This window comes from Cervus canadensis, chromosome 30, assembly GCF_019320065.1.
Source record: "Cervus canadensis isolate Bull #8, Minnesota chromosome 30, ASM1932006v1, whole genome shotgun sequence".
Taxonomy (NCBI): Eukaryota; Metazoa; Chordata; class Mammalia; order Artiodactyla; family Cervidae; genus Cervus; species Cervus canadensis.
In genome coordinates, this window is record NC_057415.1 from 36039522 (window position 1) to 36111610 (window position 72089).

The 72089-nt window shown below is 43.9% G+C and overlaps 1 protein-coding gene across 1 annotated transcript; it reads right to left on the reverse strand.

Moving 5' to 3' along the window:
- Positions 1-11026: 11026 nt before the first annotated feature.
- TNFSF8 (TNF superfamily member 8) lies at positions 11027-41625 on the reverse strand. The gene is made up of 4 exons (XM_043453066.1): positions 41032-41625; positions 29029-29071; positions 16688-16759; positions 11027-15221 (listed from the first exon to the last, which is right to left on the reverse strand). Exons 1-4 carry the CDS (start codon positions 41224-41226, stop codon positions 14827-14829), a joined length of 705 nt encoding a protein of 234 aa, XP_043309001.1. The 5' UTR covers positions 41227-41625; the 3' UTR covers positions 11027-14826.
- Between the last annotated feature and the right edge of the window lie 30464 nt (positions 41626-72089).

Below are 72089 nucleotides of genomic sequence, written 5' to 3' on the forward strand. Positions count from 1 at the left end.
CATTGAGTCAGTGATGCCATCCAACCATCTTATCCTCTGCTGCCCCCTACTCCTTTTGCCCTCAGTCTTTCCCAGCATCAGGGTCTTTCCAGTGAGTCGACTCTTTGTATCAGATGGCCAAAGTATTGCAGCTTCAGCTTCAGCATCAATTCTTCTAATGAATATTCAGAGTTGATTTCCTTTAGGATTTACTGGTTTGATCTCCTCGCAGTCCAAAGAACTCTCATATTGGCACCAGTAATGTTCCACTACCCACAGTGTTGGGTTTGGCCCCATGTTTGAGTAGGACCTTATGTCTGATAGTTTATTTCTGCAAGTCTGGATAATTCAGTCAAGGAAATAGCTACATATGAGTTTCCGTAATTCACATAGAACTCACTTAAGTCCACTTTACTAGTGTAAATTGAAGGTATGTTTTCCTGTCCCTCCACTTACCTGTTACTAGTTACATCTAGTCTCTGTATCCAAACTCCTATTGGTAGCTGATTGAAGAAAAACATACACATCTAAGAGCAAACAACAATTTTCCTAGAAAGGTGCATTCTGAATCCCTATTTTAGAAAGAGACATCCATTTAAAAATTCTTCTCAAGAACCGTATCCCTGACTTGTTTAGTGTTCTTTATTCTGACAAGGTATAAAACTGTGTTGAGAACCATGATTTTCTGGAGCAGTTTCTCAGACTAATCTGGGAAGTAGGTGTCCAGACAAGTCCTTAGTTTGGCTCAAATACAACTCCTTTCTATTAAAAAAAAAAATCTTTTCATTATTATAGAGAACTTTAAATCTTCGCATCTCAATCTTCTTTTAGTTAGAAAAAGATCTTTGCTTTGTTTTGCAAACTAAATTGCTGTTGTTGTTCAGTCTGGCTCTCTGCTACCCCATGGATTGCAGCACTCCAGGCTGCTCTGCCCCCACCATCTTCTGGAGTTTGCTCTCATTCATGTCCATTCGGTTGGTAATGCTATCTAATCATTTCATGGGCTTCCCTGGTGGCTCAGCAGTAGAGAATCCACCTACAATGCAGGAGATTTGCAGAAGACATGGGTTTGCATAACTAAAAGTTCCCATCAAGTGTGTTTTTCCCAAAACAAAAAACTCATGGTCCTCAAAGGTTAATTCAGACTCTTGACTTAGAAAGCTCCTGGCAGCTTTTTTTTTCTAACTGAAGTCATCAAGATTTAATAATAATTAAAAATAAGAATAATATAAGAAATATTTTTTAGCATCAGCCATATTACTACAAGACTGAACTGGGTCACTTATAAGAGTGTGTAGGGTTTTCACAAAACCGAGAGCTAAAGAGATCCAAGTTGTGATTTTAAAATTCTTCTCTTTATGGTTTTGTCTCCTCTTACTGGAAGTTATTTTAAAATTCTTCTCTTTTTTTATGGTTTTGTCTCCTCTTACTGGAAGTTAACAATATTGAGAAGTTCAGATGGAAGCAGTGGCCAAATGGTTCTCTTTGTGAGTGAATTTAGAAAGTGTGTGTGTTGTATATAAATATGTACATCTGAACAGATATGGAATCACCAGCAGTATATAGCAGAGTTGGCAAACATTTTCTATAAAGGGCCAAGTAGTAAATATTTCAGGTTAGCAGGCCATAGAACCTCTCTTACCACCTAGCTTAACTGAAACCAATTGGTGTCATTTCAGGGGCTCTGCAGACCTCTGGTACCATAGTCCTTTATGTCTCAGTGAAGAAAAGAACTCAGTGAGAGGCAAAGTTATAGATAAGAGTGATTTACTAGAATAGCACACTCCTGAGGTTTACAAGTGGGCAGGTGAGAAATGCCCCTTACTGGTACACAGTTTTATAATCAAAGGAAAAGTGGAGAGGGGGAGAAGAAGGTCTTTGTCTCTCTTGAGCAGACTTCAGGATTCCATCATCAGCTCCTCCTCCAAGTTGAGCAGGGGAGTATTCTTGTCACTCATGTAGGGACAAGAATTATGGTCCACGAATTATTGTTTCTTCTTCTTTTTTAATGTGTGCAGAGAGCACGTCCTAGGGATCATGACCTTACTGAGCTCACTGGGCAGGATGTAGGTCTTATGCCACCATTGTTTTATTGTCTTGGGGCATGTCTCTTGCTTCTGTTGCATAGTTCTGTTGCTAAACAAGCCTCTTTGGTTTTGTGATTAAACAAACCTGCTTTCTTGAATAATCATTAATTTACAGGGGTCTCCGATATTTTTCTACTTAAAAGCCCCTAGTGGGATTAACGATTTAATCACCTACTTTGTCCATTTATTCTGTCCCTGTCATAACTACTCATTTTGTAATCACTGTAGTACAAAAGCAGTAATAGTAATAGACTGTATGTAAATGAATGGACACAGCTGTTTTCCAATAAAACTTTATTTACAAAACATGCAACTGCCCCAAAGCTATTGTTTGCTGACCCCAGAATAGAGTATAGTCTGGGCAAGAAATCAGAATACCAGGGGCCCTCTACTCTGCCCCTTACCAGCTGAGTGCATAAGTTAGTTCCCTCAACTGTGACTTGAAAGAGTGGTTTGTAAACTCAAAAGTACTGTGCAGACATCTAAGATGGTATTCACCAAACCTTTCATTTAGTCAACAAATATCTATCATATGCCCATTGTGCGTCAAGAGCTCTCCTCGGCTTTAGTAATGTGCATAAATCATCAATGTACAGCTCAGCAAAAGTTTAAAGTGAATATACCCCTGTATGCATCCCCTCCAGGTTGAAATATATGCATAATATGTACATAAATATTATCTTCGCTAGTGCCTCTCTCCAAAGGTTTAATAGCCTTTTGGATGCTCAAGTTGTTCTAGCTTTGGTTCTTTCCTTTTTGGTTTTGGACTCCTATGTCTAATAAAAACTACCCCCAAAATGGAAAGAAAAAAATCTATCCTAGAACAACAAGGTGCTAGTAGATAAGGATGAGTCAGATAAACTTTGGGGGGTACTGATATTGAGCTGTTAGGTGATTGTCAGGTTGGGGTCACAGGATAAGATGACAGCCTGGTAGGTGGGGGTGGGGTTTTCCCCTGAAGGGAATGGATGTTCAGAGAGTCATTCATTTTTGGGAAGTGGTTAATTCTGGGCAGGAAATGAGTTGGCACTTTGGGTTGGGGGTGGTCACACTTTTCTCTGTCTCTCTCTGGGTCCAGGAAAAGTTGGGTTAGGATTCTCAGTCATGAAAAGGCCTGGATAATTCTGATAGTGGGGAGTGAGGCATTGCCTGACTGTGCCGAGTTAGGCCTAGAGTGACTGGTACCTTCAAGTTCATGGTTCTCCACCTAGTAATGACAGTGATCAAGAGGAGAAGCAGCCAAAGTTTCTAGAGCAGCCAGAATGAACCATAAAGGTTCAGTGATGTAGCGTGACAGGCTTCAAGAATCCAAAGTAGGGTGTGAATGCTGGAGGATCATGCCAAAATAATTTGGAAGCAAAAATCACTTTATTTTGTAGACACGGGTAGGGGGCATGTACTCTAAGCCTTTTCTTATTAAGAGGCCTACAAGCTTAACAAGTGAAGCAAACACATAATCATACAGTTATGGTACAAGGTGATAAGTGTTTTTGATGAAGATGAGATTACCAAGGCCCAGGTTGGAATGCCTAACTTAGCCTGGGACTGGTTCTTGAGAAATAATGCTTGGGTTGAGATTGTATGAATGAGGTCAGTAAACCAAACTGAAAAGGAAGGGCACAGATTTTGTAGACAAAGAAATCACATGTGTGAAGTCAGGTGGCTTCACAGTAGAGCAGTGTAGTATCCTTTGGGATGTGGTTCTCGAGTCAGACTCTGGGCACGTACACCCTGACCTGCTTAAACCTGGACTTGCTGATGCATTTCTTCGAGCCTCAGTTTCCTCATCTGTAACATGGGACTGGCAGTCTCTCCTAAGATGGTGTGAGAATGTAAGAGCCTGCAGTCTTTGAAGCCTTCCATATGATGTCCAGAACCTGGTAAAGAAGCGTTCAGAAAGTGTGATCAATTACATAGATTCGTATACTACTAAGCTAGGTGTGAATGAGGAGCGTGGACAAATCAGATCCAATTGAGACTGTGTACTCGAGGGTAAGACTGTAACTTTGGCTGTAGAAATTAAGGCTCCGAAAAAAAAAAAAAAAAGAAATTAAGGCTCCGTCAACACTTTATTGCTTTTCCTCATCTTGCTGGGTCAGTCCCGTGACAGCTGCTGAACCCTTTCTTCGTTTGTCTTCTGTACCCAGTGCTGGGTGCGTCAGGCCAGCTGGTGCAAGGAAACTCACTGTGAGAGCAGAAGGCAGAGTCAGGTCACAGCAGTTCTGCCTCCGGTGCCTGTGCCCCCGGTAGAGGGAACGGAATGTTGAAATACTTGAGCTGGTTTTCCCTTGGAGCCTTCCAGTGGCAAGAGGCATAAAGCTTCAATTCAGCATTTTCCTGCTTCAAACCAGCTGCACTGATAGCCTCATCTGCTGATTCCCTGTCTTGCTGTGGGTGAAATCTGCTTTTCCGAGTGCTGGCTTTGTGTCAGACACAGATCTAGGTACTGGGGGTTCGGAGAAGGAGTCTGGCCTTCCAGACGCTCTACGCTCAGCGGGGGAAAAGACCAACACCAGTAGTCCAGTGCTGCATGAGGGAGACCAGGGGAGGGACCCCCAACACTCTGCCTCCCAAGTATTCCTTTGGCTTATGCAGGCCAGTTTTCCCTGAAGCAGCGGTCCACAATCTTTTTGGCACCAGGGACTGATTTCATGGGAGACAGTTTTTCCATGGACTGGGGGTGAGAGGAAGGTTTGAGAATGATTCAAGTGCATCATGTGTATTGTGAAACTTTTATTTTTAATCTGACGCTGCCACTGATCTGACAGGAGGTACTGGTATGTAGCCTGGAGATTGGGAACCCCTGCCCTAAAGTATAAAAGTGCCCGTCGGCTGTCTGTCTCACGGATACCTTTGTTGGTCATCTGGCCACAGATGAGAGATGGCTTTGGTGAGTTTGAGGAACCTTCATTCACCTTCATTCCCCTTCAGCATTTCCCCCTGCTCCTCTCCCCACCGTCAGACTCCCCCGTGAATGTGAAATACAATACAATTACTTCACGTCTGTGTACTTTTCAAGCTTGTGGTGTGTTTGTTCTCCCACAGCTTTGGGAAGGATTATGCTTCTCATTTTTCAGCAGAGGACATTTCAGTTTAAAGAGTGTTTGTGACTCATGAAGCTCCTCATGTCAATGGTTGCCTGAGCCAGGATTCACACTCAGGTTTCTAAGCTGTCCTTTCCCACCTGCTGACCTCAGACTTATTTGCTGTGTTCCTTGGCCACAGGGAAAGTACGTACATCCCCGTCTCTCTACCGTGTCCAAAGCTTTCGACATATTGGCCAGAATTTTGTCCCAACTCTTGCCTAAGCTTCTCAAGGGAGAGAGCTGGGCCAGAAAAGCAATTTGAAAAACTCAGTGATAGTCATTTCAAATGAATACCATAATAGTGACTTAATGATGCCCTTGGCAGTGTCCAGACCCTCACATTTGTATATACAGCATAAGGGAAGGGAGAGTTCATTTCCCAAAATCAATTTGGGGGAAACTGGGAAGCTTAATGGGTTCAGAGTATTCTCCACTTACTAGGGAAAGTCATGGAAACCGGTGTTGCTCAAACCATTATGTGCCTGTGAATCTCTTTCAGATCTTATTAAAATGCACATTCTGTTTTAATAGGTCTGCTTGAGTGTGAAAGTCTGCATTTTAGTAACTATCTTGTGATGCTGAGGTTGCTAGTCAGGGGCACAATATGGATATCATGGATTTAAACCACCGACTTTTAAACTTAGTGTACATTGTGGGAGCTCAATCCTGGGGCCTGGGGCCTAACCCTAGAGATTCTAATTTAACAGATGTGAGATGTGGCCTGGGCATGAGGAGTTTAAGAAGTCTTTCAGTTGACTCTAAGGTGCACTAACATTTCATTTAAATTCTCTAGGGAGTGTGTTACCAGCTATGACAGGATTCCAATAGCATATAGTCTTATAGAGATAGTAAGAGAATAGCAAGAAGAGATAAAAAAGCCTTCCTCAGTGATCAACGCAAGGAAATAGAGGAAAACAATAGAATGGGAAAGACTAGAGATCTCTTCAAGAAAATTAGAGATGCAAAGGGAATATTTCATGCAAACATGGCCACAATAAAGGACAGAAATGGTATGGACCTAACAGAAGCAGAAGATATTAAGAAGAGGTGGCAAGAATACACAGAAGAACTATACCAAAAAGATCTTCACGACCCAGATAACCACAATGGTGTGATCACTCACCTAGAGCCAGACATCCTGGAATGCAAAGTCAAGTGGGCCTTAGGAAGCATCACTATGAACAAAGCTAGTGGAGGTGATAGAATTCCTGTTGAGTTATTTCAGATCCTAAAAGATGATGCTGTGAAAATGCTGCACTCAATATGCCAGCAAATTTGGAAAACTCAGCAGTGGCCACAGGACTGGAAAAGGTCAGTTTTCATTCCAATCCCAAAGAAAGGCAGTGCCAAAAATGTTCAAACTACCGCACAATTGCACTCATCTCACACGCTAGCAAAGTAATGCTCAAAATTCTCCAAGCCAGGCTTCATCAGTACATGAACCGTGAACTTCCAGATGTTCAAGCTGGATCTAGAAAAAGCAGAGGAAACAGAGATCAAATTGCCAACATCCGTGGGATCATTGAAAAAGCAAGAGAATTCCAGAAAAACATCTACTTTTGCTTTATTGACTACGCCAAAGCCTTTGACTATGTGGATCACAACAAACTGTGAAAATTTCTTCAACAGATGGGAATACCAGGCCACCTGACCTGCCTCCTGAGAAATCTGCATGCAGGTCAAGAAACAACAGTTAGAACTGGACATGGAACAACAGACTGGTTCCAAAGAGGGAAAAGAGTATGTCAAGGCTGTATATTGTCACTCTGCTTATTTAACTTATACACAGAGTACATCATGAGAAGTGCTGGGCTGGGTGAAGCACAAGCTGGAATCAAGATTTCCAGGAGAAGTATCAATAACCTCAGATATGCAGATGACACCACCGTTATGGCAGAAAGAGAAGAAGAACTAAAGAGCCTCTTGATGAAAGTGAAAGAGGAGAGTGAAAAAGTTGGCTTAAAGCTCAACATTCAGAAAACTAAGATCATGGCATCCGGTCCCATCACTTCATGGCAAATAGATGGGGAAGCAGTGGAAACAGTGACAGACTTTATTTTATTTGGGCTCCAAAATCACTGTAGATGGCGATTGAAGTCATGAAATTAAAAGACACTTGCTCCTTGAAGAAAAACTATGACCAACCTAGACAGAATATTAAGAAGCAGAGGCATTACTTTGCTGACAAAGGTCTGTCTAGTCAAAGCTATGGTTTTTCCAGTAGTCATTTATGGATGTGAGAGTTGGACTGTAAAGTAAGCTGAGTGCCGAATAATTGATGCTTTTGAACTTTGGTGTTGGAGAAGACTCTTGAGAGTCCCTTGGACTGCAAGGAGATCCAACCAGTTAATCCTGAAGGAAATCAGTCCTGAATAATCATTGGAACGACTGATGCTGAAGTTGAAACTCCAATACTTTGGCCACTGATGCAAAGATCCGACTCATTGGAAAAGACCACAATGCTGGGAAAGATTGAAGGTGGGAGAAGAAGGGGATGACAGAGCATGAGATGGCTGGATGGCATCACTGACTTGATGGGCAGGATTTTGAGCAAGTTCTGGGAGTTGGTGATGGATAGGGAAGCCTGGCATGCTGCAGTCCATGGGGTTGCAAAGAGTTGGACACAACTGAGTGACTAAACTTAACTAAACTGAAGAGATGGATTATATAGCAAATGTTACACCTGACTTATAGAAAAGGTTCAATGAAGTAAGTCAGGGTTTGTCTTTTTCCACATTCTCTGATGGCAGAGGTGAATTTTGTTTTTTGAAAATTTGTCCTCTCTTTAATCAGCATTCATTACTCTCCTCAGTGCTGCAAAACATTCATAAGAGAAAAGATGGCTTTCAATCTTCTTAAGTTTTAAAAATTTTTTGTGGCTTATTTGATATCTTGCCTCTAGAATAAGGCCCATGTTTACAAAGATTTTCCTTTGGTTACTTATTTAAGAAATATAACTATAGAACAGCTGTCTGATATATCAGGAACTATGCTAGACTGTTCGGGCTGAGCACTGAACATGACTGATGGGGTCCCGGCTGTTGTGGACTTTGGATGTTGGGGGGGAGCTCTAGGGAGAACCGGGGTGGACAGGGAGATGTCATGCAGTTAAGGATGCGGCAAGAGTGAATGGAGACCGCAGGGGATTAGGTGGGGCCAGAAGAGCCAGAGGACTTTGTTGAGGAGCCTAGAACAATGATAGGAGTTAATAAGTAAAAGAGAGTAAAATGAGCATTTCAGGAAGAAGGAAAAAACATATGCAAATATTTGGCAGTAAGGCTGAACACAGAAGGTTTGAGGAATTGGGAGAAGTTCAGTGTCATTTGAGCAGAGGACGTAGGAGGTGGGAGGTGGGTATAAAGGTGTGAAGCTGAAGAGAAAGGCAGGATATAGAGAGAGACACAGCTGGTTTGGAAAGCTTGGATTTTAGGAAGGCTGGGCTCATAGCAGCTGGTGCATGGATGTTGAAATGTGGATGTTCACACACCAGGGCTTGAATCCCAACTCAGCCACCCCTGGCCTGTGTGACGTTGACTACACCTCTGTGTCTCAGAATCTCAATGTCATTGTTGCCGGCAGTGTCGGGGTAATAATGCCTCCCTCCTAGGGCTGATTTGAGGAATGAATGAGTACATGACAAGTGCATAACATATAAGAGCTTGATAAATGATCATTATTGCTGTCAGTTCCAAGAACAATGGAAAGCTGTTCTTCTGTCTGGAGGTGTAATTTGTAAGGAGTGAGACAGGGATGTGAGTTAAGAGGGGATGGGAATAGTGCACACGAGGTGGTGGTGGCTGGGACCAGAGGACTGAGAGATATTGGACAGATATTTTTGGGTGGGAGGTAGGAAACAAGGGTCATGGGCGTCTCGGGTAGTCCTTGGGATTTGGACACAGGGATGGTGACAAGTGTGGGATGTGTATCATGAAGTCGATTGTATACATATTGAGTTTGTATCCATCAGGGATCAGTTGCAGGGAGCAGACTTCACTCCAGCTCATTTAGCAGGAAGGCATTTATCCCAGTGTATTAAATGCCTCAGGCTTCCCAGATGACACTAGGGGTAAAGAACCTGCCTGCCAGTGTAGGAGACGTAAGAGATGTGGGTTTGATCCCTGGATCAGGGAGATCCCCTGGAGGAGGGCATGGCAACCCACTCCAGTATTCTTGCCTGGCGAATCCCATGGACAGAGGAGCCTGGCAGGCTACAGTCCATGGGGTCAAAGAGTTGGACACAACTGAAGCAACTTAGCGTGGGTGCATTAAATGGCTTACAGATTATCAAGAGGGCTGAGGAAACAGAATCCAGGTTGAGCTCTCAGGAGCAACCTCTAAGGCTGCTCCTTGGAACTGAGCCTCTGTGGTCCCTGCTGTCTCTTCAACAGTCTTGCAGTCAGGAAGTTGCCCCCTCTACAGCCACAATACCACCGTTTCAAACAGGAAACCACCCCCAATAAGGAAGCCGCTGCTACTGCCAGCTCTAGAACCAGCGTGAATCTGCAACAGACCATGTCAGCAGAATGGATGCTCCTCTCCTTAAGCCAGGCTCGCCACACCTGCTTATCTGGACACTGCAACCCCGGCAGACCCCTGCAGCTACAAGATAATCACAGGCCTCCACAGCTGTGCGTGCCGAGTGAGTGGATGAACATTCCAAAATCTAAGACCAAGCCATTCTAAAGCCTGAGCTGCAAGGGAATAAGGAAAGTCTGTTTTTCACTTTCCCACCTGTGGGGCAGGGAAAGGCAAACTTGAATAGTTGTGGGATAGGACTCATGAGAACATCATAAAATCAGTTCAGGTGGTCACAACAAGAGTATTTCCTTAGTCACAGATAAGGGTCAGTGTTACGTAATGAAATGTTTGTCTTCGGTGTGTGTGTTTTGTTTGTATGTGCACGCACAAATGCAGTTGTTTGCAAAGTAGGGTTTTCTTTTTTACTTTTCTCCCTCTCTGGGTCATGGTAAGAAAGTGAAACACAGCTTGCGAGCCACTGCACTAGTCACTGAGTTCAGTCTTCCACTGCAAGGTCTCAGAGAGAACTCGCGCACAACGGCTACTGAATGTATTGGACTGGATTTTCGGAAAAGAACCAAACTGAATGTAGAGATGGTGCAGTCATTGGCAAGAAAATGTCATTTGAAGGCAAGGGGGTTGGTTCACTCACCCAGGGAGACAGTGTGGAGTGAGAAGAGAAGAGAGACCTGAGCCCAAGGAACATGGGTGTTTGGTCTCAGGGGAGAAATTTCCTTCTGGTGTTGTGCTTACCCCTCTTGCAGTCTGGATCTTTCATTCATTCTCCAGAAAGAGAACCGCGTCCAGGGGAGCCCTGAGTGCTTTGGCAAGACGTTCCAAGCACACGCTAACTGGAGCTGATTTTTCAGCAGCCTGGCGGAGCTGTGGCACGCAGGCTGGCACCTGGGCTGGGGCCTGGCACCACACTGGCACCCAGGACTTTGTGTGGGATGGCAGCACAGAGCAAAGAGGTTCTTAGGAAATACAGAAATGGCTCTTTAGATTCCAGGGCTCCAGCTCGTGAGTTGTGACCTCAGAGGAGTCTAAACCCTCACTGGTCAAGGCGAACTTAGTAGCTTTAGGGTACTATTTCTAATTTTTAAAGAGAATTCTTTTGCTGTATTGAAAACTGGCAATAAGGGATGGGAACTATGCAGGAAGATCCTTATTGCAGCAGATCAGAAGGCAAGCTACATCCTTATCCATAGGAGAATGAGCATACTCTGATGTATTCAAACAATGAAATAGTGTAATAGCAGTTAAGTGAATGAGCTATTAATAGATCTGTGTGTGTCAGCTTAGGTAAATCTCAGAACCTTAATGTTATATGAAAATTTCAAGTCACAAAATGCCATATAAAGTAGGATATCATTTATTGAAAAATTTAAAAACACACAGACTTGTACTATGTATTCCTATGGGGAAACAAATATAAAACCATATAAGTGAAAGTGTTTATCCCTCAGTTCAGTCATGTCCAACTCTTTGTGACCCTATGGACTATAGCCCCTGCCAAGCTCCTCTGTCCCTGGAATCCTCCAGGCAAGAATATTCTCCAGGGAATCTTCCTGACCCAGGAATCGAACCCAGGTCTCCTGCAGAATTGCAGGTGGATTCTTTACCATCTGCGCCGCCCGGTGACAGGGGCATGCAGACGCCCAGGCTGTGGTTAGCTCTGGGGAGGGGCAGGGAGGTGAACATAGCGGGGCGGCTTCAGCTCTGCCTGTACTTTTACTGTTTAAAAGAAGCAGAAGCAAATATAGTAAAATATTAATAGTTATTAAATACTGGTGAGTCATGGGAGAAATACTACTTTCTGTTCTTTTCATAATTAAAAATAAATACAAAAATATATAAACTTTGCAGTGCCCAGAGCAATAATCAGGCTTCTTCCCCTGACCCCAGTTTAAGCAGATGACCTGTAAAACAATTATTAGGGGACAGTGTATATACATACATACATACACATATGCATATACAGAGTATACATATATGTACATGCATACACACATACCTACTTACACACACATATATATACACTCACCTATCTATGTAACCTTAAATAAAACAAGCTTTTAATTTTTTTACTGCAAAACATTGTTCATATTATATATTTCTTCATTTTCTGAGTGATGAAACACTTACATCATGGGACCCAAAACTTTTTCCATGATTTGACCATGTACAAAAATCTACAGACCACCTGTCTCTTTTAGAATGATGATCCGGAATTGTTCTGAGAGTCAGGGAGAAACAGAGGAATCCCTGACGATTGAGGCCTGCTTCAGGGCAGTGCTGGACGGATGTGACTTGAGGAATTATGAAAAGGCTAGAAGGAAATGGCAACCCACTCCAGTACTCTTGCCTGGAAAATCCCATGGACAGAGGAGCGTTGTAGGCTACAGTCCACGAGGTCGCAAAGATTTGGACACGACTGAGCGACTTCACTTTCACTTTCACAGTGGGGGCAGAAGGGTCTGGTGGGTAGTAATGAGGTCAGGAGGCTGGGCTTAAATCCCTACTTCAGTCTCTGCCCTGTAGTGGGCTTGCATTCCAACACTGGCTCAGCTGATCTCTCAGTCTTTCCAGAGATGATACTGACTGACTCCTCTGTGCTCTTAACAGCTTTGTCCCCCAGTGCCAGGACAGTTAGCGGTGTTCCAGGGATTCTGGAAGGCTCCCCCGTTTGGTGAATCCTGCCCAGTTTCTCCTGCACTCTTTTCTTTGGTGCCTGATCCTATCAGCCCCCCTGGACCTGCGGGGCCCTTCTCCCCGCTAAGAATTGTGTGATGTGGGGATTCTGAGAAGGAATTGGATGAGGAGGCATCCATGTGTGATGGAGAAATGGGTGAGGAAGAAGTCCCCAAATGTGGAGAAAGACAGTCCTGTGAATTTTCCCAAGGACAGATATACATTTATACTCACTTGTTATTATTCATCAACTCGTCCATCACCCTCCTCTGCAAGTTCTACAAGTATAGTTTGTGTGTGTGTGTGTATTTATGTGTTGGGGATGGCAGAGGGCAGAATGAGTGAGCACCAGTTGAATTTTTACCAAAGAGGCATAATTTTAGGCAGCCTGGACTCCCAGTTTGAAAAATGACTTATTTTACTTGCATAGATGACGTCATTTGCTCACAGCATTTCCAGGGGCTTGGTAACCCTCAGGGAGTGGCAGAATTCCATTTTTAAACTTTCTAGGCCATCCACTCCCTATGGTTGCCATTTCCTTCTTCGGGGGTCTTCCCAACCCAAGGATTGAATCCAGGTCTCCCGCATTACAGGCATATTCTATACCATCTGAGCCACCGGGGGTTCCATATTATCCCCACATTGGGTTATTAATGATTATTAATATGATTATTATTCTCTTATAATTGTCTTGCTACTGGATTCCTTTAAATTCTGTGTCTTCAGATGCTGGCTTTCAGGCCATTGCTCGATAGATACTGAGATTAGGAACCCCTCAGGAGGTAAATGTCAGGTACCTCTGCTCCGGAGTGTTGGTTAAAAATGAAAATGGAAACCTCCTCAAGATAATATATGAGACAGTAGAAAATTTACTTAGCTTCCACATGCTTAGGTTGCAGATACTTTTTGAAGAATGCAGGAGTTGGTTTAATCAGGATTCGTTTGTTCTACAGAGTTAGGGTGTAAATGCCAGGTGCCCCCTTATTCTGTGGCTTTGGTTCCTCAAAACCTATCTATGTTTTCTTTTTTTTTACCACAGACCACTTGACTTGCTGAATTCAACATCTCTTCCAATGCCCACTCCTCCCAAAGAATCTACTCCAGAAAGGGTTGAAGAGAAATGTAGACTTTACTGAACATTTCTTAGTGGAGACCTAGGAAGCGGTCAGTCTAACACCTGGCTTAGCAAATTACTTTAATCTTTCCCTTAGCCATTTCTATTCTCTGAAGTCCCTCTCACCCATACCACCACTGCTGTTCTTTTTCTTCCCTTCTTTGAAATCATTTCTAGTCCTTCTCTGAGTTCCTACTCCTTTCTCTTCTTTCTTCCTGACTGAGAAAAATGCAAATTTTACTCCCTTCTTTACATAGCAGTTAAGGCATTCCTTTTTCCTCTGAAGCATAACTTCACGAGCTTATATTTCAAGTCAGTGGTCCTTCTCTCAAACAAGGTGCTCCCTCACAGACGGACAAATGTAAACATAGGTTGAAATGTCCTGACCATCCAGATCAGGAGAGGAGGCGGCCGTTCCCCAGAAGTCCTCACCATTTTCAGAGTCATTGTCTGTCAACAACACAGTCAGGCCTTAAAAACCCTCCACAGAGTGGTTTCCTGAGAGCTGTTTGAAGTGGGGAAAGAGCTCAATGTGGGAGACAGCAGTTGCTCTTTTACCAAACGGCTGATCACCGTTGACGGCTGCACACGGGCTGAGTACCTGCCGAACTCATGGCGCTTTCCTGACGGGAAACAAAAGCTGTGTGTTGCTGTCTTATTGTCACTCTCAGTTCCGGCAGAGTCAAGCCTGGCCGGGTGGTTTTCCAAATACCCGCAAGGCAATAGATGCAGGATGGTCAGTTTCGCAGACTTTAGATCCTACTGTTCACTCCGTTTGTCAAGCAAGGTGCCCTGCCCCTCGTCCCCAGCTCCCGACTCTGCTGAGGTGACGTGACAGCCGGAAGGCTACGAAGTGCCGTCACTGAGTGCCAATGTGGGGGCCTTTCCTTTGGCGGGGGGCTTCGGGAGTAGCGCCTGGGATCTTAGTTCTCAGGTCTGTGACGAGAGAGGCTGCTCTTCTGAGATGGAGGAGACTTGGAAAGATTAAAAACTCAGCCCCTTGGCTTTTCTGACATGACATCCAAGTTCCAGGGGAGGGAAAGGACTGGCTCCGGGTCACACAGTGAGTTAGTGATGGGGCTGGGCCTAAACCCATGCCTCCTGGTTCCCATGTGTGGCTCTGTCCACCATGCCACATTGCGTCCCTGCCTTCTGTCGGAAGATACTTCACTCAAAAGTCTCTTTTTAACCCTGAGTTGGATCTTCCCAGGGGATGGAAGTGTACTATTTAATTCCCTTTGTGTTTTTCAGTCTTGGCCTAAAGTTTTCTTTTTTTTTTCCCCAAGTGTCTGGAAGGATAAGTGCTGTGTGGTAGGGAGTTGCTTTCTTCCCAAAGGCCAGGAGGGGTGGTTCAGTCTGAACTACTATATAAGAAGATGGACAGCACGTTCTCAAGAGGAAAGGTGTTTGTATCCACATACTGGAATTTATCCACCTCGACCGATATGGTGGTGTTGACCTGAAGGTGTTCCAGCAAGAACTGGGAGAGGTTCTGGTATATGTTTTTGGTTTGCACTCCAGACTCACACACTGTCACCAGCGTCTGCTTTTTGACATCTTTGTTGATGAGGAGCTCCAGCTTCAGGTCGACCGAATGCTCTGGGCATTTCACAAGAAACTGCAGTTGGCAGATGATGAAGTACCAACCTGGGAACTGGATCACCAGGTTCCCATCCTGATATCTGACTCCATGGATGATGCCATCTTTGTTCCAAGACAACTTGGTTTTGTTTATATGCTTTGACACTGGAAGGGGAAAGACAAAAGGACCTCAGAGTCATTAGGCAAATTTCAGATGCAGATTAGAAAATTTGAAATCTTTATTCAAGTTTCCCCATTCAAGCCCCGTGTTTTCTGTAATAATGCCTGCTGGTTCAGCCATCTGGAATATCTTGCATGTTAGTCCTAGGCATTGCTGAGTGTTTAAGGTACAGGTACAAACCATCCCTCTGCTTTTTCTCTAAAGCATAAAGCTGGAGGGTCAGAAAACACACAGTCCTAGACCTTTATCCCCTACAGAGGTAACTGTTTTCCATTTAATCATTTTATCACTCTGTTATTATTATTATAAGTTCTACTTTTCCCTTTTCAGACCATAAGTTCCTGGACTCTTCTCCTTATAAGTTTTGGACTATCCTGGACATATATTCAATCAATCAATGAACAGTTGATCAATAGGGGACTGCTATTGGGTAAGCATTGCACAAAGTATCAGAGAAAAAGCATTCAGTTTTGTTCAATTAGTAACCAATTCAGGCATCAAGAAGTCTAGGAGGACCTCAGTCTGTTCTTTCACATTCAGATGCATCCCTTAACTATTCATTTTCTGAAGTTTTAAATGTCTTCCTCTCTTTAAAAGGGCAGCCAGACACCATTGTGTAGACCTCTCAAGTTCACATTAAGGGATTCCTCCCAGCTGGGATTTATAGAGGAGCAGAGAATTAGTAGGCCCTCTAAGCAGACATGCCAAGTCTCTTGAGTCTTTTCACTGACAAGTCAAAATCAGCCCTGATGGGTCCAGGTGTCTTTCAGAATTGGGAAGCTGGCATGTTCATTTTAATTGCTTTCCTTTAAACCTCGTTGCAATTCCACTGAAGAATGAAAACTAATCTAACTGCAAAATTGAATTTTGAAAATGAGCAGGATGGCTATTGCAGAGAATCTTGGCCATCTCCGCTGTACCTCATCTATCCTAGCATAAATGCCTCTTATTATTTTGTCTCTAAGGGACCTCTTACCTGAAGCATGCTGCAATATGCAAGTGGGGCCTGTGCCAACATGGTCATTAAACTATCAATCTGGACACCAGGAAGTTTTGTGACTCTCTTGTGAATGACTTGATAGAGGCAGAGATTAAGAGCCTGCTTCCCACATATGAGGGAAAGGACAGTACCCTTGGCCTGCAGCCCGTAGATGAATGAAGAGGGGTGGGGGTGGAGCACTGATTCCCTCACAGGCCAGGGAGGCAAAGGTAAAGGAGTGAATGAGGTTCAGGAAGCAGGAATCTTGCAGCTTTTGAGAGTAATCCTCTCCCCTCTCCCCCTAAGCCATTTAAATTTAAATTATAAAAATGATCACACAGGTTAAACAAAATACACATGCAGGTCACATTTGGCCGTGAGCCTCTACTTGTGACCTCTGGCTTAGAAATCTGAGAAAGGCCATAGGAAGTGACCCTCATATGGTTGGGGTTCCTGGTTTTGGTTACTGACCTTGGAGGTAGGCCCATGACTTCTTGAATGGAGCCCTTTCCAGGATACATGAGATGTCCTCTGAGCAATTCCCTAAAAATAAGAACGCACGTTAAATGCCTCTCTCTGCTCTGGGAACTGGAGACACGAGATCTTTTCCCATGACCCTTTCATGGAGACAATTACTATTCTGTTTCCATTTGGGGGATAAAAGGAAAACCTGTTTTTTTCTCATTTTGCCATCAAGTACCTTGGGAGTCTTTTTTTTTTTTTTCTTTAAATTTGATTGCTTCCACATGGACTTTTACAAAAGATTGTGGAAATTGGAGGAAGGAAATAAACAGGTCCCGAGCTCCTGTATGTACCTGGTGCCATTCTTGTCACTTAATATACTCCACCTCACTGGATTTTTGCAACAGCTCTGTGAGAGAGGGCTGATTAAATCCCTTTGAGAGATGGAAAAAAGCGCGGGCACTGTACAAGTTCAGTGCATTGTCCTGTGTGACTCAGCCAGGCAGTGGTGGTTAGAACACTAAGGCTGGTAGTAATTATTGCCATCCTTCCTTTAAGAGTGTACTTCTGTGCTGAATGAATTCTCAGAATAGCTCTGCAAGGCTAATGCTGATGTCCAGACGTGGTCAGCAATACAAGCCCATTGCAAGTTGGAGGAAACCCTGATAGCCACTCCCATGTCTATCTGATTTCAGAGACCAGGCTTCCTCCTCAAGGCCATTTTGCCAGACAGAAGAGGTAAACACATCCTAGTGTTCAATTTTAAAAGGATATTAGATCATAGAGACCTAAGCAGGGAGCCTGCTATATGGAGCTTCCTTGGCAGGGAGAAAAGACAATGTTTATGTCATTGTGGAATTTAAGAAATCAGAATATTTTAAATGTATTCACTGGTGATGGCAGCTTCATTTCTTAGTATAGTAACTATTTTGTATGCACAGAACCAAGCTATACATTTCCTGCAACGACTCATGAATTCAACTTATTCTGGGCATTTTTTTCTGATCGTTGGGTCTTGGTTTCCCTAATCTATAGAACTGGCAGATCTAGGATCTGACATTGACATCTTTTTGATGATGTCACCAGAGATGACAGAGATGACCAATGATTCCATCTGTCAGAAACTAGGCAGCCATTCAGTCAAAGTGACCACATCCTAGCAGGCTTGCTCACGGGGATTTTAGAGTGGCATCTGTTGAACTCGCCACAATCTTCTACATTGCCCTCTGTCCTGGCCTGGGAAAATCCCTCCTGGGCCTTCCTTACAGTGGGGGCTTGCAGTGGTAGAAAGTTAAGTGAAGAGTTCCCCCTGCTGTCTGAACAAGCTCACTGCTAGAGGCACCCCCAGCAGAAGCAGGGGTCTGTTTTCATTCTTATCTCCCCTGGAGGTGTAAAGAGGCTCTGGTCCACAGGTCTCTTTGGTGAGGAGGGCTGGAGGGCTAGCTGCCATTGTTCTTTTGATTTCATCTCTCACTCATCCTCCAGCCAGGGATCTCGTCCTGCCTGCAGCCCACTCTTGGGTTGTGTACAGTCACAGCAAGGAGGCAATGAGGACTGCTCATTCTTTTTTTTTTTTTTTTTTTTTTTTGAGCCATACCCCACAGAGCTTATGGAATCTCAGTTCCCTGACCGGGGATTGAACCTGGGCCAAGGCAGCGAAAGCCCGAATTCTAGCCACTAGGCCACCAGGGAACACTGAGGGCTGTTTATTCTTAAATGTGCTGTGGCTATGAGTAGAAGGCCCAGCCTTCTTTTCTGGGGGGTGTGGAACATCAGGTCAAAAGGAATCGCAGAGAGACATGTCTGGCTGTGTCTCTTTGTTGCAACCCCTTTCTGACCCCACTGTGACTGCAGGATCGGGGCCAAGCTCCTCCCCATGGCATTTTGTTCCGTTGTGTCCTAATCCCTAATGAACAATGCAGTCTCCTCCCGCACCTTCCCTGTTCCCCTTGTTGTCTCTTGTACTTGTCCCAGCAGTAGTAGTGGTGGTGCTGGGAATAATAATACTAGCTGACACACAGTGACTAATGGCTATTTTCTTTTTACTCTGCTAAGCCTGTTACATGCATTATTTTATTTCGTTCTCACCATCACCCCACAAGAAAGGTACTCTAGACACTTCTCTCTTGTACATAAGGAAATTGAGTCTTTAAAAGTTACGTGGCTTGTCACATTTTCATAGCTAGTCAGTGGTAGAGGGGCAGTTCAAGCTGAGGCTGTCTGACTCTAATGCCCGAGTGGATTTTTGACCATTCTACTGGAGGTTGGGCCCTTGGGATGCCCCCAATTACATTATGTTGGTTTTCCATTTCATCTGGAATCCCCCTCTTCACTGGCAAGCTGTGCTTTGTTTAAAGCACTGCCTGGCAGCCACCCGCTCTGGGAACCCTTCTCTGACCCTCCCTTCCGTTTGCCTATTTGCCTTCTCCATTGGACCATGCATCCTCAGGGCAGAGACTACTGTTTCCACATCCCCACTGCCAGCCCAGAAGATACTGTGTAAATGTTTGTTGAGTTGAATCATGTAGTCTGTCTGTGCTCCTTCCCGTGGATGTCAGCTCAGTTCTCAGGGCTTGAGGAAGGGAATGTGGATGCTTGGCCTGACCTCGCCTTCCGGGCTGGACGACACCTGGCCTCATTCTCTTTTTGGTCCTGCAGGTCAGGCTAGATTACACGGGAGGTTAAGATTCAAGCCTTTGGCTCAGGCCAGCACATCACACCGTGAACAGACTCTCCTCCTCGGCCAAGACCCCTCCCACCTTGTCACTTGTGGCATCTGTCAGTTGAGCCTCTCTTAACAGGTGGATGTAGAAGTACAAGCCTGGACTTGCCTCTCACACATGCAGGTTCTTTTTCTTTTTCTTTCCCCTTTGGTCGTTGCATGTTTGTTGGGTTGACCTCAGCTGTAATTCTGAGAAACCCAAGGATGGAAAAAAAAAACTTATTTTGAAGCTTTTGCATTTCCTGAAATCAAATGCCATGGTGTATCTTAGTTTTTCTTAAACAATCTGTTAGATGTTTGTTTCGAAAAGAAGGGAAAACAGAGGCAACTCTCTTGAAGAATGACATCACTGAGTTGGCTACGGGAAGGGACTGGGGAAGCAGGGCTCCGGAGGAGCTCTCGGTGGAATGGAACTGCTGAACGTGGAGAGGAGCCTGGAGAAGGCACACTGCTGGTCCTAAGCATCTTTCAAGGCTGTTAGGAGGGCCAGGGCTAATGGGGGCTGGTGCTGTGGGCCCAAACAACATGGCTTCTGGAAGTTTAAGGAGATAATGCACTCAGCTAACAGCGAGTTAGCTCTTGTCCCCATTTCCCGGATGAGGCAGTGGGAAGACTTTCATTAAGGACATACAACATACACTGCAAGTCACAGTGCTGGCAGCTCAAATATTGGACCAGTTATTGATGTTCAGAAATGTGTTGGGCTGGTGTGAGAGTCTGTGACTCTTGTCCAGACCTAGATGAATATTCCATGGGTCATCAGCCATGTGGCTTTGAGTCTCCTTATCGCTCTCTGAGCCCATGATGTGATGTGTTTTGGTTATGAAACAGGAATCTGATAGTATTCCTGGAAGTTTGAATTTGGGGAGCATTGGGAGCAAAACATACCTCTGTTTCATTTATTTCCCAACCGAATTAGCTGCACCTAGGGGTTTAATTTGAAGAACTAAACCCTAGGGAGGGGAAGTGAGAACAGTCTGCACATCTTGGCAAGTAGATGGCCCGGGAGTTAGAATCTAGAACTTTTCTTTGTCTGGACGGTTGTGTCTCAAGCTAGATGAAGAGCAGGGTGGATCAGATGATCCGAAGGGCCCTTCTAGCTGATTCTAGCCGGCTGTGTAGACTTAAGTGTACACTGCCAGGCCTGCTGCAGGGATACAAAGTCAGTCCCAGCTCCAACTGTCTTATCTTTTGAGCATGTTTCTCTACCCCAGCCAGGAGTCTGTCTACACACATTAAGATTTCCGGACACCTGCAGCAGTAGAACAGAGAGTGTTTTAGGTCTGGGAATAACCTAAGTTATGAACAACCTGGTTCTGTAAGGGTTTTCATGGTTCACAGAACTGGAAGTTCCCTGAGAAATCATTCGTCCCAGCCTTGGTAACTACATAACACATGTGCTCCCCAGTGTTACCCCCACAAGCAGACTTGTCCAAGGTCACCCCGGACCTCGGGGTGGGGCTGGGCCACAGTCTGGACCCCTTGCTTCTGTTGGGCATTCCATCTTCCAGACAACTCAGGTTCTCTGTGGGTACTCCTGAGAACCAAGGCCTTCAGGTGGGCAAGACTTGTAAGCCATCCTCTCAAGCCTCAGTCTCCTCTAGAAGGATCATGAAATTTTCTTGGACTTTGTTAGGAAGCCTGGAGAGAAACATTTGCCAACAAAGCCCTCCTGGTCAGGTGCATAGAAGACAGAGACAGGGAGAGAGATGTTGCTTTAGGTGGTTGGAAGGGTCATGTTCTAGATAGAAGTCAGAACAATGCAACATGAAGATGGGAACCCTTCTTGAGATCTCGAAGTATTAGACCCAAAAGGACCATTGGATGCCAAGTTGACTGTGATGCTAGGTTTACGAGTGGAGAGGCTGAATCCAGAGGGACTGGCTCAAGACCGCACAGTAGGTCAGTGGCAGAGCTGGGTCCAGAGCACAGAGTCCCTGACTCCTAGTCCTGGGCTCTGCCCTGGTTTCCAGTCTTTCCATGCAGCAGAGAGGCTTAAATGTAGGGATAAGTGGGTTTGCAGCCACCATACATACTGGCCTGAAAACTGACTAGACAGCTATGGGTGCCTGGAAGACAAGCACTAATGAGCCATCTGGACTTCCTGTTCCCAGGGGAATGCCAGCAGGTGACTTCAGATTCATGGGCTGAACCCTGACAAGGAATAAGTCAGGGGCTGTCAGGCTTCCATTAAGATGCAACAATGCCCAATGGGGCAAAACAAGCCACACCTACCATTCCAGCCAGAAAGCATGTGGTCTGAGTGCCAAGCACCTTCCAGGTTAATATTGGAGCAAAACAGACACAGTGCATCTCAAAGAAAGCACCTGGGTTCTGGTCAAGGCTTCTAGCGTCAGACCTGTCACTTTCCACTGCTGCTGCTGCTGCTGCTGCTGCTAAGTTGCCTCAGTCGTGTCCGACTCTGTGCGACCCCATAGACAGCACAGACGGCTCCGCCGTCCCTGGGATTCTCCTGGCAAGAACACTGGAGTGGGTTGCCATTTCCTTCTCCATCACTTCCCGTTACTGACCCTCAATCACTGCATCTGTTAAGTGGGGCTAGTAACGGTCAACCCCAACGTGTGCATGTTGCGAAGATGCAATGAGATTATGGATGTCAAATGGCCTGTACAGCGCACGGCTTGGAGGGGATACCCAGCACGTGGTAGCCCCCTCTTGTCCCACTCCTCTTTCCTTGGTTCTTAAGTAGCACAGCTCAGCAGCACTCTTAGCAGACTTGTCTGGCCAATGAGACGTTCATTAAACCAGAGCCATGACGTTATCTGGTGGACTGAGGTTTCTTAATTATGTACCTAAGTGTTTGAGGCCATTGGATGCTCTCAGGAAAGTGTGAATAGCCCTTCGTCCATCTGTTGAAACTATTTTAATCCTTCCAAGAAGGAGAGGAATCATCCTCATGACTCTGCATCTACCATGTCCTGGCTTCTGAGTTCCACCCTTTTGGCGCAATATCCAGGAGAGTCGCAATAGCGACATCTAGGGGAGAGCCTCGCCATTATCGGTGGAATTCGGAATCAAAGTGAATCCTTAACCTAAGGGTCATTTCAGCTGACTTCAGTTTCCTTGGCTAACTAGCCATGGGAAAACTCCAGAGTAGGCCATTTGTTAAACAAAGGACTAGGTAGCCTTGGGTTTACAGACAGCATTTGAGGAGTAGCTATTCTGGCATGCTCAGTGTTAAACACATAGTCACCAGTAAATATAAGTTGAGATCAAGTGAAAATTCATTTGAATCCCTTGAAGGTTCCTTGGGATTTTGAGGTGTTTTTTTTTTTTTTTTTGCCACATGCCACAGCTTGTGGGATCTTAGTTCCTGCCCAGGTACTGAACAGGGCCCGCAGCAGTAACAGCACAGAGTCCTATCAGCTGGACCGCCAGGGAGTTCCCTTGGGGTCTCTTCAATCCTGACCTGTTGCAGAATGTAAGATAAAGCTATCTGACTTGCTGTGTAATTCCTTGAAATTCACTTGCACTAAGTGCAGACTGAATTGATATTATTGGAGGGTATTTAAGAAGCACCTTTAAAGTCTGATTGAAAATGCAAAGAGAGATCTGCTCACGTCTGGCTCCCATTTCCTGGCCCAGGGCTTGCACAGCGGGGCTTATAGAAATTTAAGACAACATGTGTGGTGTCCAGAGAGCTTGGATGAAACATGTAGTGAAGCCAGTTTGAGAAACAAACTTGCTTTCCTTCCCTCTTTCCCTTCTTCCTTCTGTCCTTCCCTCCTTCCCCCACTTCTTTCTTTTTTTCTCCTCTTCCCCAAAGTGAAAGATGGGGATTTTTCTCCTGGATTTAAAGACTTGTGACATGTGTATGTGCAAAATTCAAGTATAAATGTTAATATGCGCCTCGATGATCTGAATTCTTTTCCTTTTTCTTCCCTTCCTCCTATCTTCCCCCCACCCCCATCTTCCCTTCCCTCTCCTCTCCTCTGGGTGACACGGGGCAGGGATTAAACACAGATGGCTTTAGCACTCTGATGGCCTCTCCAGGACCCTGTCCCACCTTATTCTTTGTGGCCCATTTTCTAGTTTATTTCTGTTAGAGAGCTTCCCTGATCCCGGTTAGCTCTGCCTTAAGAAAAAGACAGTTTCAGAGTGAGCTCTGAGTGAATGGGTTTAAAATGAACATAAAGGCAAGTAAGTTCTTTGAGGCCTGTAACTACGTGAAAAGCAGTGACCGCTGAGCAGTTGTACCCCGCTTAGTGTGGGGGAAAAAAAGAAAAAAAAAAAACTACGACAACCAGCGGACTGGGCAGTTAGATCCCACTCTGTCCATCTGACAGATGCGAGGTCTCTGTTTGCTGTGTTCAGCGCTTCTAGGGGAGGAGGTGGCTGCAGCTCTGCCCGTCTCTTGGGCGGGCCGAAGTTCAACCCAGTTCTCGGCCTTTTGCCCCTCTTCCTCAGCTGGGGATTGAATTCGGGTGGGGGACGGGGGACACACAAGAGGGGTTCGGGACTCCTCCAGGTGGTCTGTTTCCACCTCCTCAGGGCCCCCAGGAACCTCTGGATATTAGGGGCACGTGACACTCACAGGGAAGGCAGATTCTCTTAACTGGCTGGCAGTGGGTGTGGGGGGAGGATCCTCCCAGGTCTCAGGATCCTCCGCTGCCAAGCTGGGGCCTGAATTTGGCCTCCAGATCCCCTGGATCTGCCACATGTGCCATCCACGTGTGGAGGTGCCCTACTGGCCCTCTCTGGCCCGGAGCTCAACACCAGGGAGCACGCTCCAGTGACCGGAAGACAAACAGCTTCAGGAGCAGGTGTGGAGGACGTGACAGAGAGCCCTGGGGGGGATTCCTGGCCTTGGAGCGCTGGTGGGGACACTGAACGGAAGCACAGTCATGTTGCGCTCAGCATCTTCATCCTGACATCCTGGATAAGCCAAAGGGCTCCCAGGCACCTCAGCCTGGACTTTGAGGTCAGGCCCCACTCCTTGCTAGCTGTGCAATCTTAGGCAAGTCGGTAAACCTCTCTGTGCTCAAGTTTCCCACTTAAAAATATCAAGGGGCTAATAATTATCCTGGGGTTTGTTGTGAGACTGCACAAGTGAATCACGAAGCCCTCAGCCCAGTGCTTGGCCAAAAGCAAGTGCCCATCAGTGTTTATTATCTACATCCTATCACATCCTCACACCTGCCTAGCTGGGGAATAAAAGAAAAACTGATTTACAAGTCATCTACGGAATTCCTCCAGTGCAGGTAAGAATTGATACTTGGTTGCTGGGATGTTGGAAATGCCTGGGACTGAGACCAAGGTGACCAAAATTATTTTGCAATGAAGTCAGGAGTTTGACTTTCTGCCGAGTTTGTGAGGGGAAGTGATGGGTGATGAAATTGGGAAAAAGAAAGGGCATGGAAGCAGGTGGAAGCGGGGTGGGTCAGTATGTGTGCTAGAGGGCTGAACCCAAGGGAAGAGCGCTGTCTCCTGAGAGTGCTCTACCTGCTGGGTAGGGTGCAGAGGCCTCGCAATCGCGTGGAATCTGAAACTCTGTTCTGCCTCATCCTCCGTGTTGGAAGGCACCACCCCACCAGCCTGTCCGCATTCCCTAAATCCTGCTGTCAGCTTTGCTGCACACAAACGTGGGTGCTTCTGGAACTCTGGGGAGATCAGGCATGGGGGCTTGTTCTGGGGTTGGGGCAAATACTGCACAAACAGGAGAACATGTGAGATTCAGAATGTGGCGGAGGCAGGAGACAGGAACGAGGATGGCGAGAAGCGGCACAGGCCCCTCTCGCGGCCCTCCCGGACCCCGCGCCCAACCGTGTGGCGGACAAGGGTCGTATCTGTGGTCCCGTCCTGCCCTCGGAGCGGCTCTGTGAAGGAGCCCTTAGTGACTCTGTTTGCTAGAGGAAAGGAGAAGGTTCTCCCCCCGGGGCCCTGCCTGGCTGCCCACAGTCCCAGCCGAGCCTCCGCCCAGGCCCCCGAGTCCTAAGCACAAGGGAGTGGGGGCGAGGTGGCGGTCTGCCGGTGACAAGTCTCCTGGCCGGGAGTGGGAGGTGAGTGCTGGGACTCAGACATCCTCTCCTTACAGAAAAGGCCTGGCGTTCTGCGGTTTCCCTGCAGCTAAGAGTCGTCCTGTGTGAACGTCGCTTTGGTCTGTGTGCTTGGCCCTGTTTGCCAGGCTCTAGGCTGCTGCTGGCTTCCTGGTGGGCAGTTTCCATCAGCCGGTGCCACAGGGCTGCCTGGTAAGGGTCCAGCTTCTGCGCTCATCCACCCCGGTGGCAAACCACATGCTGCCCCGGAGCCTCTGGGAGACAGCGCCCCTCTGCCCAGGGATGCCTTGCCGTGGCCTTTCCAAAGGGAGTTCGCGGCCTCTGCCTGTTTACAGGGGGTTTGTTGGGGACGAGGCTGTGCCTCCTGCAGGAAGCCTGCAGACTTCCTCAATATTATTAGGAATCATCTTTTTGGACTTTCTTTTTTCTGTGTTTACATACTGAAGGAAAGGTTAGAATATCATAAAGCACCACAGCTGGAAGGACCCTTCCCATTCATTCAGCGCACCGTCTTTTTGTATTTCAGACCTGCCCTGAGAAATGCAGCCTGCTAGTGTGGAGTCAGCTCTGGAGCCCAGGTCTTGCTCCAAGGTGGTGTTCTTTCCACCTCATCTGACCACCGTGTCTGTAGGTGGCCAAGTTAAGACAGGTGGAGACTTGCATTGAAGAGCAAGAGAAAGCCAAGGACCACACACAGTAGTAGGTCACTGACATTTTATGGCCGAAGCACATCATGAAACTGTGTACAAGCCCCTGTGTCTTTGCCTTAAAATGCTGACTCAAGAGTCAGTGATTGGGAAATGTGAAGACGTAGGAGCAAAGAATAGCTGTCGGGCTAAGAAACTGGTAACAATCTATAGACTATACTTCTTCCACATAACAGAATCACAAACCCCCAGTTTCCTGAAAGATACAGATAAAGGCCTGACACACATCCCTAAGTTGTTTTTTAGGAAGCGGACCCCCCGCCAACCCCCGCAGATGAGAACTGCTGACCACAAGAACATAGACACTGGACTGGTTGAGAGCAGAAGGCTGACCCGAAAGGTTGACAACGCTTGAAATTTCACCTTGTTGCCAACCGATCCAAGAACAGTCCATGAGCTGATCACGCCCTGCTCCCTGAACACAGCTCCTTACTACCTCCTCCAGGATGGGTCACATAGTCTCCAGGGCATGAACCCACTGTGGCCTGCTTTACCCTTTCTCTTTTCTACTTCTCCCAAAGCTCTGTCCCCGTGTTTCTATTCAGCACCCGTGAACAGAGGCTGGGTTTCGGCAACAATCATGTGGGGCTAGAGAGGAGCCCTGGATTCTGACTCCTGCTCTGCCATCAGTTCCCTAGACGACCTTCCACAAGTCACCTTGACTCCTTGGGCCTCAGCTCACCACCTGCCAAACAGGACTATTAATCCCCAAGTCGTTTGCTTATAGGATGGAGGCTAAGATAAATCCAGGGGAAGTGTGGGAAGGGCCCTAGTGAGAATTATTAGCATTTTTTAACCTGGTTGCAAAAACATTGAATTGTGAACTGTGGTTGGTTTTGGATTAGTTTGTGTTCTGACATCCACAGTGATGACCCATGTAAGAAGCGATCTGATAAGTGTTCTAGTCCATGGCTGCCAAAATTTTGAATTACTGTGGACCAAAATAATTACTTCAAAACCAAAATTAATGACTCCAAAATGTAAATTCAGTGACCAGTATAGAATGGGCAGCTTCTTATTTTGCCTGTTGTTGTTCAAACAAACAGACAAAATAACTCTGAGTAAAAAGCAAGCCAACCTGATTCCCATCTGTATCAACTTTGTGTTGTAAGAGAAAGGACATTTTCACACCAAAACAACATAGAAAAGGATGTGCTCTCAGAGAAAAGTATAGTTGACTGCAGGAGAAGGGGATCACTTGTGAGACTCCCTGTAGTTGACAACCTACAATGATGGAAGTGCAGTAACCAAGACCCAGCATGACTGAGGTCGCGCTGCCTGGTCAAAAACAGTCCTTGTCATTGAGGTCATGCTTTCCTTAAAGAGCCACCCCCCCGCCTTGAAAAGTGAAGCTCTTGTCAAAACTTGGAGAATCTGGATGGATGTGAAACAATGAGTCAGGGGAAGGGAAAATGACATTTACTCAGCGTGTTTGGTTTCTTGCAAGGCTCCATGTTCTGATTCCAAAGCCAGTACTGTTTCCATGAAGGTGGGCCGCAAACCTTGGCCTGTGGGTGGGATCCTGGCCACCACCTCACTCTGTGAATGAAGCCTGATAAGCCCGCAAATGTGCCTGCTCATTTACACAGCGTCTGCGGCCCCTCTGCTCTCCAGCAGTGGGCTCATTGCAGTAGGCACCTCGTGGCCTGCGAAGCCTAAAATGTTTACTGTCTAGCCATCTACAGAAGAAGCTTGCTAGCTTCTGCATTATGCCATGCTCCCTTCACCTTGATGTGAGGGTCTACAGAGGCTTGGTGGGAATCGAGGTCACACGCTAAGCAATTCCAGCCAAAGTTCAGCTATTGTTGACAAAGCTGTAATTATCGGTCTGCCTTGAAATACCCAGAGTGCTGCTCCCTTTAGGGGATTCTGCCCTTGCTTGCCAAGTCTCTGGGTGGCAAACAGAAGGAGAAGCAGGGCTCAGGGTGTCCTGAAGGAACTCCAGGTGTGACTGCTCTTGGTGTGAGGAACTGTATGCACACACATGCTGGTCCTAAGCATGCCCTGGTGTGTCTGTCCAAGTGCCTATGATGACCCACTCCTTCTCTCTTAGTTTTTTCCTCTGAGCTGTCTGGTTGCCCAACTGTGCTGGCTCTCCAGGTTCTAAAGGTGACAGGGCTGAGATGGGGTTAGTGTTCTGGGTTGAAAGAACACTGGATTAGAGACGAGGACATCTGGGTTCTAAGTTTGACTCCATAATACCCTGAACGAGACCCTTCACTTGGTCTTACTTTTCCTTTTTTTGTGCAATGAAAGCATTCATCAGATGTTGTCAAAGTTTTTCATTTTTCCATATTAACCTAACTCTGCATCTCACCACTCTGGGGCTAGTAGAGACAACCCATTGATTAGTGACTTTAGTAATAGAAAAATATGGGGCGTGGGAAGGTCTATTTGACAAACCAAATTCATTATGCATTTGGGCTGTAACCAGTTACTTAATGATTACTATATGTTGGTCACCACGCAAAACAATTTCCAGAAAAGATCTAATCGTTTCTCCAATACGTTCGTGAGGTCGTAGTTATTACTCTAATTTCATAGATAAGGAACCAAGTTTCTCAGGTGGGATGTAGAGCCAAGATTCACATCCACATCACCTGACTCTAGATTTTAAACTCTTAACACAATACCGCTTTGTGTTCCTCTCTGTGTCCGTGGGCCAGCCTGTACCAAAGCCAGAATTTTCGCTAGTGGGAGGGTTGAGGGCTGGTGGGAGAACTTGGGGACGTGAGTACAGCTCAGGAGCCGCTCAGATGAATGGAGACGCATCAGCTTGGCCCTGACAGCCCACCTCCGCCCCCACCCACTCTGTTGGACACTCATGATGTTTCTGGTGGTTAATCATCTATGATGTGATATGGACTATCCCCTGCACAGTTACTCCTAATTCCAAGGTCTTACCTCCTTTAAGGGGGAATTGGCCCAGCGGGTTGGGAATGGAGTCCTGGAAGAGAAGAAAGAGAAAAGTAAAAAAAAAATCAGATGAGGATGTCGTCAGATTGAAACAGCTAGTCTTTTTCTTTTCCATTTTGGTTGCCCTCAAAGTGTTGTATAATTTAGAATTTGTGTTCCATCTGACTCTAAGATTAAAAAAAAATAAAACCCAGAAACTAATTCACTGACAGTTTACATGAGCTTTACAACCTGTTTATCAGAAATAATATTGGAGGATTACTATCCATGTTTCACAGGTGAGGAACTGGAAGCTGAGAGGTAAACAGTGTATGGCCATCAGGGATGAGAATCTGCAACTCTTAACTTTCAGTCCAGTGCTTTTTCTTTTCACCACCACACGTACTATTTTTTCCTACTTTGATTAACATAAGGCAAACAACTGTAGTGTATAAATATATGTGGGCTCTTTTTTTCTACGTTTGATTCAGCAAACAGTGAAAATATGTTGTAAATATACCTGGGAAGGTACTGTTTCTCCTGTGGTTGGAAATTCTGAATTGATAGAATGACTATGTACCAAGCATTGTGAAGATACCATAAATGATTAAAAATTGGGTCCCTGTCCCTGTGGATTTATTGCAGATTTACATTTGACTCTAATATCTAAATACTTATATAACATAAATAAGCATAAATGTATATTATTTATGTTAATGTTCACATATGTTTTCTATTAGTTTTTCTAGCATAACTGTATGTATAAATAGCCACACAGTTAAGTAAGAGGTTGCTGGCAGACAATCTGATAGCAGATTGTCTTCTGAAGGAGGACCTGTGGGGTTGGGGAATGGAGGGGAGGAAAGGAGGTCTTGCTCACATGTACTGAGCTAGTAAGCAACAGAAGCAGATGGGCAGTTTTTCACCCCAATAAATTTTTCAGAAACTGTTCTCTATGTCTGCGTCTCCATGTCTTCCCTGTAAATAGATTAATCAGTGCTATTTTTCTAGATTCCATATATATGCCTTAATATGCAATATTTGTTTTTCTTTTTCTGACTTACTTCCCTCTGTATAACAGGCCCTATATTCATCCCCCTCGCTGCAACTGACTCATATGGGGGAAGGAGAGGGCAGGGCAAATTGAGAAAGTAGCACTGACATATACACACACACACTATCATGTGTAAAACAGGTAACTAGCAGGGAGCTGCTGTGTGATACAGGGAGCCAGCCTGGCACCCCGTGACTGACCTGGAGGGGTAGAATAGGGAGCGGGCGAAGAAGGCTCAAGGGGGAGGAGATTGATCTATGTATCTATCTATCTATCTATCCATCTATCTATATGTATACATGCCAAGTTATCTCAGTTGTGTCTGACTCTTTGTGACCCTATGGACTGTAGCCCACTAGGCTCCTCTGTCCATGGGATTCTCCAAGCAGGAATACTGGAGTAGGTTTCCATGCTCTTCTCCAGGGGATCTTCCTGGCCCAGGGATCGAACCTGCATCTCTTATGTCTCCTGCATTGGCAGTCGGGTTCTTCACCACTAATACCACTTGGGAAGCCTATATATATATTTATTATTATTATTATTATTATATATATATTATAACTGATTCTCATTGATACACAGCAGAGACCACCACAACATTGTAAAGCAATTATCCTCCAGTGAAGTTAAAAAAATTCTTCAGAGACTAGTTTTCCCACCCTTGGGCTCTCTCCCCCTTTCTCCCACCTCAACCTTGGAGACACCCCTCATTGTCCTACCAATAAGGAATGAAGTGTCTTATTTATCTTTTGACCTATTCAGGTCGAGATTTCCTGTAGTGTATTGGATTGAGATATTAATAAAGACCTAAAGAAATGTGAGCATTTACATGGATGAAAACAACTTCCCAACGTCTTATGGGGCAGGAAATTAGTTGCTGCCTGTGTCTTATTTTCTTATTGTTGTGTCGGAACACCTAGGACCATCTAGAGTTCTCTTTTTATCCTGCCACTGCTCTAGGAACTCTGCCCTTTACCTTCCACTGACAGCCCTTCTGATCAGTGACTCTCCTCTCCAGCCCAAGCAGATGGTACGTAGTTGAGGAGGTGTCCTGAGGCACAGCCCTGCAGAGCACTGATCTAGAGGAGGAAGTCAGGATAAACTCAGGAGCTTCAGCTTATCAGGGGAAAAGAAGTGAACTTGGCTTGAAAGGTCCTTTCCTCTTTGCTCCCATAGTCTATGATTTTATTGCGTTGGCTGAAAGCTCTTAACCTAGTTAACAGCGCTGTACATCTGTGGTCTCTCAGGGACACACACAGTTCAAAGGAAAATCTGATGTCATAGATTCCCCTCCTGGTTGCCTCCTGAGACAACAAACAGCCTTTCATAAGTTAATAAACATCTGGCTTACTGCCAAGCATGTCCGTCGATTAGTGCGATGTGCACACACGTGAAGAAAAACATGTACGTTTAAGTGTGGTGCTAAGACGGTGGACTTCATTGGCTGCCCTGGAACATACCCAGGGCCAAGGAGAGAATGCCGGAGCAACAACCCCAGAGGAGCCGTCACGATGGCTACTGCCAGTTGGGAACTACCAGGGAATTGTACATTCGGCACACGTTGAATGGGCACCTAGGGTATGCCAGGCTCTGAGTCATTGGAAGACATCCTGCGGATTTTATGGCTCAATCATTAAAGCAGTCGTTCAGAACATGCAGATAAATATAAAACTAGAATTGCAAGTTGTGACAAGAGCTACGAGGGAGAGAGGCAGCATGTTTCCAGACAGCACTTGAACATGTGTACGGATGTGTACGAATCACTTGGGGAGCTGTTAAAATGAACATTCTGATTCAGCAGGTGTGGGTGGAGCCTGAGAGTCTATTTCTGATAAGCTCTCAGGTGACAGCAGATCTCCTGGCCCACGGGACACAATTTGACTAGCAAGGATGTAAGACATACTATCTGAGAAGAGATCTAATTTACATGGGGAGTCCGGGTTGGTGAGATGGGGGTGTGGTCATTTGAAGGCTTTCTGGTTTTCTAGCTTCAGACAGGGGATGTCAAAAACAAAGCGTCATAGTACAGGGAAGAATCCTGTTGCTTAAACCTTAGCCCAGGACCCATGGCATCCAAGACAGACGTGTGACTATTGCTGCCTTGAAGAGCTCCTAGCGTGACAACAGGTCTCCATAGGTTCCCTTAGCTACCCACAGGAGACAGGATCAAAGAATCAGGGCCAGAGGGGAACCAAGGTATCGTTTAGTCCGTCAAGCCAATTTTTACAGACAAGGAGACTGAGATACTCGTGAGTTGGTGGCAGATCCTAGAATGAAATTCTCCAGTGCTCTTTCTATGCCCCAAGAGAGATGCTGTCTTCAGAAGCCAAGGATAGACCAACTCATTCTCCTTGCCCCCCTCCATTCACCCTACTGTTAGTAGTCTTTGCATTTGGAGGTGGAGAAGCAGGGTATAAAGAGAGGACAAATTAAATTTTGTTGAGGACCCTCTATGCCCTTGACACTATGCTGAGTGCTGTCCATTTATCTACTCCTCTTTAGTAAGGGACCTCCCAGTCTAAGAATTCTTTCCCAAACCTAGCCTGGGGATCTGGGTCTTGGCTGGAGAAATGTGAACCACCATGCTTAGCAACTTGGCTTTGAGGTAAATAGTAAACGGGCTAGACACAGACAGAAGCAAATGGGCCCTCCCAGGTTGTCATTCTCAGCTCCACTGAGTAGCTCCCTCATAGCTCAGCTGGTAAAGAATCCGCCTGCAATGCAGGAGACCCTGGTTCGATTCCCGGGTTGGGAAGATCTGCTGGAGAAGAGTCAGGCTACCCACTCCAGTATTCTGGCCTGGAGAATTCCATGGACTATACAGTCCCTGGGTTTGCAATGAGTCGGACACGACTAAGCAACTTTCACTTTCACTGGAGTAGCTCAGGAAACTTGGTTTCCATGGATACCAACCAGCTACACTTCCTTAAGTATGCTTCTCTCTCTCTCTCTCTTTTTCAGACTCTGAGTATCTCACTGGTATCCTCAACAATGTTTCTGTGTATGCAGGGAGGAACCCTCCCTACATTTAACCTTTTTGTTCCCAGGTGAAATGAGCTGTCCCAGTCATCTTTTCTGCCTAGGACTCTGTTTTCCCATTTCCTTTAATCACTGTGACTGCAAGGCTAATAATCCCTCCCTCCACTGGATTATTGACATAATAAGATATTATACATAAAGTTATGGACATTGTAAGATATTATGCATAAATAGCAAGTGCTTGGAAATGGTGGCTATTTTGGTTACCCTCTTAATCCTAACCAAGTGTGTAATCTGTTTCAGTACCTTTAAAGCTTCATTTCTTTTCACAGAGCAATCCTGTGCAGGGAAATCAGCTCCTAAATCTACTTTGACAAAAGATGCCCTCTCTTTTTGAAAATGGCCAAAGACAACTGATGTTTGGACTATGCCAGGTGGCCTCACATCTTGTAAGGTGGGCCGTGGAGACCTTTACCAGGAATGCCTCTCTTATTTTTGAACTAATGTGATTAAGCACTTAATGAGGGTACTTCAGAGGGACGACAGAGGATGAGGTGGTTGGGTGGCATCATTGACTCAATGGACATGAGTTTGAGCAAGCTCCAGGAGTTGATGATGGACAGGGAAGCCTGGCGTGCTGCAGTCCATGGGGTTGCAAAGAGTTGTACAAGACTGAGCAACTGAACTGACTGACTGAGGGTACTGAATCATCAGGGGTTAAATGCTTTACATGCATTGTCTTATTTTATCTTTACCCCAAGACTTAGTGATTGAGACTTAGAGAAACAGCTTAGTGGCTACAGAAGGTCCCTTAGATGGTGAATAGGAGGGAAAGGATTCATAATGGGGCATGTTGACTTCAAAGGCAATGCTCTTCAATCCCAAGCCACGTCGCCTCTCTAGGGTAGGGCAGGATGCAGCTGGGGCAGGAAATTCTCTTGAGACTCCATGAGAAAGTGGATTGAGGTACTAGAAAAATTTTCCTTGGTAGCCTTGGTTTTGCTAATGTTAGTGAAAGTGGTCATTGGAATACAGGGGCTTAAAGCAGTGCTTCTCTTACTAGGGGTCTTGTTAAAATGCTAATTATACTTCTGTAGGTCAGGCATGGGCCCTTAAGTTTTACATTTCTAATGAAATGACTTCTGAAGAAATCATCTTCCAGATGATGCCAATGCTTTGGGGCCAGGGACCACACTTTGAATAATAAGAACTTAAAGACATTATTCAACAGACAGTCTGAACACTGAGGTCTGCCTGTCCACAGGAATGGGGGAAATGGCTACTGGAGGCTGAGTGTGGAGCTGAGCTTATGGATGGGTCCGGGAAACCTTCCTAGTCTGTTGATGGGGCTGCTTCCTGTCATCTTCTATCTGTGCTTCTTGCCACCTGGCTGTAAGTCCTGCCGCTCCCTGGTGCAGTCTGGATTGAGATCTGTTCTGTGCCTCGCCTTAGTCCAGCCCCACCTAGAATGCCTGGCACCATCTCCTCTTGGAGAACTCTTCTCCACTGATGCAGGCCAGCTAGAAATGGTTGGGTGGCATCACTGACTCAATGGATATGAGTTTGAGCAAGCTCCAGGAGTTGATGATGGAAAGGGAAGCCTGGCGTGCTGCAGTCCATGGGGTTGCAAAGAGTCGGACAAGACTGAGCAACTGAACTGACTGAGGGTACTGAAGTGCAGAAGGAGTGGAAGAATTAGGCAACCATCATTCCTCAACCCTCAGTACATTCGCTGACTCAGGTGAGGGTCATCACCAAAGAATGCCAAAACCATGGAATGAAGGATCTTTCAATGCCTTCAAAGTATTACCCTGTAGATGACTTAATAAGAAAGATTAAAGTGGTTTACCAAGAAGACTTCCCTGGTGGCTCAGATGGTAAAGAGTCTGCCTACAATTCAGGAGACCCTGGTTCAATCACTGGGTTGGGAAGATCCCCTGGAGAAGGAAATGGCAACCCACTCCAGTACTCTTGCCTAGAAAATCCCATGGATGGAGGAGCCTGGTAGGTTACAGTCCTTGGGGTCGCAGAGTCGAACACGACTGAGTGACTTCACTTTCACTATGAAGACAGACAGTGGTCATGCCTTGAATCAAGTGACTAAATGTTATTGCCAGTATTGGGGCAACCTGACATATGCTTCTAGCCCTGCTGTGAAAAAGAAGAATATAACATTGTTTATGTCCTTTTCTTGCCAAAAATGTTTCATCTGAATATTATTGTGAATAAACACCAACAGTCCCAAAACATGACAATAGAACTGTCCTGGATCCTTTGAAAATGTCAGTGTCATGAAAAAACAACAGAGAGCAGAGGAGATTGTTAGATCATTGCTTCTCAAGCTATAATGAGCATATAGCTCACCATAAAAAAGTGAAGTTGCTCAATCATGTCTGACTTTTTGTGACCCCATGAACTGTAGCTTGCCTGGCTCCTCCATCCATGGGATTTTCCAGGCAAGAGTACTGGAGTGGGTTGCCATTTCCTTCTCCAATAACCTTATTAAAATGCAGATTTTGATTCATTATGTCTAAGGTGGGGCCCGAGAGTCTGCATTTCTAATAAGCTCCCAGAGCCACCTTTTAAATAATAACATTTCAAGTTAAAACAGATGAAACCAACTCTGTATGTGACCTGAGAGTAGATTCTGGATCGAGAAACAAAAGGCACAACAGCTGTAGAAGACATTTTTGAAATTGGAGGAAATTAAAATACGGACTATGTATTATTATAAACTGATGCTGCCAAGATAACGTTAACTTTCTTGGCCATGATAATGGCATGCAGTTAGTAGGAGATGGGTGCTGAAATACATGTGGGTGAAAGGTCACCCTGACTGAACCTTACTTTTGTATATATGGAAAGAAGCAGAAATATGGCAAGATATTAATACTTATTGAATGTAGGTGAAAGATTATATGCGTATTTACCATTCTATTTTTCAGTAGGTTTAAATTTTTTCAAAATAAAACTTCGGGAATCAGACATGATCTTTTTAATTCTTGGAGGAGGTTCAGCTTCCCTTCTAACCTCTTTGGCAAACCCCTTCCTCACCCTGAGCAGAAATTGTCTTCCTCTCTTCTGGTTTATGGCATTGAGTGCAGTGCATGCATGCCAAGTTACGTCAGTCGTGTCTGATTCTTTCTGACCTTATGGATGTAGCCCACCAGGCTCCTCTGTCCTTGGGGATTCTCCAGGCAAAAATACTGGAGTGGGTTGCCATGCCCTCCTCCAGGGGATCTTCCCACCCAGGGATCAAACCCGCATCTCTTGCATCTGCTGCATTGGCAGGTGGGTTCTTTATTGCGAGTGCCACCTGGGAAGCCCACATTTAGTGCCACTCTGCCCCAAATTCAAGCACTTGAGGGTTTGGGCCTCCCCTCTCCCACTTAGAGATTCTCAGAAAACAGGGCTCCCACCTTGTCCACTTGAGTTCTTCCCTTACAACTTAGCCTAGGGCTTTCCCTGGAGAAGTTGCTCAGTCGACTTCTTTGGATAAATAATTGACTGCATTGGAGAGAGTAAGTTGGGTAGAGAGAAATATCACAGGGCATTTCAGTTCATCCCTGTATTTTATCTGGAGTGAAAGCAAACCTAAAACCTTACCACCATCACCACCAATCACTACCCCTAAATTCAACTCTTGGTGGGGAAGTAGAGTGGTATTGTAAGGATAATTTTTTTTTTTTAATAAAAGGAGTTTTCTTTGTTTATAAAGGGAAAGAAGGCAGTTGCTTTCTCTTCTTTCTAGAATATATGAGCGTATTCTAGAATACATTTCTAGAATACAACTAGAATTTCTAGAATACATTCCTTACTCTAAAATTGTGAAATGTAAATAGATCTCTCCAGGGGCTAGACAAGACCAGGCTTCTGGTTTATAACAGAAACATTTCTTAAGATTGAAGGCCTCCAAGCCACTTGAACTGTGAGCACCTCTAGTGTCAACCTTATTGCTATTATTTAGTTGCTGAGTTCTGCCTAACTCTTTTATGACCCCATAGACTGTAGCTCGCCAGGCTCCTCTGTCCATGGGATTTCGCAGGTAATAATACTGGAGTGGGTTGCCATTTCCTTCTCCAGGGCATCTTCCTGATCCAGGGATCAAACCCTTATCTCCCACTTGGCAGGTAGATTCTTTATCACTGAACCATGTGGGAAGCCTGTCCATCTTATAGCCTATATATGATCTATTTATAACCCATTGTCTCTGGAGGAGATATGAGAAATTTTTTTCTCTTTGCTGTATAAGTTGTGTGACATTTCATTCTGACACATGTGCATGTACTCTGTTGTAATTACTTCATAAGAAATCAATTTTCTTTCTTTTCTGTGAAGATCTGTCTCTTTGTTGGTAGAACTTCTACTTCCTCAAGAATATTGAGTACAATCTCTTGAAAAGTACACATTGTATTCCCACCTCCAGGGATTTATCCCACAGATAGACTTGCAGATGTGCACAGTGAGCAAAACTTCTGGAAAGAAACTTGTGTCTTTCACCAGACACAGATGAAATATGAAGTACAATAGAATGCTATGTGACTCTTCAAAAGAATGAGATAGACTTCCATGTATTGACATGGAAGGATCTCCAAGATATATTAAGTCAATAAAGCCAGCTACAAGTTTATGGGTTTGCTATAATGACATGTGAATACTATATGTTTGTACAGCATAGATTTTCGGAAGGATGTGAAAGAATCTGTCAATTGCCCTTATCTCAGGGAAGAGGGATTGGTGGTTGGGTGGAGAGGGTGTGAGAGATTTCTACTTTTTTCTTTGCCCTTGTTTACTAGTTACTTTTCTTAAACCATGTGAATATAGTCTTTTAAATGAATATAATGGTTTAAAGGTAAATAAAATATAGCCACTGCAGAGACTTAAGACATCAGTAGGCAATAAGTTCCATAAGTAACTTGAAAGCAGAGATATTTTTGGCTTTGATCAAAGTTCTATATCCATTACTTAGAACATTACTGTCCTGCACACAGTAGATGCTCAGTAAATCTTTAAGGGTGAAACCTAAGTTCTTTGCCTCTCCCAAGGAATTTCACTTTGGAATTATTTGGTTTTCAAGCCAAATCTCAAGGCGATCTTTGTTGATTTTCCTACATGTCCTACACTTCTCACTTTTCTCATGCTGATCCATTGGCCCAGAATACTCTCTCCTCTGACCTCCAGAGACCTGTTCGAAATTGTGCACATATCTCAAGCCAAACTGAAACTCCAATCTCCAGTGAAGTTTTTCTTAGATCTGCCTGGGGAAATATTCCATCTCCTTAACTTGTGGTTTCATGGTAGCCCTGTGTGTCTACATTCCATCACTTATTATATAAGTTAATTTTGTTTCAATTTTGTCTGTACATGTGTCTTTTTATTTAGAACTGTGACTTCTGGGGGCTTCCCAGGTGGCTTAGTGGTTAAGAATCTACCTATCAATGCAGGAGATTCAGGTTCGATCCCCGGTCAGGAAGACTCCCCTGAAGGGGGAAATGGCAACTCACTCCAGTATTCTTGCCTGGAAAATTTCATGAGGAGCCTGGGGGGCTACTGTCTATGGGGATGCAAAGAGTCAGACATGACTGAGCACACACACAGTAATGGTGGGGACTTCTTAGGCCAGTAGAACCAGCTCACGGTTCTCACCCTTGCCCCCATCCACCCTCACAAGACTGCTGGGTGGCCATCAATCCATTTCACTTTTAATAATTGGCTATGAGTTTAAGGTCCTTAGGTATCTCCCATTGACTTCTTTATTGGGAGTCCTGTTAAGAGTCGCTTCATTTGTCTAAGTTGTACCTGTACTAAAGCCTCTTCCCGCAGGAAGTCTTTCCTGATAACTCAAGTTCAAGGAGATAACTCTCTCTTCTTAGTTTTTCTGACAGTTAATATCTGAACAAATTATTGGAAATGATATGTGTAAAACACTTAACTTGTGTATCACAATACTTTTAAGCAAGTAACTGATATTTCTCAGGCTAAGAAATCATAGTACATCAAACCCTAGAGTCAGATTGTGAAGTGAATCTTTTCATCTCCCAGAATGAGGGGAAGTCAAGGAATTGGATGCCAGGAAGGTCACACTCCCAAGAGAAGAGGAGGAACAGAGTTTTTTTTAGTGCTTCTGTGGCTGTCTGTGTCCTCAAAGGGAACAGTGTCCTCATTAAATAGCCAAGCAGTCTTGACTACCACTTTCTCAGGACGACTCAGGTCAAGCCCTGTCCCCTTTCTGTTCCTCATTTTCCACATCTACAAAACTGAGGCAGAAAGATCCACTCCAGTTCCTTCATGGAAAGAATCAATTCCACCAAATATGGAACTTGAATTAGGACCATTCTGGAGCTCTTTCTAGTTTTATATGTCACCACCACACCATGTACCACTATCTTGTCTTTCTCTCTCTCTTTTTCCCTTTTTCTTTCCTTCCTTCTCTCTCTCTCATACCAGTTCTAGCTACAGCCTTTAACTAAAGACATTTTCAAAGACCACTTTAATTTCTTTTCTTTGGCTCTTGCTGTAAAATTATACACCTCTGGTTTACTTCAGATTAGAATTATAGAAGTTACAGAGTCTGTACAGAATAAAAAGGGTCCTAGAATATTCTCAAGTGTGTTATTCCTAGTAGGTGTAGATGAGCCCAATAAATGATGAGTTTCATAAACTTTACAGTCTAAGTCTCAAATGCTAGCAATTCTGTTATCTTTCACTTTTATGGAGGTATGAGTTTCAAAGCTTCATTTAAATGTCAGTTCTTGAGGACACTTGAGCAGATACCAAAGCCTTTTAAAGCCTGGTCCTTTTTAGCAATCAATAAGGTAAAGAGCATTCAACTTAAGACAACTGAAGGAAACCAGAACAAATTCTGCAGGACTGCAATACTATGAAAAGTAAGAGCTTTGAAGGAATACATAGAAATGTATGTACTTTGAAGGGGTGGTAGTATTGGGGGTACAGTTCTTAAACTATCAAAATTACTTCATTAAAAAATTCATGAGCAATATATACTATGAGTACAGTATTTTCTCTAAAATACATCCTGGTGGATTTGCTGTAAACACCAATTTCCTAAAATATGAAGAAGCTTCCTCCTTCACCTCCTCTGTTTTCATAGTAATTCTTACCCTTTACTTTAAAAAGAAAAAAAGGTAAATTTCCTGAGACCACTTAACTTCACAGTGTGTACCCATAATTGCTTGTAGCTTTAGAGTTCTGAGCAGTCTCCGAGGGAACAGGTGTGAAAAACATTTCTACATTCTGCTTCGGTGCGCTATGTTTTTGTGACACGCTAGGCTCTTCAAAGCAGTGGCTCCGGAGGAAGCTTTGAACTTGTCTTGTGAGCTTTAACACTGACATGCCCAAGCTCTGAAGAGCCCGGGTCTTCTCTCTGGCCTCCTTTCCTCACTCCCTTTCCTGTTCTGGCCTCTGAAACCTAGCTCCTGGCTAAAAAAAGTGCTTAGCTCTGGCCAAGGCCTCTGAAATCTCAGGAACATTTGGACTGAAAATACGGAATCTTGGCATCTGGTCTGAAGTCATCAAAGACATGATACTGGTTGTACAAATGTGTCATTAAGTTTCCTTATCTCTTCCATCTTTAATAGAAGTCTTTAGTTTAGCAACATTTATTATTTTTATTGCAGTTTAATTTCTTTGAAGTGTTGCGTTCATTTCTGCTGTACAATGAAGTGAATCCACTATATGTATGTATATGTATATATACATATCCCCTTCCTCTCGGAAAATTTCTCAAGGCTAACAGCTCCTCTCCCTTCTTCGGCTCACGTGTATATAGAAAGTTTGGAGGTGATGGCTCAACAAAATTTTCCCTCAAAAAGCCAAATTATTTGAGAGGATTGAGTTTCCCGTTTCTTTGTTCCCTCTCTCTCTTGATATCGGTTCTTTGTTTTGTTTCTCCCCAAGTCTCTGTGGAGAAAACTGAACATAAATCAGAAAGGAAAGGCAAAGAAGAGAAGTCCACTTACCGTCTTCTGAACGACCAACACCATTATGGTCGCCACAGCAAAGACGAGACACAGAGCCAGCGAGGCCGTGGTGAAGCAGAAATACCCGCGGCCCGTGGCTCCCCAGTGGCTGGTGACGGAGCCTGCGGGCACATGCATGGCTGTGTCGTGAGACGGGGCCAGTGGGTTGAGTGCTCGCGGCAGCCCTGCGTCCATTCTTATATAGGCTTCCCCACATCACACCTTATCTCTCCTCATCTGATTCGGTTCTGGGCCCATCTCTGTTCCAAGAAGGATTCTCCCCCTGCATCCTGGATCATGTGACTTGGAAAAAAACCTTCACCGGCTGCCTCACGAAGAAACTCTTCTCTGGGGGCGTGAGGCGAAAGGCGGCAGGACGGGTGGGGGACAGGCTCATTTTTCATCGCCAGGGATCAGTTTGACTGAAGAGAAACTGTAGCTATAGAGAAGGTGGCTGATGTCAGAGGGCGAGTAGGAAAATGACGGTTTCCCTACGCTGCTGTGTGTGTGTGTGTGTGTGTGTGTGTGCGCGCGCGCGCGTACACACAGAGCAACTTCTGTTTCAGTCAGACTCGGCCACAAAACGCCTTCCGGCTTGAGAAGCTGCACGTTCTCCTCAGCGGGGCCTGCAGCTCAGAAGTCCTCATCAGAAAATATCTCTTTGCTGGGCCTGGAGGGCATGGCGACCCCACTCCACTATTCTTGCCTGGAGAATCCCATGGACAGAGGAGCCTGGTGGGCTACTGTCCACGGGGTCACACAGAGTCAGACACGACTGAAGCGACTTAGCACACACAGGGAGGCTGGATCCCTTGGACTGTGGTGGAATGACTCAGAGGGCTTGATGATATTGGCTCCTCTTAAGAACTGGAAATGCTGCCAGATCTCTGGCAAGGAAGAGCCCACAAATGTGGAAGTTGCTCCACATGGAGACAAGCTTGATGGCAGGATGAAATTGGGGGACAGGTTCAAAGATACTGTCCGAGAGCAGCAAACTGGCAACACCGATCTTTTGAACAAAAAAAAATCCTCCAGAGTATATTGGGATCTGTTAAATTTGCATATAAATTTGGGTGTGCTGTAAAGCTCAGAAAAAGGGGAAGGAGTTGGCAGCGAGGTGGGGGTAGGGAAGTGGTATGGTGAAGAGTGTAGGGGCGTGCGTGTCCTGTGTGGTGTGTGCATGGGGGTGGTGGGTGTGTGGTACATGTGTGCTGTGCATGTGAGGTGTATCTTCATGCTGTGTGGCACGTGTTGTATATCGTATGTGCTGTGTGTGTGTGTGTGTGCTGCTACAGTTGAGCCTTTTCTGCCTCAGATTGACACAATGCCTCACTTCACCCTCACCTCTGCCCTCTGAGGCAGCTAAGATTTTCTTTTTTTTTTTTACAGATAGGGGAAAATTGAGAATCAGAGAGGATAGAGACTGTCTCAGTCAAAGTTGCAAATGTTGATCAGTGGAATCACTTGGGTATATAGTTAAACCCTGCTGGCCCCGGAATCCCTGCTACTGTCATTGTACATGAAGGCTGAGGTCCTCTCTCAGCCTTCCCCCAGCCCTTATGGTCTTGGCCCCTCTTGTTTTTTCCCTGTCTGCACTGACAGCCACCATAAGGATTAAATGAGAGCATGATATAAGAGTACTTCTTGAATGGGAAGAGACCTGGCAGAGGGTATTGGACCATTCTGGTTAAATGTTCCAAATAGTCTGGAATTTAGACAGAGTGGATAGATTCTCAAGGCAGGCAGAGCTGGCCACATCTGTGGCTACTAATCATCTCCATTTCAAAAGACCATTTAAAAAGTAAATCACTGTATAACCGGTGCCTCCGGATGTAGCTCTTTGAAAAGTTCATTTGGAAGTACCCAGTCCTTTGCAGCACCTCTCCCCTTTCTGCTCACTTTTCAGCTGCTGGGTATCTCTGCGAGCCCACAGAAATCCCAGAGCCCCCCAAGGAACTGTTCTGTGTCCAGAGCCGAGCTTGGATTACTGCGACTTTAGTCTTTGCAGAGACCTCACTCCTGAGCATCACCTGACTTGGGTCACTCTTAAGAACTGGTCTGGATATTCCTTCCCAGTGAATCCATAAAATCACAGGGATCCTGGAGACGGAAGAGCCAAAAAGAGGTAAATTTTGGGAGGGGCTACGCAGAGTGGTATAAAATGTACCATCAGTTCAGTTCGGTCTCTCTGTCGTATCTGACTCTTGGCGACCCCGTGGACTGCAGCATGCCAGGCTTCCCTATCCATCACCAGCTCCTGGAGCTTACACAAACTTATGTCCATTGAGTCGGTGATGCCATCCACCACCTCATCTTCTGTCATCCCCTTTTCCTCCCGCCTTCAAGTGTACCATAGACAAGGAAGATGAGGTCCCCTTGAACCCAAGTGGGACTTGGTTTTGAAAGAAGCGGGTGCACACATCCATTGGATCTGTCACTGAGGTGGGAATAAAGCAAGCCAGTATCTTTGGGGGGTACGCACCTGGCTGATTCAGGGAGAAGACTGTGTCCCGTGGTGGGCCCGGGGCAGTGAGTGGGAAGCAGAGGGCTCTGTCGTCTGCCCAGAGCCGCTGAGAACGGGCTGCTCCCTCGGCCTTTCTCTGCAGTCTCTTTGATGAAAGTGGAAAACTTCTGATTGTTGAATGGAAGCTGTGGGTGTTGAAAAATAAAAAGACTTTGCTTGAAGTGCAGGTCTTCCTGAAGGCCTGCGGGGCTCAGAAGGGCAGTGGAAAAAAATGTTTGTCTTACAGTCACACGTTTTGCATACAGTGTAATGTCCTGAGAGGGAAGGCTGACAAGGGGGAAAAAAATCTTTGTTTTTTATTCAAAGATTTTTATTTTGTTTTTATTCCAAACCTTCTGAGCAGTTGGGATTTTCACATCAGTCCGGTTCCCTGTCGGCCTGCGGACCCAGTTTCGCTCCTCTCCGCATGGCGCTGCTCTGCTGTTGAACCACCCGTGGTTCCCTGTTTCCCAGCCCTGTTGGTCTGAACTCCTGTCTGCTGTCAAGCTGTGCCTGAAGCTAGCCCGGCCCAACCACCTGGTGGTCCCATCTCTTGGGCTAACTGGCTTTTTTCTCCTCTCTGTTCAGCCAGCCAGTGCACAAATGGAAAGAGTTTTTACAGAGCTTCTTGTTGAGTGATTTTCAAATCCTTTCTGGAAGCACAGCTGTAGAGTCGGTGTAAATAGTCATGAAAGTGGAGTTCTCCAGCTAGAGCAGAGTCAGGAGAAGAAGGGCTGATTGCAGACTGCTCATTCACCATGTAATAACCAGAGGTCTCTCCAAGGAGGAACAACATTGGGAAACTTGTGATTTAGCTCAAAACCCTCATTCCTCAAACCAGGAAACCGAGACAAAGGAATGGAAGTGACTGGGATGGAGTGGGGTGGGGGAGTTTCCCCAGAGAGGGGTAGAGACAACTTAGAAGTCTCTGTGCTCGGTCTCATCCCCTTCCTACTAATGTTTCAGGCACACTCAGGCTTCTTGTCAGGTTCTTCTCACCCTTCCACAGCTTCATACCCTTCCTGTCCCTGGAGGCTCCTGCCAGCCTGGCTGCATCCTCTGGGGAAGCCCATCCAGACCTCTCAGGCCCACCAGCATCCTCACTCCAGAGCCCACTGTCTTCATGCCACGTAACGCTGCATCTCATTTATCTGCTTGTCTTGACGTTTGTCAAGTGTGTGAACGGTGTGAATTTTGCCTCCCCCATAAGATTAAGAGTTCCTGAAGGCAGTCTGCACTTTTCTAGTCTTCTGAATCCTCTCATCTCACCCTGTATTACTTGATGCAGGGGCTGCCTATGGTCAATGTGCACTCAATGATTGAGTTGATTTTATGTTTATAGAAAGAGAAAGTTCTAGAAGTTTGACTTATGCAAAAGAGCTGTGTGATGGCATAGGTGTCCCTGACTTCTTCAGTGGTCTCACCTTTCCCTGTCCTGCACCAGATGGCTCACCCATTGGCTTTTACGTTCCACCACAGCTGCATGGAAGTCACCACCAGCCTCCTTTCAGCCTGTAGTTGCTGAGGAGTGGCTGCAGCATCTGAGACTCAGTGAGCAAACAGACCCAATCTCTCACCCCTTCAAGAAGGAATCCCATTTAAAAACACAAATAGGAGCCAGCTCTTGGATCCCCCTATCCCCCATTGTTTCCCCATAAAAGAGACTGGGATTGCTATTGTGTAGACAACTACTGGTTCCCAAACGTGGTCCCTGAACCAGTAATAGCAGAACTTAGTGGCTGGCATGCAAATTCTTGGGCTCCACTCTACACCTACTGAGTTAGAAACTCAGGCTAGGGTGTAGCAATCTGTGTTCTAACAAGCACCCAAGGGAATTCTGACTTCTGAAACCATTTGGAAATCATTGGTTTAGGGAAATAACTTCTCCAGTTTCTAGAAAGAACCTAGAAAGAATCTTGTCCAGACTCTGGCCTTCGGGCAGGTGAAATCCTACCCCTATTTTGTAGATGAGAAAACTGAAGCTCATAACGAGGAGAATGTTACCATGAAGACTCATTTTTTAAATCCCTTGATTGAACCCTCTTTCTAACTTCAAATATGGCTATACACTGCAGAAATACTATTGCTTATGCAGATGGAGATATATTTGTAGTACTTATCTAAACTTTTGTTGTGATGATCACTGTATGTAGGAGAAAGAAATCTTAAAAAAAAAAAAAAAGCCTCTTGGTATAAAAATATTCCCAGGGTATTTTAAAGCAATAAAACTGGCAGTGAAACTACCTACTGAGGAGAGTGGGTCCTGCCCTGTTAACTGGAGTGGCCTTTATCTTGCTGAAGCTAACTAACTTGAATACATCAGACACTGGTGTTGGCCAGAGTGATTGTTCCCTAAGAGGATCCAGTGATGACAGATATAGTCAGGGCGGGTTTAGGGCAGGGTCAGCAAACTGTGGTCACTGGCCAGTTTCAACCTACCACCTATTTTAACAAATGCAGTTTTATTAAAACAGTCATGCATGTTTGTTTATGCACCATCTGTGGCTCTGTGCATTGTAACAGAAATCTCAGGGCCCATAAAGTCTAAATTATTGCTATCTAGCCCTTCACTGGAAAAGTTTAGTGATCCCTGGCTTAGTGTATTAAGCTCAAGGCAGAATAACCCAAAGAAGGGATCTGGAGAAAGGAATAGAAATGTGTTTCCCAAAATTCCTTTATAAAAGCTTCACTTATGTTTACATTAGTAAGTCATGCTTACATAAGAACTGAGAGTGAGGTGTGTCAGAAAACACCTAGGAAATACAGAGATATACTTTCAGTATCGGATATATCCACATGTGTGTGTTTATAAATACTATGTAGTATACTTGTATACATGAATACACACATGTTACTTCTGCCTACTTTAAAAAGGGGTTGAGGCAACTTGAAGTAAATGAACAGATATGTAAGAAATGAAGCCGTTACAACAAGGCAAACAGTAGGAGCCAGGATATGAAGGTAGAGTGTAAAGTGGATGGATTAAGGAGCCCTGGCTGATGACATTGTCACTGAGCACAGCACACACACCCCGGAGCTTCCTGGTAACCAGGGCAAAGAAGAAAGAAGGCACACGGGGTTGCAGAACTCTGTGTCTGTAAAAGGCAGATGAGTTCAAACGGAGACGTGGACCCTTTGCTGCTTGTAAAGGTGCTTTGAAATATACACTCTCTGACTTAGGATAATTCAGCTGACAACTTTTTGATTTGATGATGGTGTGAAAGTGATATGAATTTAGTAGAAACCTGCCTTTGAGTTTTGGATTTTGATCTTTTCTCGGGCTAGCAACACAGGTACGATACTTTGTCCTGACGCTGGGCAGTGGTGGCTGCAGCTCCCAGTCGGCCACAAGATCCCCAGGGGAAACGACAATTCTGTTCTGCACTTTCAGGGTAGTTTTCAATAAATTACATGAGATACTCAGCATTTATTATAAAATAGGCTCTGTGTCAGGTGATTTTGTCCAACTATAGGCTAACGTAAGAGCTCAAGCACGTTTAAGGTAGGCTTGGCTAAGCTATGATTTTTGGCAGGTTAAGTGTATTAAATACATTTTCAATTTTGAAATTATAAAAATTACTTTCAATTTACGATGGGTTTATGAGACCATAATTCTACCCTAGTTCAGAAAATGATTGTAACCTATGAATTGAAAGTATGACATGGCAATGACTTTGGATAAAAGCCATTTTAACACGTTGAAAATACTGGAACACTTAAAAAGACATGTTGTTTTGTGATTTTCAGTGGAGCAGAACTAATGATAGGTAAATACTAGGGAAGAAGAGATTCAAGGGAAAAAAGAAGTAAATGGCAACTCACTCCAGTATTCTTGCCTAGAGAATTCTCTGGACAGAGGAGCCTTGCCGGCTGCAGTCCATGGGGTTGCAAAGAGTCAGACACAACTGAGTGACTTAACACTTTCGCTTTTACTTTCCTAACCTCTAGGGTCTTCCAGTAGAGTTGAAGGACTAGAAAGCTCTTTAATTTACATGGTGCTTAAGGACTCAATTATGGCCTGATGTGCTGCAGTCCAAGGGGTCAAAAAGAGTCAGAGGGGACTGGGCGACCGAAGAACAACAATAAGGACTCAGTTGTCATTTAAAGAAGAGAGGTGGGTCTGTACTTTTTTGCAAAGCTGAGGAAAGTTCTTTCCATATCAATAAAATACACATGAGAAGATAAAGGATGATGTGGTACACATCATCCTTTGGGTGTACAGGATACTATGCTGCCTTCAGGAAGCTTATAATTGGGTGACATGGCAATTAAATAAGTGATTAAAATATAACGTGGCTGATATTAATAACATGATTCAGGGCATTATACGTGCACAGTGGGAATACTCGAACTCACCTGTCCCTCTCTAGAAGACTTCCTTGAGGTGACCTCTTTGATGTCTACATTGGTTTAATGAGCAAAAATCCACCCAAACTCTACTAGGTCTTATTGCCTTTCTTTTCCAGTTTAAAATCTTTTAACATCCCTCCTGGCCTATGGAACACTGGTTGTCTTTCCTTCTCAAGGCTTCCCTGGCCTTCCCCTAAGTTTCATTTTCAGCCTCTGATCCCACATAAACCATCCCACCACTCCAGGTGCAGTTTATGCTGATCCCCTGACCTGCTAATCTCTCCCCCCGAATCCATTTCTCTGCAGGCAACATCCTCACTTCAACATCAAACTCCCTGTCTTATATCTCTTGCTCCAACAATTTTTTTTTTTTAAGTTGCTGTTCAAATGTTATCTCTTCTCTGAGCTTCCACTCCCAACTTCTAGTAAGAAATATTAATATATCCCTTTTTTCTCTGTAGGACTTCATAGCACACTTATACCTCCAAGCAATAATGATGAGAGTAATAATTACTTTATGATTACAATCACCACTTACATTTAATGAGCTCATATTGTATGCTACACACATTATATTAATAATCTCATATATTAGTTTTTACAACTATCCCATAAATGCCATTATTCCCATTTGGCAGATAAGGAAACAGACTTGGAGCTGGCATTCTGACACAGGCCTGCCTGATGGCAGAGCAAGTTGCTGTAAGCACTGTGTGATTATATTGCCTGTAGTCTAGGAAGCTAGGCTTCCCTGATGGCTCAGGGGGTAAATAATCCGCCAGCAGTGCAGGAGACATAGGACATGCAAGTTAGTTTTAGATCCCTGGGTCGAGAAGATCCCCGGAGGAGGAAATGGCAACCAGCTCCAGTATTCTTGCCTGAAAAATTCTGTGGACATAGTAGACTGGCAGGCTACAGTCCAGAACAGTCACAAAGAGTTGGACACTGACTGAGCATCTGAGCACTCTAGGTAGCTGCCGAAGGCTTTGTTCCCCTAGATGCCCTGTAATCACCTTGAGAACACAGCATGTCCCTGCAGGAAATGACTTACACGTGTCCACAACTAGCAGGCACCCAATAAATGCTTAAGCTATAATCTACCTACCAAACCCATTTAAAATACATAATATTGGTGAAAAACACCATTTAAAAAGTTTTTCGTAAATGAGGTCTAAACATGAGCCTGTCCCAGAGAAGAGATCTCAGGCCTGGTCCGCTCCCCAACCCACTCTCTCTTGTTGCCTTCCATCTTCCAAATTCCTGTCTCCCTTCCTACCCCAGTCCTTACTTCTAAGCATATGTGTTCACCCATGTCTAGAAATGGAAGCAGAGAGAAACGCTGACAAAGAGATGTCAAAGGACATTAGGGTGTTCTTGGAATGTACTCGGTGAACGAAGAATCAGATGAACAGATGTTATTTGGAGGAAAGGAGACAGAGAAACTGTGGAGAGGGAGCGGCAGAAGTTTGGAAACTTTTCAGAAGTTCAGGATCTGTTCTTTTGAAGAGAAGAATGCCTTGTTTCTGAGATATTCAAACTTTTTTCGTGTAAAGTCCAGCCCCTATTCTCTGATTGTGTTAGATTTTCGGACTTCACTGAGGGTGGAGGTTGACACTGAAAGATGTCCCATAGTGTTGTTTCCTGATGTTAACAAAACCAGGAAGTGACCTTTTCTTTTCTCTTTAAAGTGAGCTAACTTTTTTTTTTTCAATTTCTACGAAATCTGAAGCTCAATGGGTCTTTGTTTTGAAGTAAAAATCTATTTATCCCTGGAATAAACAATTCAAATTAAATAGGCCCTTTAACCGTGCAGTGCTGCATATTTTTAGTTGTAAAGGGCCAAGCAAAGGAGAAAAGATGTGAGCCACAGCAGAAGGCACCAATCCATTTTTTGTGGCTGTTATTTTTACTAGAAAGGAGAGCAAAGAAGTCCCAACCTAATCTAACTTCTTAACCCCAACTTTTCAGTTGTGCAAAGAAAGAAGGTATTGGCAGATGACAAATGCCAAGATCTGAGTGCTTGCATAGGGCATAATCCAGGAAGTGGGGCGATAAAGGCGTGAAAAACTAGAGAAGCGGGTAGGGGAGCACTCTCCGGGAAAGGCATTGAGGGTGGCGCGGTAGAGGAGCACAGATGTCTGCAGAGGGTTCAGAGGAGTGTCCTGAAAACACAGGCCCGACTTCAAAGCCCCTTCCCCTTCCTTCTGTTCAAAAATGAATATCTGTTGAGCACTTGCAGTAAGATGCTTGTGATTTTTGAGAGAGAGAGCCTACTTAGTCACCCCAAGTCTCAGCTGTTTTTGTTGGTAATATGACAACAATCATTGTCATTTTTAGGATAGTTAAAAGATAGATCTTGTGTTTAAAAACACCTTAGAACACCTCCTGGTACACAGCGGGTACTTGGTTTACATTTGTTGGAAAGATCTGAACTTTTCTTCTGTTGACTTGAAGTGTTAGATGCTAATTTAGTGAAATACACCTCTGGGTGCATATTCAGGCAAAAGAACTCTTCCTCCATCGTCCCCCATCCATCACCAAAGATGCCTATTCTCTTTCCTTTCTTCCTCTTTCTCTCCTCCCAAACTCTTTCCCTTTCTTTTCTCATCTGTCCTTGTGCCCTTCTTGATTTAACTTCCCAGCTGCAATTTCACCAAGTATATTTATCTCTTTTGTTTTCACGTTACGTGTCTTTTTGTTGGTCCCTAATTGTTTATAATGAATATGTATTGCTTTTTGTAAAGAAGATACTAGAAGCAACTTATAATCCACATCCATAGAGAGATCACTAGCAGTACTTGGGATGGTACTAAATATATATTATACTATTGTTTGCTTTTTAAAAGTGTGTAGTTTCCCATAGGTCATAGGAAATATGTTCCTTTCTTGTCTGAATATCATACTATCTTTCACTACCTCTTTCCAGGGAATGTGGCATATATAAGAAATAAAATTAGGTTTCTCCCTCTGAAACCAGCCCACAAGGTGGTTAGCAAGCGCTGTGTGCCCTTTTCTTCCTGACTTGTAAAGTTGCTTTCTGGGGTATCCCGTTCTGTCCTTCAGGTCAAGAAATGTAGGCAGTAACTGACAAATAGCAGGACAAGCTGAAAATCTTCTACAGGAACTGAGAACGCACAGCGCATCAGTATCAGGGGGGCTTCCCAGGTGGCACTAGTGGTCAAGAATCTGCCTGCCAGTGAAGGAGACATAAGGGACTCTGGTTCAATCCCTGGGTCAGAAAAATCCCTTGGAGGAGGGCATGGCAACCCACTCCAGTATTCTTGTCTGGAGAATTCCATGGACAGAGGAGCCTGGCAGGCTACAGACCATAGGGTCGCAAAGAGTCAGACACGACTAAAGTGACTTAGCACACACACACATTGGTACAAGGGACTCATCTGCCAATTTGGCAAAACCTTAGAAGATTCCCTACCCTTAAAGGACTGATACCCAGGTGTGGCTTGGCAAGGTGTTCTTAATGGCAAGCTCCTCCCATGAGCCCCTGCCTCTGATTTCCCTGTGAATGCCCCTTGGAGCATCCAGAGTGAACAAAACTGGCTCAGCTCTCCTGGACTTTCATGGGACCAGAGAAACCTGTACCCTGGAGGCCATAGGGCTTTGCCTTTCTTTCCTCTTTTTCTTCTTTGAAGTGATGGAACTTGATAAGCACTTTTGGGGAGAGAACATAAAGCTCCAAATTGAATACATTTAAAACATTGTGGAAGCTGTAGTCCCTGTTGCATTGGGCAAAGAGTTACTTGATTATTTAGGTTAAAATAAAAGGACCTCATCATTCTTATAGGGTTATCTGGAAAGCATCATAATGTTGTGATTAAAGAATTACAAATAAAAGTAGAAACAACAAGGGGAAAATATGCATGAATATTGACTTGATCTGGGAATGTATAAGAGCTTCTTAGGAGTGGCAGCAATTGGCTAGTATCCACATTTATGACCGTGCTATGTGACCACTGGTTCTAGTCCTGGGCTCATCTGTACTACTGCCTCTCAAACTTTAATTATGCATAGGAATTGCCTGAGGATTTTGTTAAAATGCTGATTCTAATTCAGGAGATCTGGACTGAGGCTGACTCTTTAACGAGTTCTGGGGAATGTTGATGCTATCTCTCCGAGGGCCATGCTTTGAATAGCAAGGGTAAATAACCGGATCTACACTACCACAGAGATACGCCTCACCTAGAATATAGCAGAGGACATATGGCAGGCCAAGAGGCGGCAGCAAGTGTGTCTCTTCACTAAGTCTTCATGGCCGTCCCTCCCCAGCAACACCGGTGTTGGCCCTGTAACGACTGCACAGTTGGGTATAGGGGCCACTCTGGTTTAAAAGCCCAAAGCTCCACTGGAACCAGTGTCTATACGCACAGCTTCCAGGGCTCACATGGTGAGAAGCCTAAATCTGTGACTTTCCACCTGGTATTCATAGTTTGTTCACAGTTGCCCAGTCTAGAGGCAGTTTATCATTTAAGGATCATTTTTCTCATTCACAGTGTCATTCCACCTTCGTCGGGGAATGGCGCTTTGAAGTTAATGTGTAGCCACTTTCCTGTGGAGAAAACAAAGGCATTTTGTTAAACGTTTGCTCATGCTCCCCAAATTGTTGGGGGAAGTCATGAAGTCCATGACAGTCTGTTTCCCTTACTGAGAGAGTGGAGCCATGTGGCTGATTTGAAGCAATGAAATATGATGAGGAGGTATGAGTTGGCATATTTCTCTGAGCTCCTTCTTAGCTACTGGGCTGGGGACAGAGGATCCAGCAAAGGACCCCAGGGAAGATGTTAGGGGTGGGGTGGAAGATGGTGGAGTCTCAAGGTGAAAGGAGAATAAAAGTTTGAACAGAGAGATGTCTTCTAAGTGTTGCTTTATGTTGTGTGAGATATAACCAGCTTACCCTGTAATGTGTTGTTTAAACTGTCCTAGCCAAACCCCAGTACGTATGGTCTCTCTAGATACAATCCATTTTGTCATCAACCAACAGATTTGTCAGTAAAGCAATGTGGTTTACCATTGCTGTTGGAGCTGTGTGTATGTGTGGGAGAGAGGAATTTAATGAAATGCTGAGTTCAGCTTCCAGGTAATATGCAAAGTCAAGGACCATCCATGGTGATCTGTTCACGTTAGAGAAAATGCAGAGCTAAACAGGTGGATTTCCTGTGTCTTCTCATAAGCTAATGGTGGAGCCGGGCCTCAAGCTCTTGTTGCCTTCATTTCTTTTCCTATTGTTCCGCTCTGCCTCTCTGTATTTGTCAGGATACTACTAGGATATGCAGAGGTAACAAGTTATCCCCAAACTGCCAGAACTTAATAAAATCAAAATTCCTCACTTAGGTGAAGTCTTATGAGTGACAGATGGCCCTCGTGGCCTCCAAGTGCTGGAAGATGGCACATGGGATATCGACGGGTCAGGCCTGGGAGTGGCTTATGCCCCTGCTGCCTGCAATTCTCTTGGTCAGAACTCAGTCATAGGACCGCAATCTAAATACAGGGGAGGCTGAGAAATGCAGCCTTTTTGTGTGTACAGGAAGGAGAGTGGTGAACGAAAAGCCTTTTCTCCACACACTCTCTCAGAACGACGCTGTAACAGTTGGTGTTAACAATTGCACAGGAAACTATATAAATGAGACCAAAGGCCTCATGAGTGTAGCACGGTATCCCCCATTTCCACTCCTGCTCACCACAGAAGACTGTGTTAGTCTGCTCCGGCTGCTAAAACAAAACACCATAGACTTCAAGGCTTAAACACCAGGCGTCTATTTCTTACATCTCTGGAGACTGGGAAGTCCAAAATCAGGGTGCCACCAAGGTTGGGGTCTGATGAGAGCTCCCTTCCTGCATTGCAGATGGCTGCCTTTTCGCTGTGCCTCGCATGGCAGGGAGAAAGAGAGAAAGCCCTCTGTTCTGTCTTAAAAGATCACTAATCCTATCATAAGGACCCTGCCCACATAATCTCACCTAAATCTAATTACCTCCAAAGTTCCCATCTCCTAATAGTATCACACTTAGGGTCAGGACTTCAACATATGACTTTTGGGAGGACATAAACATCCAGTCCAGGGCTTCCCAGATGGCTCAGTGGTAAAGAACCCACCTGGCAATGCAGGAGACCCAGGTTCGATCCCTAGTCCAGGGAGATCCCTGGAGAAGGAAATGGCAATCCACTCCAGTATTATTGCCTGGGAAATCCCATGGACAGAAGAGCCTGGTGGGCTAAGGTTCATGGGGTAGCAAAAGAGTCAGACATGACTTAGTCACTAAACAACAACACAACAAATATTCAGTCCATAACAGAGACCTTCTGCCAAGACCCAGGACTCTGTATGGTTGGAAACAGAGATACTTGGGTTCTGGTCCACTTGTGACTCCGGGCACTGGGGTTTCTGGTCATGTGGCTTCTCAATGCCTCAGTTTCCTCAAGCACTTACCTTTAGAGCTCTTGAAACAACGAACATGAAAAAAGTGTAAGGAAAGGAGTGGTGATTAGTGTACCTCAGAGGAGGTGAGGTTGTCTGTTCATCTTTTCATTTAACATGTATTGTGACCACTACGTGTGAAACAGTTTTGCTAGAAACTAGGAATACAATGGTGATCAATAACAAATTCACTTGCTGCTCAAATCCTTAAAGAATTTTTTTGCCTATTTAGAGCACAGACATTGTTTTGTGATGACAGTTGACCCTTGAAAAACCCAACTTTGGACTGCACGGTCCACTTACATGCAGATTTTTAAATACTACAGTGCTACATGGTCTGTGGTTGGTTGACTCTGAGGATGCAGAACAGCAGATATGGAGGAACTGGATACCAGAGGGTGGACCACAAGTTGTAGTTGGATTATCAACTGCTCAGAGGATTGGTGCCTCTAACCCTCTGTGTTGTTCAAGGGTTAATGATATTTGAATGATCTGGATTGTAGTTAGTGCATGGAGAGAAAGTTACATGTACCCAGTTACATGAATAGGCGTGCTTGGGTCACTTGATCTTGTTTAGGGGACATAAAGTCTTCCTGGAGCAAGTGATATATGATTAGAAATCTGAAGGATAATTTGGAAGTAATCATTAATGATGATGATAACACTTCTTGAGCTTTCACTGTGTCAGGAGCTATTGTATGTGCCTTGCATGTATGATATCAATTATTTTACTGCCTTGATTCTTCCTTCAACCAATTTAGGATTCAGGTGTTAACTTTAGCCTGTTTTTTTACAGAACAAGTTGGAGAAAAGAGGGGTGCGTCTTCCAGTAAAAGGGGCCCCAAACACAAGAGTCTTGTGGTTGCAGAGAATAGGCACATGAGTCATTTGAGGAGCTGAGAGAAAGATGAAGTGTTTGGAATCATATTGTGTAAAATGCTATCAGGAAAAAGACCTCCCCTCTTCTCATCAAAGTGTGAATATGTTGGGGAATAGGGGAGAGAAGCAAATGTGAACATTTGTGTTTTAGCACCAGATTCAACTATCAATAAAAGACACTTACCAGGTAATATGTAGAACTCCATTTAAAAGTTTTGTCTGTGTTCTTCATAATGGGACTGCAAGAGCTCAGAGAAATCGAGGCTTTTGGAAGATGCAGAAAACCCTTAGGCCAGGAGGAGGGAATTTAGGGTTTGCTACCACTTACCTTCTTTTGAAGTTATTAAGCTGGATATGGGAGCCACTGAGTTTTATCGAGAAGAAAGGGTTGCAGGGGGGAATTCTTCCACTTGACCTTATTTCAATCTGCAATGTGGATTGGGGGTGATAACAATTTTGTATAATACAGCGATAGCTTATCTAGTCTGGCTCAGCTTGTTTTCACAGCAAGTTAATAGGAAGGACATTTTTTCTTCTCTTCTTAGAAAATGATCAGCTCTTTTTGAAGTTAGAGTGATTTTTCTATGCTAGGCAGCATTTTGTTTTCATCGAATTGACTTTGATGTGAAATTTCCTGGCATTTCTTAATTCTGTAAAGAAGGTTTCTCCCTTTGAAATTGAAATGTGTACGTGCGTAATTATATGTGCTACCATGTCTCTGGCTGATGAATGTGTTCAAACATTCACTAGCAAGTATTTATTCAGTACCTCCTATGTTAGATCCTGAGAGTGCTGCAGTGGGCATATGGGATTTCCGTGGCCATGGAGTTTACCATCTGAAAGTGCTTATAGACAGTCAGCAAAAAGATATGAAAGTGAAAATTGTATCAAACCCTAAAAAGGAAGAGAATGGATTTCTATGAGGCAGAATGAAATAGGAGGGTCTACCTGAGAATGGATGGTGTGCTGGTTAGCTTCTGCCCATCCCTGCCATCCTTTATCCCACCCTTCTTCATCCTTCTGGGGAGGCTGGCCTTCAGGGACTGCCTTAAAAGGCTCTTTTGCTCCCAGTGGGAGATTGGCTCTTTGGATGGTGGTAGAAGAATGAAGCTGGGGTATTTACTTCCTTAGTTGCTTTCTCTACAGATCCCCTTGCTTAGTTGTGACTTGTACAGAGGGCCACCAAAACTTTAAGGTAACCTTCTCCTACACTACTTTCTCCAGGTTCTAGTGCATCCTCCCTTCCTGCTTCAGGCCTGAGAGAGGTAACAGACCCCTCCTGTTGGTCCCTAAAGCCTGTCCAGACCTCTGTATTGCTGTTGTTCAGTCACTCTGTCCTGTCTGACTCTTTGCGACCCCATGGACTGCAGCACGCCAGGCTTCCCTGTCCTTCACCCTCTCCCGGAGCTTTCTCAAACTCATGTCCATGGAGTCAGTGATGCCATCCAACCATCTCATTCTCTGTCGTCCCCTTATCCTCCTGCCTTCAATCTTTCCCAGCATCAGGGTCTCTTCCAGTAAGTCAACTCTTCGCATCAGGTGGCCAAAGTATTGGAGCTTCAGTTTCACCATCAGTCCTTCTAATGAATATTCAGGACTGATTTCCTTTAGATTTGATTTGATTTGATTTGATTTGATCTCCTTGCAGGCCAAGGAACTCTGTATAGAGCCCCTCTATCACCATTTTAGCTGCCTTAACATGTGACACCTGCTTCCTGCCAGGGCCCAGACTGATAGGTATCCAAGAGGGTCTTTCTGAAGATGTGGCTTTTAAGTTGAAACCGGAAATGCCAAAAATTGTGGACCAGGAAATTAATGGGAGGAAGTGGGTTTTAGAAGAGGGAAGAGTGTGTGTGAAAGCCCTGAGTCCAGACAGAGCTTTATATGCTCAAGGGACTTATCAGGGAGAGACACACGTGTGAGGCAAAGGCAAGGTATACCAGATGAGGCTGGAGAAGTGAACAGGGACAATCACTCGTGGCTTTAGAGCTGCTATTAGGGAGTTTGGGTTTAATCTGAGTGCAGTGGGAGTCGTTGATGGAGTTTAGGCAGGGATCAGATATCTCAGGATCAGATATGATATACTTGTCTGTTAGTTTGCTTAAGGCCGTTAGCTGACACTAGCACTAACTGCATGCCAGGACCTGTGCAGAGGGTAGGGGTGAGGGAGGCAGGTGTAGAGGCATAAAGACATAGCCCTTCCATCATGTCGGGAGAGGACTGGGAACACTGGGAGAGTGAGAATATGTACATGTTCGTGAGTGTATGCTGAGTCGCTTCAGTTGTGTCTGACTCTTTGCAACCCCATGAACTGTAGCCGGTCAGGCTCCTCTGTCCGTGGGATTCTCCAGGCAAGAATATTGGAGTGGGTTGCTGTTTCCTCTTCCAGGGGTTCTTCCCAACCCAGGAATTGAACCTGTGTCTCCTGTGGCTCCTGCCTTGCAAATAGACTTTACTGCTGAGCCAACCAAGGAAACCCAGAATATGTACATACAGAATGCTACTGAGAAGACATGATTTAAGTAGTGTAAGAGGGAGCACCAGTGACAGTAGAGATGAATAGAGAAGACTTCCTAGGGATGGTCGCATTTGAATGGAGCTTTAAAGAATAGGTAGATCTTAGATATTGATGACGGGGAGGCATTCCAGGGAAAGAGAACTGTATTGGCAGTGCTGTTCAAAGTAGCTAGTATGTGTACCAGTGACAGAAGAAACTTCTGTCTGAACGTAAATCAATACTTTGCTTCCTTCATAAAGAGAGTTTTGCGATGGACTGGATGAATCACAAGTTGGAATCAAGATTGCTAGGAGAAATATCAATAACCTCAGATATGCAGATGAAACCACTCTAATGGTTGAAAGTAAAAAGGAACTGAAGAGCCTCTTGATGAGGGTAAAAGAGGAGAGTGAAAATGCTGGTTTGAAATTATTTAAAAAAAACAAAGATCATGGCATCCAATCCCATCACTTCATGGCAAATAGAAGGTGAAAAAGTGAAAGCTGTGATAGATTTTATTTTCTTGGGCTCCAAAATCTCTGCAGTGACTGCAGTCATGAAATTAAAAGATGCTCCTTAGAAGGACAAGCTATGACAAAGCTAGACAGTGTATTAAAAAGCAGAGACATCACTTTGCTGCAAAGGTCCATGTAGTCAAAGCTATGATTTTTCCACTTGTCATGTACGGATATGGGAGTCGGACCATAAAGAAGACAGAGGACCGAAAAACCGATGTTTTCGAACTGTGGTGCTGGAGAAGACTTTTGAGAGTCTCTCTTGGACAGCAAGGAGATCAAAGTGATCGATCCTAAAGGAAATCAACCCTGAATATGCATTGGAAGGACTGATGCTGAAGCTGAAGCTCCAATGCTTTGGCAACCTGATGTGAAGAGTCATTAGATAGCATCACAGACTCAGTGGACATGAATTTAAGCAAAGTGTGAGAGATAGTGGAGGACAGAGTAGTCTGGTGTACTACAGTCCACGGGGTCACAAGGAATCAGACACGACTTAGCTACTGAACAGCAACAACACGTCCGGCATTCAGAAGCAAAGGAGTTTGGTAAAGTGGGCTGTAGCCAGATCACAGAAAGATGCAAATAGAAGGATAAAGAGTTGGGATTTGGGGCTGTGGACAGTGATGGGATGGACACTGGACATTTTTGAGAAGAATGGCAAGTTTAGAGCCATGTTTAGAAATGTAATGAAGCAGAACAAGGCAGGATAGCTCCAAGGGGAAAAGTGTGAGGCAGTGATTAGAGATCCAGTTCTCTCTTTTGTGGTCTTATTAATTTTTTTATAGTTGATTTGCAAAATTTTGTGTTAATTTCTCCTGTCCAGCAAATTGAGTCTGTTAATTTCAGAAATCACAGCAAATTGATTCATATAAATACATTCTTTTCTATGTTCTTTTCCATTATGGTTTATGCCAGGACGTTGAATATAGTTCCCTGTGCTAGCACATTGCTTTCCATCCATTCTGTTGTGTATAATAGTTTGCATTTGCGAAACCCCCAAACTCCCAGTCTACTCCTCTCCCAACCTCCTCCCCATTGGCAACCACATGCGTGTTAGTCTGTTTCTCCTTTGTAGACATGTTCATCTGTGTCATATTTTAGGTTCCATATATAAGTGATTTCATATGGTATTTGTCTTTATCTGACTTAGTATGATAATCTCTCGTTGTATGCATGTTGCTGCAAGTGACATGATTTAGTCCTTTTTTGCGGCTGAGTAGTATTCCATTATACATATATGCACCACATCTTCTTTATCCATTCACCTGTCGATGGTCCTTTAGGTTGCTTCCATGTCTTGGCTGCTGTGAATAGCGCTGCCGTAAACACAGGTGTGAATGTTATCTTTTCAAATTATAGTTTTGTCTGGGTATATGCCTAGGAGTAGGATTGCTGGATCATATGGTAATTCTATTTTCTGTCTTCTGAGGAACCTCCACACTGTTTTACACAGTGGCTATGCCAAATTAAATTCTTATCAACAGTGTCAGAGGGTTCCCTTTTCTCCACATCCTCTCCAGTGTGTGTTATTAGTAGACATCTTAATGATGGCCATTCTGACTGGTGTGAGGTGATAACCTAACTGTCGTTTTGATTTATATTTATCTAATGATTATTGATGTTGACCATCTTTTCATGTACCTCTTGGCCATATGTATGTCTTCTTTGGAGAAATGTCTGTTTAGGTATTCTGCCCATTTTGTGATTGAGTTGTTTGGTTTTTTTGGTAGTTGTTGAGTTGTATGAGCTGTCTGTATATTTTGGAAGTTAAGCCTTTGTTGGTCGCATCATTTGCAAGTAATTTCTGTCATTCTGTAGGTTGTCTTTTCTTTGTTTATGGCTTCCTTTTCTGTACAAAAGTTTGTAAGTTTGATTAGGTCCCACTTGTTTATTTTTGCTGTTATTTCTATTGCCTTTGGAGACTGATCTAAGAAAAACACTGGTACAACTTATGTCAGAGAATGTTTTGCCTATCATCTCTTCTAAGAGTTTTAACATGTAATATATTTCAGTCTTTAAGCCATTTTGAGTTTATTTTTGTATACAGTGTGAGGATGTGTTCAAACTTCATTGATTTACATGCAGCTGGCTGGCTTTCCCAACACCACTTGCTGAAAAAACTACTTTTTTCCATTTTATATTCTTTCCTCCTCCAAGATTAATTGCCCGTAGGTGTGTGGGTATATATCTGGGCTCTCTACTCTATTCCGCTGATCCATATGTCTATTTTTGTGCCAATACTATAATGTTTTGATTACTATTATTGTTGTTGTTTAATCACTAAGTCATGTCCAACTGTTTTGTGACCCCATGAACTATAGCCCACCAGGCTCCTCTGTCCATGGGATTTCACAGGGAAGAATACTTTAGATCCCCTTCTCCAGGGGATCTTCCTGACCCAGGGATCAAACTTGAGTTTCCTGCATTGGCAGGTAGATTCTTTATTGATGAATCATTTGGGAAGTCCCTCTGATTACTATAGCTTGGTAGTATTATCTGAGGTCTGGGAAGGTTATGCCTCCTGCCTTATTCTTTTCCTCAGGATTGCCTTGACAATTTTGTGTTTTTTATGGTTCCATATAAATTTTAGGATTATCTGTTCTAGTTCTGTGAAAAATGTCATGAGTAATGTAATAGGGGTCATGTTAAATAAGTAAATTGCTTTGGTATTATGACCGTTTTAACAATATTATTTCTTCCTCTCCAAGATCATGGGATATCTTTCCATGTCTGAATCATCTTCAGTTTCTTCCATTAATGTTTTATAGTTCCCAGTACATATGTCTTTCACCCCTTTGGTCAGGTTTATTACTAAGTAATTTTTTAAAAGATTTTTTTTTTTTATTAACATTCCCTTTCTAATATATCATTGTTAGTGTAAAAAAATACAACTGATTTCTGTATGCTAATCTTGTATCCTGCTACCTTGCTGAATTAATTTATCAAGTTTTATTCACTTAACAAAAGTTGTTTCTATCTTTGAAATGATGGCTGTGGCCTAAAATGTGGTGTTATTTTCTCAGTCCTTTTTCCATGCTAACTTTTGATATTCTGGAACAAAATGAGATGTCTTCAATGAAATAAAACAAGAGTCTTGAGGGCAAAAGTGAATTGCAGTCTGCTAAGTTTTAGCTTGTTAATTTGGTGGAGAGAAGGAGGGTATAGTACTCTATTCTGTAACCTGTGTGAACTTTGGCACTTTACAGAATTTTACTAGAACCCATCACTTCCTAAACAATGTCAGAGAATCATGCAGAGAAACTTGGTGGATTAACAGCACTGTGTTTATTTGTAGATAAAAGAGATCAGTCATTTTAATTAACAAAGGTACAAAGTAGGATTTATAGAAGAGAAAGAAGAGAGGGGGAGGGAAACAGAAACAAACAAATAAAACTGCAGGAAGTCTAGGAAAAGTGAACTCAGGGGCACATTTTCTGGGTAAACTGATTGGCTGGCATCAAGCAGACAGTCAATGTGAACTGTGTCCTTGAGAAGACTGGGTAGGGGTGACAAAAAAAAGCAAAAAACAAAACCCACAAAAACCCATTCCACTTGTTTACAAATTCTCTGGAAAACCTGAAGAGCTTAGCTGTGGAACATACAAGACAGACTGGGTGACTGTGAGTTTTGAATGATTCAGAGTGCTTCTGAGCAGAGGCAATAGCATTTAGGAAAGTGCTGAGGCTGGAATAAACCTGGCCTAATTGAGGATCTGAAAGATGGCTTTTGTGGCTGGAATACAGGGAGAGGAGGGGGGCTATAGCTTCAGTTTGGAGGCCCCTCTGTGGGTCCTGGAATCAACTGGCTATGCCAACATCGTGATTACTATGGTCCACATCATCACAGCTGCCAATTTTGGAGCGCTCAGTATATGAGGCTCAGTGGTAGTACTTTCCATATATTATCCTATGTGAGCTTCCCTCAAACCCACGGAGACTGCCATTGTCATCCCCATTTTGCCGGTGAAGATGCTGAGGTTCACAGAAGATACCAAGGTTCACTGATTTGCCTGGGTTGCACAGTTAGTAAGTGGCAGAAAGGAACCAATTCCAACTTAATGTACAACCTCAGACTTTATACTCATTGCTTGATTGCCATGGTCCTCTATTCCTCCTTGACTCCAGCTTTCAGCAAAGTGTAAATCCATGTTTATTCAGCTGATTATTGCTCTGATTATCATTTTTCTCAGCAGATGCCAGTTTTAGGTCAGTGCTGTCCCCAAAAGTGGCACCCAAATGAGACACCCTGCTTTCTTAAATAGGAATCATTCTAGACAATGAAATAGAATTAAGATAAGCTATTGAATGAATGATGGATCCAAATGAACTGCTCACAAATAGCTATTCAAGAACAGGGAGAACTACTTTTTTTTTTTTTTTAACTTTTTGTTTTGTATTGGGGTGTAGATGATTAACAATGTTGTGACCGTTTCTGGTGAACAGTGTAGAGACTGGGCCACACACATACATGTATCCTTTCTTCCCCCAAACTCTCCTCCTGTCTAGGCTGCCACATAGCATTGAGCAGAGTTCCGGAGAATAGGGTGAACTCCTTCTTAAGTCTCGCACCTTCATTTGCATGTCATCACTTTGGCCATTGGGTGTCCCACTGAGTCCCACAGACCCTGAGATATGGCTTATGTATCTAAATACTTTAAAACAAATTTGCCGATGTCCTTACTTACTAACAAACACTTTCTTATGTGGAATAGGATATAAACATACCTTCTGCTTGCTTGATTGGTAATATTAAGAGAAACCTCTCATGTGAAAACACTAACATTTGAATAAACAAATATATTTTGCTTTTTTAATTTTAATTAAGCTAGAAGTTCTCAAAATGTGGTCCAGGACTACTGAGGTCAGTAAGGTGCCTGTGAGGTCAGAGCTACTTTCATGACAATACCAAGAGGACTTTGGCCTTTTCCCAGCTCTTTTTCTCATCAGTATAAGTGGAGTGTTCCAGAAACCGCATGATGCGTTTTATCCACATCTGAATGAAGAAACAGATGTGAGAATCCAACTGACATCTATTAATCCAGACATGAGAGAGATTTGCAAAAATGTAAAACCAATGCCACTCTTCTCAGTACTTTTTTTTTTACATATAGTTTTTTAAAAAATAAAAAATATCATTTATATTTGTACGGAGTGGGATTTACTGTTGGCATTTTAAGAGAAATTAATAAGTAAAGATTCTTAAAGTTCTTCAGGTTTTACTTCTAAAAATATTTATAAATAAACATATACAAACACACACTTTGGGGTCTTTGGTTTTTGAAAACCTGAGGAGTTTTGAGACAAAGTGACTGAGAACCACAGACTAAATTAATGTGTCAGTTTAGGACACATTATTAATTCAGTGCTGTACAATAAAAATAATTTGTAATTAATCTTTAGTAATGACTTCAAGAAAATGTGAGCAGCAATAATGTAGAGGCTTCCTGATGCTTCTAAGAAGGCAAGTTAATGTATGGAGAATAATTGCTATTGAACAAGAACATTTAAATCTGGGTACGTGTTAACAGAAGGGCATGAATTGCAGAATGTAATTAGAACGTGTTTCCCTATTATTAATTATAATTTCTTTAATAAAATCCTCTATTAATAGAGGGTACAAAAAGGAAATTTCACCTCTTAGAATTTCACAGTTCAGGTTCCTGCCCATAGATGTGTAGTAGCTGTGTTTTGGGTTTTTTTTTAATTATTCCTATAAGGTCTTGAAGGAAGGACCTCACCAACCTAAGGTGGTGCAGTCTGCATTGTGCCCTGGTTTTCTGTCATCAGCTTGTTGCCTGAGGTTGGGAAGATGCATCCAGGGTCCATTTTCCTCATGACAATATGGGAAAAGCATCTCTCGGGTCCTTCCTTGGAAAACCCAAATCTGTTTCGCGACATTTGGGACAGAATGTTGAGAGGGTGGAGAATAGGGCACTTAAGAAGTCAATCAAGTGATGGCAAACCCCAAGACTTTGGAATTTGATTAAAGAGAGGTAAGTAGGAGCCAGAGAAGAGATTAGAGGAAGACCTGCATCCAGAATTCCTGGAGGGATTGAGGGAATGCAATAGGAAGATATGGGAACAGGAGTTTAGTGGAGAAAGGCAGGTCACTCGCAAAGCCCACAGAGACATTGGACAGTCACCTTACTGCCTGTGGGTGAGTCTAACACATCTAACACATCATCTTGAAGGAGACAGATACAGTCTGGCTCAACTTTCTGACTGCCCAGTAGCTTCTTCTATCAGGTGGTGGATTTGAGTCTGTTTTTTATACAAAAATAATGAAAAGAAGAAATGTGCTCCAAATGTTCATCATGGTCTTGCAACACATTCTTATGAATGCGTTGATGGTATCATCAATCAGTGAGTTAACAATCTCTTTGCCAGACTTCATGGTGGCTTTATGATCTCCTTCTGGCTGTCTTTGTTAGTTGTTCCTGAACATTTTTCACCCTCAGCCAATCATGTCCACTTCAAGTCTTTTAAATCATCCTGCTTAATCTTACCCTGGACCTTTGGTCATGATGGTCCATTGCCTGGGAGTTCCTTTTACCTAAACTCGCTGGCTGGCTGTCTAGCTTGCAAGTTCTCAATGTAAAGTGCATCTCCTTAGAACCCACTTCTCTGAAGATGAATGTAAGTTTATAGTTTATCCTCTTTCATTATTCTTAATCATGACATCTTGTTTTGGGGCTTTATAACACCTATTATCTTGTGTAATTTTTGAGATTGTATGTTTTTGAAAGTTAACTGTCATTTTATTAAATAATATAACCTCAGATATACAGATGACACCACCCTAATGGCAGAAAGAGAAGAGGAAATAAAGAACCTTTTGATGAAGGTGAAAGAGGAAAGTGAAAAAAGCTGGCCTAAAACTCAACATTCAAAAAACTAAGATCGTGGCATATGGCCCCATCACTTCATGGCAAGTAGATGGGGAAAGATGGAAGCAGTGACAGACTTTATTTTCTTGGGCTCCAAAATCTCCAGTGACTGCAGCCATAAAACTAAAAGGCACTTGTTCCTTGGAAGAAAAACTATGACAAACCTAGACAGAGTATTAAAAAGCAGAGACATCACTTCGCCTGCAAAGGTCAGTCTATTCAAAGCTATGGTCTTTCCAGTAGATGTGAGAGCTGGACCACAAAGAAGGCTGAATGCTAAAGAATTGATGCTTTTGAACTGTAGTGCTGGAAGACTCTTGAGAGTCCCTTGGACAGCAAGGAGATCAAAACAGTCAATCAGGGCATCGACCCAAAAGGAAATTTACTAAAGGAAATCAATCCTGAACATTCATGGGAAGGAGTGTTGCTGAAGCTGAAGGTCCAATACTTTGGCCACCTGATGCAAAGAGCTGACTCATTGGAAAAGACCCTGATGTTGGGAAAGATTGAGAGCAGGAAGAGAAGGAGGTGACAGAGTTGAGATGGTTGGATGGCATCATCAACTCAATGGACAAGAGCTTAAGCAAACTTTGGGAGACAGGTGAAGGACAGGGAAGCCTGGCGTACTGCAGTCCATGGGGTCACAAAGAGTCAGACACAACTGAGCATCTGAACAACAACAGCAATACACAGTTAAAAGCAGAAAACAACGTTGAAAGGTTTATAATGAAAATAGCAGTGCCTGTTTACTAATGCCTTCCTTATGTTCTGCTCACCAGACAAATCACTTTTTAACTCTTTTAGTTGTTTCTTATGAAGACAGATACTTCTAATATTTCTAGCAAATATACTTACATTGTTATCTATTGATTTTTTTTCCCTTTTTAAATCAGGGATTGGCAAACATCTTCTTAGTAAAGGATTATATAGTAAAAAAATTTTACACTTTTCAGTCTAGACAGTCTCTGTCGCAGTGGCTCAACTCAGCTGTTACAGAGGGAGAGGTCATGGGCAATGTGAATGGGTGGGGCTGTGTGTCAGTACAACTTTATTTACAAAAGTAAGTGGCAGACAAAATTTGGTCCATGGTCTGGAGTTTGCAATGCCCTGTTCTAACTGGTAAATATATATCGGATATTAGCGTATGCCATTTTCAATTTTCCAGCAGCCCCTGTCCTGAAGCCCTCCACCCTGTGCTGACTGTACAGCTTGTTTTCTTTATGTCTTGCTCTGCTGGTGTCCTGTAACTTCCCTTCCTTGCTTTCCTGTTTTGGACCCCTTATTTGTTGGGTCTCTGCATCTTCCTCTTTTTTGGGTTATTCCTTTGCTGAGCGGGAGGATATTCTCAAGTAACTTCCTAAAACAGAGGGTGTGCATGGGAGAAAACATTTCTGAGCCTTCGTATGCCTGAAAATGTATATATATGTGTCCCCTGATGTTTGTTGATAAGGTAGCTAAGTGATGGATTCTAGATGAACAATTTCCTTAGAAACATGAAGGCTTTCTCCAATTCTTTTCCAACTTCTACCATTTCTGGTAGAAGCCTCATTGCACATGGGATTCCTGCTTATTTGTATGTGATCATCTTCTCTCTCCCTACCACCCCCACCTGGAGCTTTCAGGATCATCTTTTTATCCAGGGACTTCTGGAATCTCACAGCAATGGGCCCTGGCATGATCATCTTCAGACTCATACATCTCTGTTCTGCTGTGTGCCTGATGATCATGAATCTGGATCTTCTTCAAGCAATTTCTCCAGACATTCACTCTTCTGTCTTCTGCCTAGAGGGTGGGCTGTCAGGCTCTGCAGGGCAAAGGGGGAGCCTAAGTGTTTAATCCTCTCTATGTCCAGATGTGCAGCCTTAGGCCTCTGCAGAAGATCAGCTCTGTGAGAGCCTCAACTTGCCAGTGGTTCTACAGAGTCCATGACTGATCATGTTCAGAATATGCCTCTCCAAGTTGTGAAGGCTACAATTTTTTTTCCACTCTGTTAAGTCAACCATTGCTCATCTATCTATAACCTGTCTTCCAAAGTTTCATTATGATGTGTTGTTATACCTTATACAAATAGGTTTTTGTTATTCTTGTTGTTATTTATTTCATTGGGGGAAGAAAAATATATAAATGCTGTGGTCAATTTGTCCTGCTTAAGCAAGAGTTCGCAATTTGTCATCATGCATGTATTTATATGTGTAAAGATTGTTCTACTATAGAGAGACTGTGTCTGTCTATTTACCCACTGTATCTTCATGACCCAGATAATGATGATGGTGTGATCACTCACCTAAGGTCAGACATCCTGGACTGCGAAGTCAAATAGGCCTTAGGAAGCAACACTATGAACAAAGCTAGTAGAGGTGATGGAGTTCCAGTTGAGCTATTTCAAATCCTAAAAGATGATGCTGTGAAAGTGCTGCACTCAATATGCCAGCAAAGTTGGAAAACTCAGCAGTGACTACAGGACTGGAAAAGGTCAGTTTTCATTCCAATGCCAAAGAATGCTCAAAGTACCGCACAATTGCACTCATCCCACACGCTAGCAAAGTAATGCTAAAAATTCTCCAAGCCAGGCTTCAACAGTACATGAACCATGAACTTCCAGATGTTCAAGCTGGATTTAGAAAAGGCAGAGGAACCAGAGATCAAATTCCCAACATCCATTGGATCATTGAAAAAGCACAAGAGTTCCAGAGAAACATCTATTTCTGCTTTATTGACTACGCCAAAGCCTTTGACTATGTGGATCACAACAAACTGTGGAAAATTCTTCAAGAGATGGGAATACCAGACCACCTGACCTGCCTCTTGAGAAACCTCTATACAGATCAGGAAGCAACAGTTAGAGCTGGACATGGAACAATAGACTGGTTCCAAATTGGGAAAGGAGTACGTCAAGGCTGTATATCGTCACCCTGCTTATTTAACTTATATGCTGAGTACATTATGCGAAATGCTGGGCTGGGTGAAGCACAAGCTGGAATCAAGATTTCTGGGAGAAATATCAGTAACCTCAGATACGCAGATGACACCACCCTTATGGCAGAAAGCGAAGAAGAACTGGAGAGCCTCTTGATGAAAGTGAAAGAGGAGAGTGAAAAAGTTGACTTAAAATTCAGCATTCAAAAAGCTTAGATCATGGCACCTAGTCCCATCACTTCATGGCAAATAGATGGTGAAACAGTGGAAACAGTGACAGACTTTATTTTGGGGATCTCTAAAGTCACTGCAGATGGTGACTGCACCCTTGAAATTAAAAGATGCTTGCTCCTTGAAAGAAAAGCTATGACCAACCTAGACAGCATATTAAGAAGCAGAGACATTACTTTGCCAACAAATGTCCATCTAGTCAAAGCTATGGCTTTTCCAGTAGTCATGTATGGATATGAGAGTTGGACTATAAAGAAAGCTGAGTGCCAAAGAATTGATGCTTTTGAACTCTGGTGTTGGAGAAGACTCTCGAGAGTCCCTTGGACTGTAAGGAGGTCAAACCAATCAATCCTAAAGGAAATCAGTCCTGAATATTCATTGGAAGGACTGATGCTAAAGCTGAAAGTCCATTACTTTGGCCACCTGATGCGAAGAACTGACTCATTTGAAAAGACCTTGATGTGGGGAAAGATAGAAGGCAGTAAGAGAAGGGCTTGACAGGGGATAAGATGGTTGCATGGCATCACCAGCTCAATGGACATAAGTTTGAGCAAGCCCCAGAAGTTGGTGATGGACAGGGAAGCCTGCATGCTGCAGTCTGTGGGGTTGCAGAGTCAGACATGACTGAGCAAATGAACTGAATTGATCCCTAATACTTGGCTCAATGTGGGCATTCCACTAATATTTAGTGAATGGAATAAGTACATGATGAGTGAAATATTTGATGGGAGCAGAGGCCTTAGGTGGGGAGCCTTGGGAGATGATGCTGGAAAAAACTGAGCCCAGATATGGAGAGCCTTGAGTAGTAGGCTGAGGAGTATGTACTTTTCCAGCTGGAATTTCGTTGATGGCTCTTCAATGGTGGTGAAGGTGGTGATGGAAGGGTAGTTTTGTCAAGGTGATTTCAGGAAGAATTTTTCTGGTTGTGGAATAAAGGCTGGTCTGAAATGAAACTGTGCAACTCAGATTGAGAATTGAACCCATGTGCCAGGACGCAAACCTGGCCAAAACCCAGGTTGGGACTTGAACTCATGGCCATTTAATTGAGATCATACACCCGGTCTCAAGACTTAAAGAAACTCAGACTCTTGATGTCTTGTTGCAGAAAGAATTCAGTGAGAGACAAAGTCATAGGTAAGAAATGATTTTTTTTAGAGAGAAACACACTCCAAAGACAGAGTGTGGGCCATCTCTGAAGGTGAGAGACCCAAAAATATAACATGGTTAATTTTCATAGACTGTGTAATTTCATAGGCTAATGAGTGGGAGGATTATTCCAACTATTTCAGGGAAGGGGCGGGAATTTCCAAGAATTGGACCATGGTCCACTTTTTGGCCTTTTATTGTTAGCCTCAGAACTGTCATGGTACTGGGAGGTGTGTTATTTAGATGGTAGTATATTACAATGAGCATATAATGAGGCTCAAGATCCACTGGAAGTCAAATGTTTTGCCATCTTAAACCTAGTTGGTTCTAAACAGCTTTTTGTCCTGTCCTAGCCATCCTAAAAGAGATCAGTCCTGGGTGTTCATTTGAAAGGACTGATGCTGAAGCTGAAACTCTAATACTTTGGCCATCATGCGAAGAGTTGACTCATTGGAAAAGACCCTGATGCTGGGAGGGATTGGGGGCAGGAGGAGAAAGGGACAACAGAGGATGAGATGGCTGGATGGCATCACTGACTCGATGGACATGGGTTTGAGTAAAACTCCAGGAGTTGGTGATGGACAGGGAGGCCTGGCGTGTTGCGATTCATGGGGTTACAAAAGGTTGGACACGGCTGAGCGACTGAACTGAACTGAGCTGATGGCTATGTCATTCTTCTGAAGGTTGTGCCCTGCCCCTTTCCCTCCTATTTCAAAAGGAGTATACACATAGGGGAATAAAATGTCGTAAACTGACCCAAACCTGTGAGAAAGGAAGAGCTGGACTGAAGAAGACTATATGGAACAAGAATCAAAAAGATTTATGTTCTAATTCAATATGGAAAGTTAAAAATGGATCTCAATGACTGGTGGTTCCATTAGCAGAAAGAAAGAACAGTACAAAGGCTTTGGGGAGATGGGGAAGTGATGCTTTTAGTTCATCATATTTAAGGCAATAAAGGAATATCTAAGTAGAAATGTTTAGAAGGCAGTTGGTTATATTAAAGGTAGGGAATAAAAACATAGATTAGGGAGTTCTCACAGAGAAGTCAAAGGAGAGATTGACATGAAGAAAGATCACTAGTTGCTTAAAAGTACATAGATGTCAATAGACAGACCTAGAATTTGAAGTCAGATCTGGTTAAATGCACAGCACATGTTCAACCACAATAGTATACTAACTTGCCAAGATGCAGTCCAGAAGACTAGAGGTTTAGGATTGGCCTTGGAAAAGACTAACATTTAATGGGACATGTGACTTTTTAAGAATGAAGGTAAAATGCAATAGGAAGCTAATGAGGTGTGAGAGAAGAACACTGATGCTACAGCCCCCCTCCCCCCACAAGCCTGGACGGGAGCAGGCCTGACAGCCTCGCTTAGCTGGCCACCTTGGGCTTGGCCTTGGCTAGAGCTGAGGTCGCCTGCAGACCCCACTTGGTTTGACTTCCCCAAGGACATCAGTTGCCCTGACGTAAAACTTTCCACCTTGCCTCCTGTTACGGTTCAAGCCGGAGAAAACTATGGCCAAGCAGCAGTTCTCAGAACCCAAGTGGGGCTAACATCCTGCCTGGTTTCCTTGTCTTCTTGCTTAGACCAGAGCTGCTTGAGAGACTCATAGCGAGGTGGTATTTAGAGAGTTTCAGAAGCGCCACATGCAGGGAAGGACTCCCGGGCCCCTCCCTGCTGGCCCCTCCCTGTAGCATGCCTTCGGGTTCATGGCATGGAGGAAGAGGAAGCAGACTCATGAGAGTGGGGGCGTGGGGAGTGTAGGTTGTGAAACAATACGAGAAACCTCCAGAGCTAGCAAAGAAAGTTTTGTTTCTGGAATTTCGAATTCAAACTTTTTTCACAGTCAACATTTCTGTGACTAGAAGGTGAGATAAAAATCTATGTCATTCCACTGGTTTTCACCTTTGTTTTAAATTATCAGATTTTAAACAGAAATTATTAACAGTCTGATATTGTTTCCTTTTCTAAAATGTGGTTTAATTTTGTAAAGAGCCGAGTAAGACGGCAGAGCTGAATCATAGGAAGTGTCAGCAGGCAAGCTCTATACCCGTGATTACAAAACCATGGCCGAGTAACCTTTTTCATTCTCCTTGAAAAAAGTGTTTTTTAATCCTGTCTGTTTTTAGCTAGGGGAATTTCCTCTTCCTTTCTCCTATCAATATGGCTTCTTTGATTTCACGTGAGAAAGTGTTTAATCGAGCTGAGAAAGTATGTGCCTTGAATTTGAATCTCACCTTCTTTTCCTTACTGAGTAGTACTGGGACAGTCACTTAACCTCTCTGAGCCTCAGTGGTCTTCCTCTAAATGCAGATAATAAGAGGAGGATATTTGACTAATTAGTGACTGCGTGACTAGCACTTTGACACTTTCACATTTGATTAATTATTAATATACAATTAATGATTGTGCCAGTTGCTCAGTTGTGTCTGACTCTTTGTGACCCCATGAACTGTAGCCCGCCAGGCCCCTCTGTCCATGGAGTTCTCTAGGCAAGAATACTTGAATGGGTGGCCATAGGTAGCCTTCTCCAGAGGACCACCCAGGGATCCAAACCATTGCAGACGGATTCTTTACTGTCTGAGCCACCAGGAAAGCCTAATTATTAGTGTACAATTAATGATTAATATATTATATATTATTAATCATTGTATATTTATCATTCATGCATTGCTGGTACTTAGTACATGCTGAAATCA

What these genes read in the sequence shown, in the direction of transcription:
- TNFSF8 (XM_043453066.1), bottom strand. Translation starts at nt 41,226, where the DNA reads ATGGACGCAGGGCTGCCGCGAGCACTCAACCCACTGGCCCCGTCTCAC. An exon ending in TGTTGGTCGTTCAGAAGACG is followed by an intron (nt 29,072 to 41,031) that starts GTAAGTGGACTT and finishes CTTCTCTTCCAG; the next exon opens with GACTCCATTCCCAACCCGCT. An exon ending in CCAATTCCCCCTTAAAGGAG is followed by an intron (nt 16,760 to 29,028) that starts GTAAGACCTTGG and finishes TCTTATTTTTAG; the next exon opens with GGAATTGCTCAGAGGACATC.